At 41.9% G+C, this 68,430-nt stretch overlaps 2 protein-coding genes and 1 pseudogene across 2 annotated transcripts; 1 reads left to right on the top strand and 2 right to left on the bottom strand.

Annotated features, from left to right (window-relative positions):
* Positions 1-8,178: 8,178 nt before the first annotated feature.
* Positions 8,179-20,101, bottom strand: LOC124007000 (macrophage colony-stimulating factor 1 receptor 1-like). Its single transcript, XM_046317231.1, has 21 exons — positions 18,540-20,101; positions 15,375-15,635; positions 14,913-15,191; positions 14,670-14,806; positions 14,382-14,541; positions 13,412-13,622; positions 13,205-13,320; positions 12,948-13,059; positions 12,587-12,744; positions 12,254-12,381; positions 12,033-12,159; positions 11,853-11,960; positions 11,545-11,655; positions 11,268-11,430; positions 10,306-10,385; positions 10,016-10,125; positions 9,794-9,916; positions 9,585-9,696; positions 9,286-9,385; positions 9,094-9,199; positions 8,179-8,876 (listed from the first exon to the last, which is right to left on the bottom strand). Exons 1-21 carry the CDS (start codon positions 18,586-18,588, stop codon positions 8,724-8,726), a joined length of 2,904 nt encoding a protein of 967 aa, XP_046173187.1. The 5' UTR covers positions 18,589-20,101; the 3' UTR covers positions 8,179-8,723.
* Positions 20,102-23,049: 2,948 nt separating this feature from the next.
* On the bottom strand, positions 23,050-46,710 carry LOC124006891 (annotated as a pseudogene).
* Positions 46,711-53,597: 6,887 nt separating this feature from the next.
* LOC124006690 (homeobox protein CDX-1-like) lies at positions 53,598-60,440 on the top strand. Its single transcript, XM_046316761.1, has 3 exons — positions 53,598-54,152; positions 59,157-59,305; positions 59,601-60,440. Exons 1-3 carry the CDS (start codon positions 53,735-53,737, stop codon positions 59,781-59,783), a joined length of 750 nt encoding a protein of 249 aa, XP_046172717.1. The 5' UTR covers positions 53,598-53,734; the 3' UTR covers positions 59,784-60,440.
* Positions 60,441-68,430: the final 7,990 nt, after the last annotated feature.

The following is a 68,430-nucleotide window of genomic DNA, read 5'->3' as shown; positions in this document are numbered from 1 at the left end:
TGAGTGCTGGAGGTGGATGTTCCTGAGTGCTGTAGAGTGCTGTAGGTGGATGTTCCTGAGTGCTGTAGAGTGCTGGAGGTGGATGTTCCTGAGTGCTGTAGAGTGCTGGAGGTGGATGTTCCTGAGTGCTGTAGAGTGCTGGAGGTGGATGTTCCTGAGTGCTGTAGAGTGCTGGAGGTGGATGTTCCTGAGTGCTGTAGAGTGCTGGAGGTGGATGTTCCTGAGTGCTGTAGAGTGCTGGAGGTGGATGTTCCTGAGTGCTGTAGAGTGCTGTAGGTGGATGTTCCTGAGTGCTGGAGGTGGATGTTCCTGAGTGCTGTAGAGTGCTGTAGGTGGATGTTCCTGAGTGCTGGAGGTGGATGTTCCTGAGTGCTGTAGGTGGATGTTCCTGAGTGCTGTAGGTGGATGTTCCTGAGTGCTGTAGAGTGCTGTAGGTGGATGTTCCTGAGTGCTGTAGAGTGCTGTAGGTGGATGTTCCTGAGTGCTGGAGGTGGATGTTCCTGAGTGCTGTAGAGTGCTGTAGGTGGATGTTCCTGAGTGCTGTAGGTGGATGTTCCTGAGTGCTGTAGAGTGCTGGAGGTGGATGTTCCTGAGTGCTGTAGGTGGATGTTCCTGAGTGCTGTAGAGTGCTGGAGGTGGATGTTCCTGAGTGCTGTAGAGTGCTGTAGGTGGATGTTCCTGAGTGCTGGAGGTGGATGTTCCTGAGTGCTGTAGAGTGCTGGAGGTGGATGTTCCTGAGTGCTGTAGAGTGCTGTAGGTGGATGTTCCTGAGTGCTGTAGAGTGCTGGAGGTGGATGTTCCTGAGTGCTGTAGAGTGCTGGAGGTGGATGTTCCTGAGTGCTGTAGAGTGCTGGAGGTGGATGTTCCTGAGTGCTGTAGAGTGCTGGAGGTGGATGTTCCTGAGTGCTGGAGGTGGATGTTCCTGAGTGCTGTAGGTGGATGTTCCTGAGTGCTGTAGGTGGATGTTCCTGAGTGCTGGAGGTGGATGTTCCTGAGTGCTGGAGGTGGATGTTCCTGAGTGCTGGAGGTGGATGTTCCTGAGTGCTGTAGGTGGATGTTCCTGAGTGCTGTAGAGTGCTGTAGGTGGATGTTCCTGAGTGCTGTAGAGTGCTGGAGGTGGATGTTCCTGAGTGCTGTAGAGTGCTGGAGGTGGATGTTCCTGAGTGCTGTAGAGTGCTGTAGGTGGATGTTCCTGAGTGCTGTAGGTGGATGTTCCTGAGTGCTGTAGAGTGCTGTAGGTGGATGTTCCTGAGTGCTGTAGAGTGCTGTAGGTGGATGTTCCTGAGTGCTGGAGGTGGATGTTCCTGAGTGCTGTAGAGTGCTGTAGGTGGATGTTCCTGAGTGCTGTAGAGTGCTGGAGGTGGATGTTACAGTGCACAGTAGCAGGTCTTGTCAGTGCATATCTTAGATATCTGTGTGCAGTAAATCTCTTACCACCGGGGACGTGTTGGAGCTTGCACCTAACGCAACTCAGAAATGTGAACTCTCCTATGAGACAAAGACCAAGGTGTGAAGGAAGGGGAATTCCAATATGGCTGAAATGGTAGACAATAACCATAAAATAGGTAATAAAATCTACACTGCTAACGTTAGAGTCTGAGAACGAACAAGAGATTTCAAATGGAGAGATGGATGAATCCATTTTAAAGGATGTGCCAAAGCATAATGTCGATGTACCTGTTTTATAAACTACACATTGATAGATGCAACAGCTCTTTGTAGATTCTCTTAACAGATGTGATCTGATGACAACGAAGTGTTGCCAGTCAACAGATGGAGAAGCACCAGTTTTATTCTGCCAAATAGAAGACAAAGATAACTAAGTGTCATCTCAGTTCGTACAGACCAACTGGGACTCAGAGGTAGATGTAACATTGTAAATGTAAATACAGCCACTCTGATTAGTATGATATGTTACATTTCATATAGTATGTATTAATTTGTGGATGTCCATCATCTATTTCGTATGATATGTTACAAATTACAATTTGTTGTGGCTAACGTCAGCTAGGTCGCTATACATTTACTATGTCATGTCTAGTTTATGAGACCAGGCTGTGTAGACAGACAAAGGCTGCAGGTGAGACATGAGAACAAGGCGAAAGGAAGCTATTCAGATCTATGCTAAGATCCAGTAAATCTCTGTGATGAGACAGGCAGACAGCTCCCAGGAACCTCCTCCGGCTCTGCATTTACTGGCAGGAAACTCAGTGGAATGTTGTGTTTCTTCCACATACACTGTAGACCATGGCCTGGGGCCCTCAATGAGTTCATAGAAAAACATTAACGTAAACCCACACACCACCAATGCAATAGGACCTAGAGTAGTACGGATCCATGTTCCCGTATGTACTCATTAGACATGGATGATTCAGATTTCACATGGAAATTCTGAAAGGGAAGCAATTATTTGGCTTTATTTTGAAATGCCACCCGTCACAGGAAGCTAGGCGTATGCCGCACGTCACTTCTTCACAGAAGAGGTTTTTTAATTATATTATTATAATTAGTTTATTTTGGCAGAAATGCCTTCTGGAACATATGAACTTTCATGTGTAAAGTTGTATTCCATCTGTAAATATGAAATAAATATAGTTAAATTATGAGCCTAGTTGGTTTAGCCATGGAAAAATACAGGGACCTTCCAGGTAGCCATGAGTTAATGGATGGGCTGGACATGCTGCGAGATGAGTTTGTATTGGTCTGCCATATAGCATGCCTCTGTCTATAACGTGAGCTGTTCAGTACCGTATGTGTTGATATTCCTTTCTGACACAGCGTTTATGAAAGATATAACGTTAGCCATCAATAACTACAAACGTGTTTCTACTTTGGTCAACAACATTGATGCCTTGAATTTAGCAGGCGCTATCGACAGATCAGTAGGAAAAAGTTGTTGGGTTACTTTCTGCACAAGCCACGGTCAGTGTTAACTGGAGTGACTTGACACAACGCTGGCCAGACAAGACGTAGCTACAAACAAAACAGAGTTAAATGGTTCCAGTCTGCTGTGAAGCGTTCACCCATGTAGAGTGCATTCGGAAAGTATTCAGACCACTTGACTTTTTCCACATTTTGTTAAGTTACAGCCTTACAGTGGGGCAAAAAAGTATTTAGTCAGCCACCAATTGTGCAAGTTCTCCCATTTAAAAATATGAGAGAGGCCTGTAATTTTCATCATAGGTACACTTCAACTATGACAGACAAAATGAGGGAAAAAAATCCTGAAAATCACATTGTAGGATTTTTTATGAATTTATTTGCAAATTATGGTGGAAAATAAGTATTTGGTCACCTACAAACAAACAAGATTTCTGGCTCTCACAGATCTGTAACTTCTTCTTTAAGAGGCTCCTCTGTCCTCCACTTGTTACCTGTATTAATGGCACCTGTTTGAACTTGTTATCAAGTGTGTTATTGCATAGTTTTGATATCTTCACTACTTTTCTACAATGTTTAAAATAGTACAAATAAAGAAAAACCCTTGAATGAGTAGGTGTGTCCAAACTTTTGACTGGTACTATTTATATATATAAATACAAATGTGTCTGTTTGTCTGGTATTTAAGTGTTGACAGACAGTAGACACCACGTTTATGCTGGAAATGGCGACACATTTAAATTGATAATATTCTGAAATGGAAGTTGTTTTCTGTTGGTTGTGGGTCGCACCAATTACTGTCACCTCTTTAGTCAGAATGTGTTTCACCTTTAGTTGGCTCTCCCTATTTGATTTCTAGACAAACAATCCTTATTCTATTTTCAATTTTGCTCCACTATTTCTTTTACTTTCTGTCTTTAAGTTTGGTGTGGGTTTTTAATTTTGTTTGCCTGTTCTGGGGTAAATTTTGTGGGTGCTCATGGTGGGTGTATTTTAGGCCCTAGTTGTTTTTGCTAGTCAACTTTCTGTGGACACTCCTACGAGTGTCTTCCAGAACCCCTCCTAAAACCCCATCTGTTTCGTTTTGGTTGTGGTTACTGACTCTTTGTTAGTTCCCCCTTCTCTTCGAGTTTATTTGGTTTTCTTGCTGGGGAACAAAACATTAGTCTAAAGTTATCAGTCAGTTAGGTTAGTCTAAAGGTAGTCTCAGGTTAGTCTGAAGTTAGTTTTAAGTTATTATCAGGTTAGTCTCATGTTAGTCTCGTGTTAGTAAAACGTTAGTCTAATGTTAGTCTCAGGTTAGTCTCAAGTCATTATCAGGTCAGTCTCAGATTAATCTAAAGTTATTATCAGGGTAGTCTCAGTTTAGTCTAATTTTAGTCCCAGGTTAGTCTCATGTTAGTCCCAGGTTAGTCTCAATTTAGTCCAACGTTAATCTAAGGTTAGTCTCAGGTTAGTCTAAAGTTATCAGGTTAGTCTAAAGTTAGTCTAAAGGTGTTATCAGGTTAGTCTAAAGTTAGTCTAAATGTGTTATCAGGTTAGTCTCAAGTTAGTCTAAAGTTGTTATCAGGTTAGTCTCATGTTAGTCTCAAGTTAGTCTAAAGTTGTTATCAGGTTAGTCTCATGTTCGTCTCAAGTTAGTCTAAAGTTGTTATCAGGTTAGTCTCATGTTCGTCTCAAGTTAGTCTAAAGTTGTTATCAGGTTAGTCTCATGTTCGTCTCAAGTTAGTCTAAAGTTGTTATCAGGTTAGTCTCATGTTCGTCTCAAGTTAGTCTAAAGTTGTTATCAAGTTGCATGTAAACTTTAGCCTCGCAAGCAGCCTGATCTCGCGAGCTTACATGAATGTTCACTGAATGGATAACGGGAATCAGTCTGGTAATTATGAGGCTACGTCACCTTAGGCAACATATTGAGATGTAGCTGGGTGGCTAGTTTCTTAGAACTCTGTTAAATTGTGTGCAATGGTGCTGCTCCCTAGTGGTATAAACAGTCACATGCCGTTGATGGTTATAGTAGGGCAACTGTTCATAAAAGATCAGCATAAATTACAGTTATTCGTCCGTGGTTAGTCATCAATCATTTGTACTCTTTTTATATCCAATCTCTCTTGTCCATTTTTATTTTTTATGGTTCGTTCTTGTGGTTATGAAGGGGTATATGCCATCTTCCAGAATTGCAAAATAGTTTAGCAGGAGAAGTAACTTGAATGTTTATGCAATGTCTAGGTTCTTGTTTTTCAAGAAATGAGGGTAAACTCAGCACGTCCTGATAGTAAAAATAAATGGGTTTGCTTCTCCGAAATTGTATATATATGTAAGAATATTTTGGGTGGGTGTGCGTGGAAAACATACCCTTTACCATGAGTGGCTATGGGGTCAAAGAAATGTATAGTAGCCTACCTGATAGAATAACTTTGCAGGGAATATATGATACTCCAACAACTAAGTATTATGACCTGGTATCAGGAATTCATAGAAGGTAGGAAATTAATTTGAGCTTATTGCTCTTTAAAAAAACTTTTTATTTGATTACATAGTTACAGTACATTTCCATGCATTGGTAACATGTTCTTACACTCAAGGCAAGACCAATAATGCAGTAATTGTTTTGTTTCATTGTTACAAGCACTTTTAATAGGGAAAATATGTTGCTACAATTCATAATAATATAAGTACAGTACCAGTCAAAAGTTTGGACAAGCCTACTCATTCAAGGGTTTTTCTTTATTTGTACTGTTTTCTACATTGTAGAATAATAGTAAAGATATCAAAACTATCAAATAACACATATGGAATCATGTAGTAACCAAAAAAGTGTTAAACAAATCAAGTTCTTGAAATGTTCTGGATTGACTGACCTTCATGTCTTAAAGCAATGATGGACTGTCATTTCTCTTGGATAATTTGAGCAGTTCCTGCCATAATATGGACTTGGTCTTTTACAAAATAGGGCTATCTTCTGTGTACTACCTTTTCACAACACAACTGATTGGCTCAAACAAATTAAGAAGGAAAGAAATTCCACAAATGAACTTTTAACAAGGCACACGTGTTAATTGAAATGCATTCCAGGTGACTACCTCATGAAGCTGGTTGAGAGAATGCCAAGATTGTGCAAAGCTGTCACCAAGGCAAAGATTGGCTACTTTAAAGAATCAGAAATATGAAACACTTTTTTTGGTTGCTACATGATTCCATATGTGTTATTTCATAGTTTTAATGTCTTCACTATTATTCTACAATGTAGAAAATAGTAAAAATAAAGAAAAACCCTTGAATGAGTAGGTGTGTCCAAACTTTTGACTGGTACTGTACATTTCTTTAACTCTCATCCCTTTGGAACGAGCCAAAGCAAAACAAAACTAATCTCCAAAACAGCAAAACGTGTTCAAAATGAATTGTGAGCCAAGGCTACACACTGGCTAAACACAAAAGTTTGACTGCCCACCATAATATAAAAACGTTTTCGCAGTAACTATGTCTTGTGTTACTTAGGCATGTTGAAACGTCGATCTCAGTTCAGTAGACCTGGTGTTGAGAACTTTGAGTATTGGAAACAAATTAAACTGCATATGTAAGTGCCTCTATTCTCCAATCATGTTAAAATAGATGCATTAAGCAGTGGCTCACTAAGCGGTATTCATGGCAGGCTTCATCAAAAAGAAACCATTTCCTTTCATCTGTCTGTGTTTCATCATTTTCTTTCCAGTCGCAAGAGGCCGAATGTGTCCCACCAGAGAAAGCATCCGAGCGAGTCAAACAGCGCCCCTCTGTCTCTGTATGTGTAGCTCATCTATCTGATGCTGTCTGGTGAAAAAGACTATGACATTGTTGCCTCCCATAGCATTGAATGCAAGGGAATACAGCAAGCAAGTGACCTCTCTTGATAAAAATTAAAATTCAATAATAACCAATCAGCGGTGAGCTAAACCGAGTGAGCTCAACTGTGAATGGTCCTGGCACACACACAAAAAGCATCAAGGGAAGCCAGCTTGGATTTGATTTACACAAATAACATCACATCAACAGCAAAACGTCATTGACAGAAACAACTTGAATTGTCATTGTTAGACTAGCGAGCAAACATTTTAGCCAGGTCGCCTAGGACAACTAAAAGCGTGTACTGTATGACAGAGTTATAGACCGTTTCCTCAACATGGAAAAGAGGAGGATGGTAATTGGTGTTTCTCTACAAGTAGGGTGAGTCAACATGTTTTTTTCTAATTGCACAAACAGAGGTTTTGTGATGAAACAAAGGTGTGGTTGAATTTATTCTGCCACTGTATCTTCTTATTGTCTCGGCCTCAGACCTATATATCACTGTATCTTCTTATTGTCTCGGCCTCAGACCTATATATCACTGTATCTTCTTATTGTCTCGTCCTCAGACCTATATATCACTGTATCTTCTTATTGTCTCGGCCTCAGACCTATATATCACTGTATCTTCTTATTGTCTCGTCCTCAGACCTATATATCACTGTATCTTCTTATTGTCTCGTCCTCAGACCTATATATCACTGTATCTTCTTATTGTCTCGGCCTCAGGCCTATATATCACTGTATCTTCTTATTGTCTCGGCCTCAGACCTATATATCACTGTGTCTTCTTATTGTCTCGGCCTCAGGCCTATATATCACTGTGTCTTCTTATTGTCTCGGCCTCAGACCTATATATCACTGTGTCTTCTTATTGTCTCGGCCTCAGACCTATATATCACTGTATCTTCTTATTGTCTCGGCCTCAGACCTATATATCACTGTATCTTCTTATTGTCTCGTCCTCAGACCTATATATCACTGTGTCTTCTTATTGTCTCGGCCTCAGACCTATATATCACTGTATCTTCTTATTGTCTCGGCCTCAGACCTATATATCACTGTATCTTCTTATTGTCTCGGCCTCAGACCTATATATCACTGTATCTTCTTATTGTCTCGGCCTCAGACCTATATATCACTGTATCTTCTTATTGTCTCTGCCTCAGACCTATATATCACTGTATCTTCTTATTGTCTCGGCCTCAGGCCTATATATCACTGTATCTTCTTATTGTCTCGTCCTCAGACCTATATATCACTGTATCTTCTTATTGTCTCGGCCTCAGGCCTATATATCACTGTGTCTTCTTATTGTCTCGGCCTCAGACCTATATATCACTGTATCTTCTTATTGTCTCGGCCTCAGACCTATATATCACTGTATCTTCTTATTGTCTCGGCCTCAGGCCTATATATCACTGTGTCTTCTTATTGTCTCAGCCTCAGACCTATATATCACTGTATCTTCTTATTGTCTCGGCCTCAGACCTATATATATATCACTGTATCTTCTTATTGTCTCGGCCTCAGACCTATATATCACGGTGTCAAGGCATATGAACTAACAGGTTATAGAGCAAATCATGCAATTATCACAACACACAGGTTGTAACAGGTTGTTTGTTTCTCCCTGACTTGGGTTCCCCTAGGGATTTTTTACCCATGCATAGCTACCTGGCATTAAGTTGTCACAGTCCGATCAGAGTTTGTGAAATATCTTGATCTGCGTAAATATTTAAAAAAAGTTAAATGGGTAGAATAATGTCCGGGGTTATGGTCATTTTCTGTACATAAAATGTTTAAGGCATACATGCTTAGTTCCTTTTAAAACGGTTGTTGCTGACTGGAACTTGACTTTGCACTTCGTAAAAAAGGTACTGTATGACACTAAAACCATGTTGTGTACAGTGAGAGTCAAGACATTCGGATCATTTGGTGTGTGTAGTCCATCCAACTCTTGGCTCTGACCGGCAGACAGTCATCTATGAACGTATAGTAATGGAGGACGGCCTGATGTGCTCTCAGCAGAACTGGTAGTTGTTATTCCTCATCATCAGGGGCTGTTCCTCTTCTTCGTGGTTCAGTGTCTGATCACAATCCTCACTAATCTTAGCTTGGTCACTCTGCTCTCCTGACTCCTGCTGTGGCGTCTTATTCTGCACATTCCTGTAGGTCTGGCAGAAGAAAGGATACTTTGTGTCAAATTAAAAGTGTTGATGTCCCCAAACCATTTTACCCACAAAATGATATTATTCTTACTTCTAAATACATTTTAGGAGTACAGAAAATCCTGCTTTAGGAAATAAGAAGAAGTTAGCGGAATGCTAAGTGAGAGACTGTAAATGTGAAATGTAAAATGACTCTACAGTGGGTCACTTAAGTCCATCTGACCTGGTCTGGCTGGTCAGGCAGTAGACTCTGGATAAGCTGACCAATGGTACTGAAGGTTGGACGCACTGTTGGTTCCATGTTCCAACACATCTTCATGATGGTGTATCTGAGGAGAACTCTCAGTTTCAGATACTGCAGCAGGTTGTCAGGTTACATCATCTCTTTTCGCCGATCTTGAGGTATAATACTCACATCTCTGGAGGGGCAAAGTCCGGCTGTGACATGTGGCATCCATCTTTGATCATCTTGTAAAACCGGGTGTCCACCACAATATTAGGATATGGGCTCTTACCTAGAAATAACAAAACATTTATGGAAAAAAATCTATATATATTTTCTAAAAGACTGATTCAACATAAGACATCATTTTTGTCATCACGTGCCAGAGTGACCTAGCCTGATCCCAGATCTGTTTGTGCTTTTGCGACTTCATTTTCATTGGCAAGCGAACAGACAGACTGGCACCCATGCTAAGTGCCAAAAAGACCCACCCAGAGAGAAGACCTCCCACAGCAGTATCCCATAGGACCAGACATCACTCTGCACTGTGTACACACAGTCAAAGATGCTCTCGGGGGCCATCCACTTCACTGGCAGACGGGCCTGGGAAGAAACATAGTTCACAATCATTGGAGAATCTGAGATTCCTAAATCACTAAGGTGATTTCTTTATTTCTTTATATTGTTTTTATTAACTCACATTTCCTTTCACCACGTAGTTGGAGTCATTCTCGATGTCTCGAGCGAGCCCAAAGTCGCAGATCTTAGCCACGTGGCCACCGGTCAATAGGACGTTCCTAGCGGCCACGTCCCTGTGAATGCACTGCAAAGACAACATTGGTTTCACTCATATAGTCATGTGCCAATCTGCATGTTACACTACACGTGTTGACTTTAAATTACAATGCCATTTTTCTATTACGTTTTTGGATGCAAGGAAGTCCATTCCCTGAGCCACCTGATAGGAGACCCTCAACAAGTCTTCTATGTCCAGCGACCAGGTGTCTGTCTCTGGATCCTCACATAAAGAACCTATGACGGAGAGAGAGAGAGGAAGAGAGAGACTATATGACACTTAACAGTGTATATTACCACCCTTCACTCCATAACCTAGCAGAGAGACAGAGAGAAAGATCGAGGAAGAGTGTATAACGCCCTACCACTCCACAACCCTCTCCGTGTTACTGCAGTGTGTAGATGGATGTTAATTACCCATAGGGCAGTATTTGGGCCTCTGCGCTGGATGCATGTCCTGGTAGTTGTCTGAGCTGGAGCAGGAGATCCCACTGTCACTGCAGACACATAAAGGACTGAGAGGTTACTCTACGGTCTACACTGGACAGTTACACTGAGTGGAAAAAACATTAAGAACACCTGCTCTTACCATGACATAGACTGACCAGGTGAATCCAGGTGAACGCTATGATCCCTTAGTGATGCCACTTCTTAAATATACTTACATCAGTGTAGATGAAGGGGAGGAGACAGGTTAAAGAAGGATTTTTAAGCCTTGAGACATGGATTGTGTATGTGTGCCATTCAGGTGATGAAGCGCCTTTGAACAGGGTGTGGTAGTAGGTGCCAGGTGCACCGGGTTGTGTCAAGAACTGCAACGCTGCTGTGTTTTTCACGCTCAACAGTTTCCTGTGTGAATCAAGAATGGTCCACCACCAAAAGGACATCCAGCCAACTTGACACAACTATGGGAAGCATTGGAGTTAACATGGACCAGCATCCCTTTGGAACGCTTTCAACACCTTGTAGAGTCCATGCCCCGACCAATTGAGGCTGTTCTGGTGTTTCTAATGTTTTGTACACTCAGTGTATTCTGTGTAGAGATTAAAATGTACAGTCAGTGATAACGTAGAGACCATGACGTGCGTCAAGAGGCATGATTGCCTTGTTAGTATAGAATGTAGATTTTGATACGGCACCACAGAGAGCAGTGCATAAAATGAGGGCAGGAGAGGTCACTGGCTAGATGAATACAAAGCGTTGTCACCTGGTGACGGTATATAAAACATGTGTGGAGACTGAAACTTGTGCCTCACATCTATTTCTCATTTCTCGTTTTGGTGCACTTTCACTAACCCAGAAACCATGTCTCTGGTGGTGAGAATGGAGAAAGGAGAGTGAGTTGAGACTAGAGGCATGTTAGTGATCGTTCAGCCCACCTCCTGACACGGGCTTCCTGGCTACATGTGTTCTTGTAGTGATCACTATCCCCTGGAACCTCTGGTCCACTCAGGATGGAGTCTAGGAACAGCTTGGCCTTGCCACGCAGGAAGTTCAGCAGGTCGCCATGGCTACAGTACTCTGTGATCATCAGCATTGGGCCTGTGGTCGAACACAACAATGAGATGACCTATTTGGTTAGCTAATGAAACTCACCCAACAAGTCATGTTACCTTCTTCTATGGAAATGCAAGTACAGAAAAGAGTTTGTCGCACCTCCTTGAGTACACGCCCCCAACAGGTTAACAATGTTGTCATGACATCCCAGGTGACTGAGGATCTTCAGTTCTGACATCAGAGCTTCTCTCTCCTCTGAGTGGGCGCTTGCTAAGGAGGAGTAGCAGCTCTTTCATTATTGCATTTACTGCTTCATACTGCTTCATCTATGATGGGAACTACTTTCATGCCAGATTGTATCCAATAGCAGTTATGTATTGTACAATCATTTTGACTTCCTTCTGTAAATTAAAAGCAATGCTGCAGGGTTAAAGATGTTTACGAACAGTATGAGGAGGCTAACTCACGCTTGAGCATCTTTACTGCCACACGGGTGGTCATGTTGTCATCTGTCCCCAGACCATAGGCAGTGGCCTCCACAACTTTCCCAAAAGCCCCTGCTCCCAGAATCTGGCCTGGAAGAGTCAGGCATTACTGTTTCATGTACTGATGTCTGTTTCAACCCCCAAAACGACAATAAAACATACCAAGCCTCAGCTTGTCACGGGGGAACTCCCACTTCTTGTTATAAGGAAGTTGAGTAGGATCAATAAAGGTGTAGTTATTCCCATCATTGGCCTCGATGATCTTCCACCGGACTTCATATTTGGGTTTCTATGAGAGAAAACATATGTTGTGTAATATGGTCTAACTGCAAATGTATTTGGGCAGTGAAAGCCAAATGAACGAGTCAGTAAATGCAGCTCACCTGCTTGTATTTGTACAGGACGATGACAAGCAGAAGGAACAGAAGGGCTGATGTGCTGGTGGCTCCAATGAGAGTGGGGGTGAACAGCTCGGACATTACAAATGTTTTTGAAGTGGCAGCAACGACATCTAAAACATAGCAAACAACACAGTACATTTGAATGCCCTTGAAGTCAGCTCATGACATTATTCAATACTGAACAGGGAAATGAGAAATAACACTACCGGTGGCTGTTTCAGTACTCGTCATAGTAAGAGACCACCGGCGCCATGTGAGAATCCCACAAAACTTTTGTTTGTGCAGTATACTATATAGGTGTAATGGCCGTCTTACGCGATATGAAGATGTCCCGATTTTTGCCAGCAAAGTTAAAGGCGACACACTCCACTGTGAACTCCTCAGTTGAGGGACTGAGGGTCAGCTCACTCTGCACCTCCATGGTGCTGTTGAAGAGAGGCTGCACCTCCACGGTGTCATTGTCCCCATCACACCTGAACACAGAGGAACGTCAATATGAGCAGAGACACTAGGCCTATTTCATTTAAGAGTGAAACAGCTCTCTCTGCATATTTTACTGTGCAAAACTCTTGGCTTATTGTTATCCAGTTAGAGAACCTACAATCAATCAAATTGAGTATATATATATATAGTATATATTGAGCCCTTCTTTTACATCAGCAGTTTCTACACCTACGTGCTTTGTATTCCTGGGCACTGGTACCAGAGGATTGTGGGAGCTGGGTATCCAGAGGAAGTGCAGATCAGGGTGGTAGAATTCTTCAGGTTGAGCATCGCACTGGGTTTCTCTACTCAGTCAGAGAGGACAGACAGCATCACACTGTGTAAGTCATCATCACGTCACTCTCACAACACACGGAACAGTTTTGCTCCATATTTTCTCTCTAGTTTGATAGTCGGTGTGACCGGTCACATTGGAATAAGATATCTTACGGTAGACTTGGATATTGAAGGTGATGGAGCTGTTGAGGCGCGTGCTCCTGGTGTGGAGGGTGTACTGGCCCCTCTCCTCAGACCTGACTCTGTGTAGCAGCAGGCTGCTCTCGTACCTACAGGATGACAGGACAGGATCACATAACAGCACAGAAATGATGTGGTATACACATTCAGAAGCAGGGTAATTATCGGGAAAATAATGACCTGTTATTGTCTTGGGCGGTCCATTTGTCGCCATGAGTGGAGATGTTGTGACTGTGAGACATGGGCACGTCCCACCAATGCTTCTTGATTTGGGGATAGGCCTCGATCAGAATATTTATCTCAAGGTTCTCCCCTTCTTTCACATTGACTAAGGAGCCATTTTGGTATAGATTGGGTGACAGGCGGGGTATGAACCTAATGTAAGGCTCATCTGAAGAAGGGAGAAAGACAAACAGAGAGAACATTAAAGATAACATTATTTTGATCACAAACTTCAACAAAACTTAACATTTTAAATTATCACACCACAATTTCATTTGAGGATGCTGAGCTGAGTTTCACTTTTAAAACAGGTTTCCATGTTTGGTGTTTGTGGAGATCAACACTAGCCTTGTACTACCATCCTGATCTCGCGGGCTTACATAAATATGTTCCCATGTAGCCAAACATATTAGATGCTGGCCAAACATATTAGATGCTGGCCAAACATATTAGATGCTGGCCAAACATATTAGATGCTGGCCAAACATATTAGATGCTGGCCAAACAAATTAGATGCCAGCCAAACACATTAGATGTTAGCCAAACATATTAGATGCCTGCCAAACATATTAGATGCCTGCCAAACATATTAGATGCTGGCCAAACATATTACATGTTAGCCAAACATATTACATGTTAGCCAAACATATTACATGTTAGCCAAACATATTACATGTTAGCCAAACACATTAGATGTTAGCCAAACACATTAGATGTTAGCCAAACATATTACATGTTAGTCAAACATATTACATGTTAGACAAACACATGAGATGCTAGCCAAACACATTAGATGCTAGCGAAACATATTAGATGCTAGCCAAACACATTAGATGCTGGCCAAACATATTAGATGCTGGCCAAACATATTAGATGCTAGCCAAACATATTAGATGGTAGATCAACACCCCCTTTCCCTAATGCTTACCTACGACCTCCAGGTAGGTGGTGGACCTGTTGGCCCCAGCCTCATTGATGGCTGTACAGGTGAAGTTTCCTGTGTCAGACATGGTCACAGCCGGGATAGTCACAGTACTGGTGATGTGGACCTGCTTGTCCTGTATTACTTTTTGAAAGACGTTCAATGTCTGCATATATATAAAATATATAAAAAACAACATATCAGATCTTCAGACATATACTGTATCATACAAGCTAATGGGAAACATATATGATTTAATGGTAGAAATTGAGGACAGGTTACTGTTTAACTTACTTTGAGGGAGGAGTGTTTCCAGGTGACGTTGTAGAAGTGGTTAGGGTTACTGGTGATGCAGGGGATGAGGAGCTCCTCTCCAACAATACGAACATACCCATCTACCTCAATGAACACAGACGGTGGCCAACGCAACCCTGGAACAGACACATAGAAGTAGATGTGTTTAGATGCTTTGGGACTAATAACCTCAATGCAATGTCCCAAAAAATACAAAATGCACAGACATCTACTTCATCTTACTTTGAACGACATTGATAGTGATGTCTTTGGAGCGTGTTGTGACCCCATTGATCTTGGCGCTGCATATGTAGTTTGCACTGTGGCTGGTCAGAAGGTGTCTGATGAGGATCCCTCTCCTGGGATTGACAGTGTAGTTCATGTCGGGGGGTGTTGGGTCTCCGTTGGCCATATGGAGGGACATGTCTGTGGCACTGGGGTCTGTCAGCTGACAGAGGAGAAGATCCACGCCCTCCTCAACATCTCTCATGTTGCGGGGGGTTACCAGGACGTTATTGGGATCTATAAGGAACATAACAGGTCGAGCAATGTTGACTTAATTTGTGACATATTAGCTGATAAACATACAGTGTTGTGTGTGGCTTTGGCATCTGGACAGATAATAATAATGATAATTGATCATTTCTAGAGCGCGTTTCCCATTCTCAACGTACATAAAAGATGTCATGTTATGAAAACACTTACCTTTCACATAGATGTGGACCTCTGAGAACAGGTCTGGTTGGTTGTCATACACACACTTGTATGTGCCAGTGTAGTCTGCTGTAAGGTACTTGGTGGTAATCATACTCCCCTGTTTAGAGTTCCTCCTTTTGAACGCTGTGGTAGACCAGGTGGCGGTGCTGTCCCCCTCACAGGTCAAGGTGAATGACGTTCCTAAAAGCAAAGTCCTCTCAGCCTCCCTCAGCAACACAGAGTTCAGCCTGATTACTGGAGGACTTCGCTCTGTCAACAAACCAAAGACAGAACCAGGAATAAACAATCAATATTAACAATCCCTCACATGTCCATCACGTTTCCTCACATGTTCCTCACATGTTTCATGGAATATAGACATAGACTACGGTAATAACAGATGTCAATGAATTATCACATTTGTAACTCTAAAACGGAGACCCAACACCCCCCGACATGAACTACACTGTAGTGGATGCCCCACTGATTTGTATTGATTCACTTTATATATTTCATCTTCAACTTCAATCATTACATTTTTTCTAAATATGTGAACAGTTTATTGTACAGATTGTTGTTTTTCAGGGTGGGGGTTGAAAATGTTTTGAACATTTTAAAGACCTCCACTGAAAAATATAACACTGATCCATCCTTGCATAAGGAGGGTGGAGTAATAGTCAGACGGAATTGAGTCTTCAGCAGTAAATGCAGAGCCGGACAGATAGATAGAACAGGATCTACCTTGGACAGAAGAGGAAGAACAATTTAAAGCTACAATATGTAACTTTTTTGGGGCGACCCCACCAAACTCACAAAGAAATGTGAGTTATAGATCTGTAATTCCCATTGAAAGCAAGTCTAAGAAGCAGTATATCTGTTCTATTGTGCTCTATTTCTATGCCTCCCATTCTTAAGTTTAGTTTTTGCGTCTTTTACTTTCTAGTTTGTACACCATCTTCAAACAGCTGAAATTACAATATTGTTGGTTATTGAAAAGATATTTCACTGCAGTTTGGATTGTACCATGATTCTCTACATGGTTTGTTTTGCCACATTAACTGAAATTAGGTAAAGTATTAGAATTTTAGCAACCAGGAAATGGCGGCGCATCACAAAGCAGACTTGTAAATTAACTGTTATTTTGAATCTGTTTATTTGGTTTTTAGGCGATTCAGAGAGTGATACTATACATTGGTAATCAATCATGGATGTTATAATCTAAAACAGTAAAAAATAAACAAATCAGATAATGTGATTTAGTATTGGGATATCAGACTGTTATTGGTTCATCAGTTAATTGTTAAATCCATACAAGCAAATTGACTTGATCAATGCATTATATATTGTATGCCTTATTGACCAAATTTGGTTTAGTAGCATGTTATTGCCTGAAACTGGATTGAACTGCTGCTTAGTTTGTTATGAAGCTTATTCCTCCTGATTGGACAGCCTGTCTCATGCAGGTTAAGATTTTAGCATCTCATTGGCTGGCAGCGTTGGGTTTCTTGGCCAGGTCCTGGAGGTGGGTGGAGATGCGGGAAACCTGCAGCAGCAGGGCCTGGTGGTTCTCCACCAGAAGACTCTGGTGTCTGCCCAGGTTCTGCAGGTTATTCAGGTGCTGAGCTCCCTGGTCCTTCATGGCTTTCAGCAGGTTGATGACCTCCCTCTGGCCGCTGGACACCTCTCTGTGCTCCTGGACCAGCTGAGACAGCGCCTTGACCACCTCTCCTTTCCAGGTAGCAGCTTCTCGCTGGTCCTGGGTATGTTGGGAGAGTAACTGTTTCAGCTCATCCACTCCACAGCATAGAGACGTAGGGGCTACCACCGGGTCTGGGGGAGCCTGACTGAACTCTGGGTTGGCTGGGAGGAAGACTGGTTTAAGGTCCCCCATGGTCATGCCAACTGGTTCACTGGCAGGGGGTTCTTTGTCACCTGAAAGAGGGTGAAAACACATTGTCTCATTGTTGAGTGAAGACTTCCCATTTTAATACAAAGCAACAAACCTGCAAGGAAAAATACATTTTATTTAACTGTACAACACAGTATTTCACTTGTATTGTATAAAATACTAAAATGGACATCAAACAATCCACTTACTTTGAATCAGTGAAGCGCATCGTCTTGACTTTCTCCTCTGTCAGGCATGATGCCAACACTTCAGTTACCAGAGTTATGTAACTTGCTGTTACTGACATATCATTTTATCATATGGTGAATTATGAGTTATTTCAATTTCAATGCCTTAGGTATCATCGATAGAAAGGTGGTAATAAAAATAATTTCCTTGGTATACATCAACGTCACCAGAGATAATTATTTTTGCAATAAAGGGTTCTGTCTATTTCATATTTGAGTGTTTTTTCTTCAGGGAAAAAAAGGGGAAATGAGAGTGTTCCTCAGAAGGGTTGAAGCATGTGTCTTTTTGTGTGTGGAATTATTTTTAACGGAACCCCCGATAGCGTCTAGCTCCAGGAAACACATTGTGCTCGGGACTTGCTGGACGGATCCAGGTCATCGGGGTGCCTGTTTCCCAATCCCACTCTCACTTCTGCTTTTTCTGGGGAGGCGGCGGAGTGGGGGGAACCACCAGGAGCTGGACATGTTCTGTTAGCTCTGTGTCTACCCCCCAACCCCTGTGACCCCTCCTGTCCCCCCTGCTCTCAGATGCCAGAACCCACAAAGCTAAACACCTGCTCTCACTGTAACAGTCTTCACTATGACATTTTATCCATTTGAGTCCAAATTCTGTTACATCCATGGTTACATTTTTGGGGAAAAAAAGATGAATTGTCATAAAAATGTAATTAAAATTAAATCGCATGTATCTATTCTGTTAAATATTTTAAACAAATGTATTTGACTGTTTTGATGGCAATTTTATCAATGCAAAATACAAAAAAAGTTTTTTTGTTTTTTTTAAATATCAAAACAAATCATGACATATGATACGTGTGTGTGAATATTGACAGCAACATGAGATTTAAATGAGGTCTCGTTGGTTAAAACAAATCATGACATATGATACGTGTGTGTGAATATTGACAGCACCATGAGATTTAAATGAGGTCTCGTTGGTTAAAACAAATCATGACACATCCCCTGAACAATATTCAGAGAACAAAGGAGCTGATTTTAAAACACTTCCTACAGTTTCACATTGATTAATGTGCTTACCTTGTGCTGTGCAGAGCATGATGCCCAGGAAAAGGGCTAGGAAGAGCATATTCTGTCCCTCTCACTGTCTCTGTTGGTCTCTGTCTATATGTCTGTCCTCTGGGTAGTCTGTCCGCTCTACTCAAGGGTTGTTAAGGAACTGGTTGACTGGGGTGGCTTGTCAGTCTTGATATCAATACAACTTCCCCTAACTCACCTCCCACAGTGCTTACAGCCAGTACATATTAAAGTAGTTTGTGTGTTCTGAATTATTTTGATGGATGAGTCGTTGTCTTTTAGTAAAGTTTAACAATGTTTATACAACGTATTTACAGACGGCCAGTTAAGTTAGACATGAGTGGAAATAAGAGTAAACATTTTTATGACATGTATTTGAAATAGAACTAAGTCAAATTCCACTGAAACACCTTGCAGTACATTTGCTGTGTAGCAATGTAGGCATGTCAATTAATATAGGGAGTTAATTAAAAATAGATATGTGTACTTTTCTTCCCATCTAAGAAGTTTAGATATCGACAGCATTCTTCAGCGTTTTTTTCCATCTTACTATTACATAGGATACCGAACAGAACAGGGAAAACAACGGTTACAGTATTGCAAAGTGCATATATACCTTTCATTGCTTTGTTATATTAGGTACAGTACAAACTATATATATATATATATGATTTATACAATACAGAGAGCACAAATTGAAAGAGGACACAATTCTAAACAATAAAAGCACTTCATTTGATTTTCAAAGACATTCGAAAAATCTTTTAAACATCATGAAAACTATGTCATTTAATACATCTCAAGAAATTGTATGTGAAGTATCAAATGCCCTTTCAATGTGTTTGAGTTGACACTCAAGGACACTAGCCATAGACCTTTCAGTACAGAGCTGGAAGTTCAACAGTATTCTGTAGAAGACAATGCTCTAGCCAGGCAAACAGATTAGGCACAACAAAGATATTTTGTACTATTTATGAAACAAATGAATTCTGACATTTACAATCAGTGTCTTTAATATGCTACTGAAACCTGATGGAACATCCCTGACCAACAAATAGCATGAGAACCTTTGGATTGGGTAGACCTGCTTCTAGTTTTGTTGCACCTTACGTGTGGAATGATCTAGAATACCCTTTAGAATGGGAGGAACTGGTGCCTCTAGGTTGTTAGGGGACCTTTTCACTGAAGAATGTGTCTGTTGATGATTGTGTTTGCTTAACGCGTATTGTTGTGTGTAATAACGTCTATTTTAATGTGTCATTTAAGGTGCATATTGTATTTTGATGTGTATTGTTGTGCTGCTATACAAGGCTCATCTGTTAAATAGACCTTTGGTCTCAACATCGACTCCCTGTCAAAATAAATGCTAAATAAAAATGTAGTGCTTAATGTTTTTAATCAATAATTCAAAACTTGATTTAGTTTTAAATTGGTAAGGCATTTGATAAGAATGAGAGGGGCAAATATAAGAGTTACATTACTTCAAACTTCCAGAAAATGTGAACAGGAAATGTGAATTATTAGCAACAGGAAATGTGAATTATTATGTGGATTATAATTAATGGACATTTTTGTAAAGGGTTGATACATTTTTTTGTATGGGAAAATCAAGTCTGAAATTTGAAGTGGAAATAAAAAAACTCAGATAAACCTCAAATACACTACAAGTTCTCCTGCAACAGGATGATCAAATTAAGATCCTACATCTGTACATTCTATATAAATGATGTATTCTCTCTTCAAATATACTTTTCTTTACAATTTGACAACTTCGATTAGATAACAATTGCATGTAATAATGACAGTTTCCATTGACATTTAAAAAAATGTAACTAGGCAAGTCAGTTAAGAACAAATTCTTAGTTACAATTACGGCCTAGGAACAGTGGGTTAACTGCCTGTTCTGGGGCAGAACGACAGATTTGTACTTTGTCAGCTCAGAGGTTTGAACTTGCAACTTTCCGGTTACTAGTCCAACGCTCTAACCACTAGGCTACCCTGTATTTGTAAATCATAAAATGAAAATGGAAAAAGTACCTTTTTACATTTTTAAAAATGTATTTTTACCCTTATTTTACCAGGTAAGTTGACTGAGAACACATTCTCATTTACAGCAATGACCTGGGGAATAGTTACTGGGGAAAGCAGGCATATAATCCCTAATATACAAAAATAACGACGAGAAATATAATAACCAGATAATGTTTCCTAAAAGGGCCTGCAACATTCATGTTTAACTAACACACATTGTCATGTGCAACATTGTTCTGTATAATAGACTCCTCTAACATCAGCTCCCTAATGAGGCTACAGGAAACTCTCCTCCACTTCAGGTATGCATGGAGACTGGGGAGACAATCTTCTTGTGTGAGGGCAGATACAGTTGAAGTCAGAAGTTTACATACACCTTCGCCAAATACATTTAAACTCCGTTTTTCACAATTCCTGACATTTAATCCAAGTAACAATTCCCTGTCTTAGGTCAGTTAGGATGCCCACTTTATTTTAAGAATGTGAAATGTCAGAATAATAGAAGAGAGAATGATTTATTTCAGCTTTTATTTTTTTCATCACATTCCCAGTGGGTCAGACGTTTACATACACTCAGTTAGTATTTGGTAGCATTGCCTTTAAATTGTTTAACTTGGGTCAAATGTTTCAGGTAGCCTGGCACAAGCTTCCCACAATAAGTTGGGTGAATTTTTCCCCATTCCTCCTGACAGAGCTGGTGTAACTGAGTCAGGTTTGTTGGCCTCCTTGCTCACACACGCCTTTTCAATTCTTCTTATACATTTTCTATAGGATTGAGATCAGTTCTTTGTGATAGCCACTCCAATACCTTGACTTTGTTGTTCTTAAGCCATTTTGCCACAACTTTGGAAGTATGCTTGGTGTCATTGTCCATTTGGAAGACCCATTTGTGACCAAGCTTCAACTTCCTGACTGATGCCTTGAGATGTTGCTTCAATATATCCACATAATTTTACTTCCTCATGATGCCATCTATTTTGTGAAATTCACCAGTCTCTCCTGCAGCAAAGCACCCCCACAACATGATGCTGCCACCCCCATTCTTCACGGTTGGGATGGTGTTCTTCGGCTTGTAAGCCTCCCCCTTTTTCCTCCAAACATAACGATGGTCATCATGGCCAAACAGTTCTATTTTTGTTACATCAGACCAGAGGAAAGTTTTCCAAAAAGTATGATCTTTGTTCCTATGTGCAGTTGCAAACCTTAAAGCAGTGGCTTCTTCCTTGCTGAGCGGCCTTTCAGGTTATGTCGATATAGGACTCGTTTTACTGTGGATATATATACTTTTGTACCTGTTTCCTCAAGCATCTTCACAAGGTCCTTTGCTGTTGTTTTTGGACTGATTTGCACTTTTCGCACCAAAGGACATACATCTCTGGGAGACAGAACGCATCTCCTTCCTGAGCGGTATGACGGCTCCGTGGTCTCATGATGTTTATACTTGCGTACTATTGTTTGTACGTGGTACCTTCAGGCGTTTGGAAACTGCTCCCAATGATGAACCAGACTTGTGTAGGTCTACAATTTTTTTCTGAGGTCTTGGCTGACTTCTTTTGATTTTCCCATGATGTCAAGCAAAGAGGCACTGAGTTTGAAGGTAGGCCTCCAATTGACTCAAATGACATAATTTTCTGGAATTTTCCAAGCTGTTTAAAGGCAGTCAACTTAGTATATGTAAACGTCTGACCCAATGGGTAATGGAGTTCAGTGAATTATAGGTGAAATAATCTGTCTGTAAACATTATTGGAAAAAATACTTGTGTCATGCACAAAGTAGATGTCCTCCCCGACTTGTCAAAACTCTAGTTTGATAACAAGTCATTTGTGGTGTGGTTGAAAAATGAGTTTTAATGACTCCAACCTAAGTGTATGTAAACTTCCGACTTCAACTGTACCTCTTCCTCTGTGCTGCCTACTGGCTCTTCTAGGAAGGTTTCTGGCTCAACTACGGAGGCTCTATCAGTATTATAATGGTCAGTCATGCTATTAATGGAAGGTAGAAAAAAAGAGTGGTTTTACTTTATTACGGCTTTATTACTCTCAGAGGAAAATCAATAAACGGTGTTATCGTAAGCCTGAGTGTCACTGACCAATTATTGATAACAATAAGCAAGAAACAAAAACCCAACATCCAAAAAGCTTTGAAGGAAAGCTGCCATGACATGAGGCAGTGCAGAATTGGGCAATCGTCAAATTCTGCCCCTGACTCACACAGTCACACAGTCACACTTCCTGTGGCAAACTGGCAGCCACAGGTTTTACAGATTAGACACACACTCTGTGGAGAGAACGTCCTATGTTACCTTGATGTACTCTGTGTGGCGGTGTTCAGCACCTCACCACCTCCTGCTTCTGCCTCTATGACTGCATGGATATCTGGGATGTTGATGATGTATTCAGTCTGGGAGGGGCCAGCCTCCTCACAAGTCTCTCCTGTCTTCTGCCCTCCTAGATCCCCCGACGAGACTGGTTCCCTGCTGGTCTAGGTTTGGTTTTGACTACTTCGTGGTCGCTCTTCGGGAAAGCTCTAATTCACCTGGGTGTATTTCTTGGATGGGTTTGGAAATGATATGTATCTACTAATTGTAGATATACATGAGAAATCAACATATTAAATCGCTATAGTGTTGAGGATGATCTATTATGGTTGTCTTTACCTTTCTGTAAGTCTTAGTCAGCAGGTTTCCCATCGAATGAGCTAGAGAGGAGAACTGTGGCCTCTTCTCCAATTTCTCATCAACACTTACACATGACATCATAGCTCATAGCTCACATCATCAAACTCAGAGTTAATGTCACCTTGTCCTATGTTTTACTTACAACCACAAATATTCCTACAGACAAAGAGAGACGGATGAGGCCTCAGATCTTGTCTGTAGCATGAGTGGGTTTGGGCATCCTATAGCCTCTCTTCAATGCAGTGTAGAACTGTTGATTCACGGGAATGTCAGGATAGGGCATTCCTCCTGACGTTAGGCAAAAACAGAGCACATACCTAATATCAAGACATGTATTCATAAATGATCTCTAGTTGCAATAAATTAAAATACATCCGTAATATGCAGAGAATATTCTATTTACCTAGGGTAAAGAGGGTCACCCCCAGGTGATAAGGGTAGGTAACAACACATCCACCACGCTGATCCTCAACACAGGGGCCCCTCAGGGGTGCCTGCTCAGTCCCCTCATGTACTCCCTGTTCGCTCATGACTGCACGCCAGGCACAACTCCAACACCATCATTAAGTTTGCCAATGACACAACAGTGGTAGGCCTGTCAACGACAACGGCAAGACAGCCTGTAGGGAGGAGGTCCGAGACCTGGCCGTGTGGTGCCAGGACAACAACCTCTCCCTCAATGTGATCAAGACAAAAGAGATGATTGTGGACTACAGGAAAAAGAGGACAGAGCACGCCCCCATTTTCATCGACGGGGCTGTAGTGGAGCAGGTTGAGAGCTTCAAGTTCTTTGGTGTCCACATCACCAACAAACTAACATGGTCCAAGCATACCAAGACAGTCGTGAAGAGGGCACATCAAAACCTATTCCCCCTCAGGAGACTGCAAAGATTTGGCATGGGTCCTCAGATCCTCAAAAGGTTCTACAGCTGCACCATTGAGAGCATCCTGAATGGTTGCATCACTGCCTGGTATGGCAACTGCTCGGGCCTCCGACCGCAAGGCACTACAGAGAGTAGTGCATACGACCCAATACATCACTGGGGCAAAGCTTCCTGCCATCTAGGACCTCTATACCAGGCGGTGTCAGAGGAAGGCCCTAAAAATGGTCAAAGACTCCAGCCACCCTAGTCATAGACTGTTCTCTCTGCTACCGCATGGGAAGCGGTACCAGAGTGCCAAGTCTAGGTCCAAGAGGCTTCTAAACAGCTTCTACCCCCAAGCTATAAGACTCCTGAAGATCTAATCAAATGACTCCCCAGACTATTTGCATTCCCCCCCTCCTTCACACATCTGCTACTCTATGTTGTTATCATCCATGCATAGTCACTTTAATAACTCTACCTATATGTACATATTACCTCAATTACCTCGACTAACCGGTGCCCCCACATATTGAGTCTGTACCGGTATCCCCCTGTATATAGTCTTGCTATTGTTATTTTACTGCTGCTCTTTAATTACTTGTTACTTTTATTTCTTATTTGTATTTGTTTCATATTTTTTTAACTGCATTGTTGGTTAGGGGTTTGCAAGTAAGCATTTCACTGCAAGGTCTAAACCTGTTGTATTTGGCGCATGTGACTAATAACATTTGATTTGATTTGATCTCCCAAAGCAGAATGCCAAAAGACCAAACATCACTCAAGGTTCTGTAGAGTGCCACGCTCTGGCCTTAGTATTTTGTGTTTTCTTTATTATTGTGGTTAGGCCAGGGTGTGACATGGGTGATTATGTGTTTGTCTTGTCTAGGGGTTTTGTAGATTAATGGGGTTTAGTATAGTATTCTAGGTAAGTCTATGGTTGCCTAGAGTGGTTCTCAATCAAGAGGCAGGTGTTTATCGTTGTCTCTGTTTGGGAACCATATTTAGGCAGCCATATTCTTTGAGTATTTCGTGGGTGATTGTTCCTGTCTCTGTGTTTGTTGCACCAGATAGGGCTGTTTTGGTTTTTTCACGTTTTTTGTTTTGTAAATTGTTTGTATTTTTCATCTTTCATTAAAGATGTATAAAGATAAACACGCTGCATTTTGGTCTTCCTCTCTTTCACCAGAAGAAAACATAACATAGAGGTTCTGGAAGATACTCTCTGGAGCCATCCACTTCAGTGGCAGGAATGTGTACAATATCAGAGACATACATTAATATATGCCATTTAGCAGATGCTTTTATCCAAAGCGACGTACAGTCATGCGTGCTGTTAGGTAATCCACAGAGGACATTAGGTAACCTATTGAGCTACAGAGGACATTAGGTAATCCACAGAGGACATTAGGTTAACTATTGAGCTACAGAGGACATTAGGTAACCCATTGAGCTAGAGGACATTAGGTTAACTATTGAGCTACAGAGGACATTAGGTACCCCATTGAGCTAGAGGACATTAGGTACCCAATTGAGCTACAGAGGACATTAGGTACCCCATTGAGCTAGAGGACATTAGGTAACCTATTGAGCTACGGAGAACATTAGGTAACCCATTGAGCTAGAGGACATTAGGTACCCTATTGAGCTACAGAGGACATTAGGTAACCCATTGAGCTAGAGGACATTAGGTAACCTATTGAGCTACGGAGAACATTAGGTAACCCATTGAGCTAGAGGACATTAGGTACCCCATTGAGCTACAGACGACATTAGGTAACCCATTGAGCTACAGAGGAAATTGGGTAACATATTGAGCTTAAGAGGACATTAGGTAACCTATTGAGCTATAGAGGACATTAGTTAACCCAATTTAGGTCAAGACAGGTGTAATATAGAATTACAGATGTATTTGTGGCAAATGACCTTCTGTTTGTGGTACAGTGATGCAAATTGACATTGTTTTGGTAGTCTGACCAAAGTCTTGTACCGTCTATACCATAAAGACTATGGGAAAGCTGTTTCACATCCTCTCCTGATCTACCGCAAAAACAAAAGCCAAGAAAAAAACCTCAGTTGAAAAGAGTCCGCAGCCCAGATTTCCCATAACTCAAACATATTCTGGCAACAACAACTTCAATCCAGTGGGAAGTTTTAGTGTTTAAAAACCCTCAGAACATTTTCGATGCCAGCTTTTTTACCTAAAACATATTTTACATTTAGGATGTACAGAACCAACAAGACAACAAAAAAATAGTTTGCGCAAAGTATGTGACATTAACCCACTTCTGGAAGTTCCTTATAAAAACAGTGTTTCAGTTTCAATCACTTTCACCTCAGAACATAATGGCTGTTTGATTGTTTCTTCCCCTCTATTACTTAATACAGACTGGGCGGGGGGGGGCGACGATGACGACGACGACATAATATATACAGTACAAGTCAAATGTTTGGACAGACATACTCATTCAAGGGTTTTTCTTAATTTTTTTACAAAGTGCCAAGGATGTGCAAAGCTGTCATCAAGGCAAAGGGTGGTTAACCTTGAATAATATCAAATATAAAATATATTTAGATTTGTTTAACACTTTTTTGGTTACTCCATGATTCCATATGTGTTATTTCATAGTTTTGATGTCTTCGCTATTATTCTACAATGTAGAAAATTGTAATGAATAAAGAAAAACCCTGTAATGAGTAGGTGTGTCCAAACTTTGGACTGGTACTGTATTTTTTTATCCAGTCGGATAAACACTCCAAACAGTCAATCCGACCCCTCGGAGGCATCCGCATGGTCCTAAAGCACACCGTTTCCTGGTTTTGTATCACATTCCCCAGTTAAAGTTGTGCCCCTGCTACACACACTATACTTATTTAAATGGCCTGTACACAAATACACTACAATAAAAGCTAAACAAATGAAGTCAACCTATCTTGTAGGCTACGGTAGCTGGTCTGGTGGGATTTCGGCAGCCTCCGACACACGTCTACACTGTTGGCATAGGTTCAAATCCAGCCTACTTGTCACGCCCTGACCGTATAGAGCGTTTTATGTCTCTATTTTGGTTTGGTCAGGGTGTGATTTGGGTGGGCACTCTATGTTCTATGATTTTCTATTTCCAGGTGGTTGGCTGGGTGTGGTTCTCAATCAGAGGCAGCTGTCTATCGTTGTCTCTGATTGAGGTTAACTTTGTAGTTGTTCAGGGCACATGGCACAAAGTGGTTCTCAATCAGAGGCAGCTGTCTATCGTTGTCTCTGATTGAGAACCATACTTAGGTACCATTTTCCCCCACCTGTTTTGTGGGAAGTTAACTTTGTAGTTGTTCAGGGCACATGGCCCAAAGCTTCACGGTTTGTCTTTGTTCAGGGCACATGGCCCAAAGCTTCACGGTTTGTCTTTGTTCAGGGCACATGGCCCAAAGCTTCACGGTTTGTCTTTGTTCAGGGCACATGGCCCAAAGCTTCACGGTTTGTTTTTGTTCAGGGCACATGGCCCAAAGCTTCACGGTTTGTTTTTTTGTTCTTCGTTCTGTCGGCGTCATTTTTAAATAAAGTTCAAATGTACGCTTACTATGCTGCCCTTTGGTCCAGTCCTTCAGCCAGCCGTGACACTACTGCCCTTCGACACAACCTATTTCCTCACTCTCATCCTCTCTATCTCTGTTCAATAAAGTAAACTACCTTTTAATATATATATATATATATATAAGAACTCATTCTGCGTTTGGCTATGTAGTTGGAGTTGTTCATGACGTCATGGGCCAAGCCAAAGTCACAGATCTTAACCAGCTTTTCATCGCAGACGAGAGGGTGAGGACAGGGACAGACAAGCTGTTATTGAAGTGTCTTGTGGGTTCACTAAGATTATTTCCACGCGGCATCAGTAATGAATGAATGTTTGATGTGACATGGCATGAAATGTCATTGCATGATCCGGTATTAATGAGATCGGATTGTGAATCAATCTGTTAAAGCGGATATAAGCCAGCTGTAATGAGTCATATGTTCTTGGATGACAGGAAGTCCATGCCCTTAGCCACCTGGTAACTGAACCCCACTAGATCAGTGCATCTCAGAATAGGGGAATCACTGATAACGCCATGTCTGCTCTCTCTTGGCCTGAGCAACATAACAGAGAACAAACAATAGTCACAAACTCTGAGACAAGCTGATGGTTTTGATCAAAGTACTGTTTAAAAGGCATTATCTGGTTACACAAGAGGTTGAAACATTAACAATCCTTTTATGGAAGCCGCTTGCATGTCAAACATCAAGGTGGAGTGAGAGGCTTCCCTATTTTGGTCTCTTCAGCAGCATTTCAACATCAGAGACAATGTCTACCCACCATCTGTCTGACAGGGAAGTTTAAATGTTTCCAACACGATATCAGGCTGAGGGTTAGTCTGTTTCCATTATAACAGGGTGAGGGTTTGTCTGTTTCCATTATAACAGGGTGAGGGTTAGTCTGTTTCCAGTATAACAGGCTGAGGGTTAGTCTGTTTCCATTATATCAGGCTGAGGGCATGACTAGATATTCATAGTGCCCATATGTAGTGCTAAATGCCGTCTTCCACTCATCCCCTCCCTTGATACTCACCAGGTTGTAAGCGCTCCTGAGGTCCAATTTTGTGAAGAAGCGCGCCCCGTGCAATGACTCTGTCATACTGGCTATGAGAGGTAGTGGGTAACTGTATTTTATCGTGATCTGATTCAAACCTCGATAGTCAATACACGGACGCAAACCTCCATCCTTCACAAAAAAGACTCTCGAGGAGACCGGTGAAATGGAAGGCTGAATGTATCCCTGTCCCAGAGATTCGGTGACGTGGTCCTTCTGTAGCTCAGTTGGCAGAGCATGGCGCTTGTAACGCCAGTGTAGTGGGTTCGATCCCCGGGACCACCCATACGTAGAATGTATGCACACATGACTGTAAGTCGCTTTGGATAAAAGCGTCTGCTAAATGGCATATATTATATTATTATTACATATGTTTCCATAGCACCGTCTCCTCCTGTGACAGAGGATACACGTGACTCCTGGTTAGTGAAGCATCTACCAGAAGATTTATCACACAATCCCCCGGTTGATGGGGTGGTCGTTGAGTCGCCCTCTTTTTACAGAAGGCGAGTGCCAAATCGGCATAGTCGGGGGAATGTGCATGGTGGATACCTGGTTTGGACTTTCCACCGTAGTGGCACCTAAGGAGACACCTACACACCTCCCTGAGCACTGACGAGCCCATCCCTTGAGAGCCTTCTGTTGCCACGAAATAATAGGATCATTGGAGGCCAACCAGGGAAGGCCCAACACAACAGGAAACGCAGGAGAGTCGATCAAAAAGAGACTAATTCTCTCCTCATGATTCTCCTGCGTTATCATACAGAGTGGAGCTGTGACCTCCCTGATTAGCCCTGACCCCAACGGACAACTATCTAAGGCATGTACAGGGAAGGGGACATCAACAGGAACAATAGGAATCCCTAAACTAAGTGCAAGTGTACGGTCAATAAAGTTCCCAGCTGCACCTGAATCTACTAGCGCCTTATGCTGGGAATGCTGGGAAAACTCAGGAAAGGCTACCCACAACCACATGTGTGCAACGGGGAGCTCTGGGTGAGGTGTGTGCCTACTCACCTGAGGTGATCCACCAGTGCTCCGCCTGCCACCTCGATTACCTGGGAAACCTCCCCAGCACCGACCAGAAGTGTGTCTTCTGCGGCCACAGTTGGTGCAGGGAACGGTCCCCCCTCCGGTCCCCCTCATAGCATCACCTCCCATCTCCATAGGGGTAGGATCAGAGGTGCTGGGGGATGGAACTGACGGACCCCGATCTGGACGTCCGCGGGATGCCAACAGGTTATCCAGCTGGATGGATTGGTCCACCAGCTGGTCCAGATTAACGGCAGTGTCCCTGCAGGCTAACTCCCTACAAACGTCCTCGCGTAAACTACACCTGTAGCGGTTGATCAGGGCCCGCTCATTCCATCCTGCGCCGGCGGCCAGAGTTCTAAAATCCAGATCAAACTCTTGAGCGCTCTCCATCCCCTGTCTTAAATGGAACAAACGTTCCCCCGCTGCTCTGCCCTCAGGAGGATGATCGCAAACTGCCTGGAAGCGGCGGGTGAAATCTTTGTAATTGTCCAACTTTGGGCCTTCTTCTCCCCAGATGGCGTTGGCCCAGACCAATGCTTTTCCAGTCAGACAAGAGACGAGGGCGCTCACTCTCTCGCGTCCTGAGGGAGCTCGCTGAACAGCTGCCAGGTAGAGCTCCAGCTGGAGTAGGAACCCATGGCACCTGGCAGCCGTGCCATCATATGCTCCCGGGTGCGAGAGTGATCCGTGGCTGTACCGAGACTCTGTAGCATGGTCGCGTGCTGCTGAACAGGCTCCTCATCTCTTCCACCATTGGGAGAGGAGGGCTGGCTGTACCTGCTGACTCCATTTGTTGGTGCGTTTTTCTGTGAGGACATTGGTAACATGGAAAAATGCAGAGTCAGGTGCAGGACACAGTTCTGAGTAATCATCCAAAATGTTCTCCAAAATAAGTAAGATTCCAACAAGGAACAAACACAATAATCCCAAGCACGAACAACGAGAACCCACATGACAAACAATAATGCACAAACAGAGAGGGAAACCAGAGGGTTAAATAAGGAACATAATTAATGGAATAGAAACCAGGTGTGTATGATCAAGACAAAACAAAACGAAAATGAAACATAGATCGGTGGTGTCTAGAAAGCCAGTGACGTCGACCGCTGAACACTGTCGTGACAGTCGTGACAGTAAGTATTGTTTCCACTATAACAGGCTGAGGGTTAGTATGGTTTCCACTACAACAGGCTGAGGGTTGGTGTTGTTTCCACTATATCAGGCTGATCGTTAGTATTTTGCCCAATATATCAGGCTGAGGGTTAGTATGGTTTCCACTATATCAGGCTGAGGGTTAGTATGGTTTCCACTATAACAGGCTGAGGGTTAGTATGGTTTCCACTATAACAGGCTGAGGGTTAGTATGGTTCACACTATAAAAGGCTGAGGGTTAGCATGGTTTCCACTATATCAGGCTGAGGTTTAGAATGGTTAGCTCTATATCAGGGTGAGGGTTAGCATGGTTTCCACTATATCAGGCTGAGGGTTAGCATGGTTTCCACTATATCAGGCTGAGGGTTAGCATGGTTTCCACTATATCAGGCTGAGGGTTAGCATGGTTTCCACTATATCAGGCTGAGGGTTAGCATGGTTTCCACTATATCAGGCTGAGGGTTAGCACGGTTTCCACTATAAAAGGCTGAGGGTTGGTATTGTTTCCACTATATCAGGCTGAGGGTTAGTATCGCCCACACTATAAAAGGCTGAGGGTTGGTATTGTTTCCACTATATCAGGCTGAGGGTTAGCATGGTTTCCACTATATCAGGCTGAGGGTTAGCATGGTTTCCACTATATCAGGCTGAGGGTTAGCATGGTTTCCACTATATCAGGCTGAGGGTTAGCATGGTTTCCACTATATCAGGCTGAGGGTTAGCATGGTTTCCACTATATCAGGCTATATCAGGCTGAGGGTTAGCATGGTTTCCACTATATCAGGCTGAGGGTTAGCATGGTTTCCACTATATCAGGCTGAGGGTTAGCATGGTTTCCACTATACCAGGCTGAGGGTTAGCATGGTTTCCACTATATCAGGCTGAGGGTTAGCATGGTTTCCACTATATCAGGCTGAGGGTTAGCATGGTTTCCACTATATCAGGCTGAGGGTTAGTATGGTTTCCACTATATCAGGCTGAGGGTTAGCATGGTTTCCACTATATCAGGCTGAGGGTTAGCATGGTTTCCACTATATCAGGCTGAGGGTTAGCATGGTTTCCACTATATCAGGCTGAGGGTTAGTATCGCCCACACTATAAAAGGCTGAGGGTTGGTATTGTTTCCACTATATCAGGCTGAGGGTTAGCATGGTTTCCACTATATCAGGCTGAGGGTTAGTATGGTTTCCACTATAAAAGGCTGAGGGTTGGTATTGTTTCCACTATATCAGGCTGAGGGTTAGCATGGTTTCCACTATATCAGGCTGAGGGTTAGCATGGTTTCCACTATATCAGGCTGAGGGTTAGCATGGTTTCCACTATATCAGGCTGAGGGTTAGCATGGTTTCCACTATTTCATGCTGAGGGTTAGCATGGTTTCCACTATAAAAGGCTGAGGGTTGGTATTGTTTCCACTATATCAGGCTGAGGGTTAGCATGGTTTCCACTATATCAGGCTGAGGGTTAGCATGGTTTCCACTATATCAGGCTGAGGGTTAGCATGGTTTCCACTATATCAGGCTGAGGGTTAGTATCGCCCACACTATAAAAGGCTGAGGGTTAGCATGGTTTCCACTATATCAGGCTGAGGGTTAGCATTGTTTCCACTAGCTCTACCTTGTCCCTGGTTGCTGTCCTGATGGTAGGTTGTCTCATAGGCCGACAGCTCAATGCCTGCATACTTGACGTTATCGCTCAGCTCTTGCACGGGGACATACTTTAAAGAATCATCCTTAGTCATGTCCATGTAACCCCCATTGCTCTCTCTGACAAACACGAAGGGGCACAACAGTAAGTGCCAGTATGTATTTGATTGTGAAGTGCTGCACATATCAGCATCCCTGCATTTAAAAAAAATCTGTGTAGTACTGCAAGAAGGTGTGCCTTTTACTGTGGAGGTAGTCAACCAAGTCGCCGTAGCGACAGTACTCAGTTATTAGGTATATAGGACAGTTGTTAATACACACACTTTGACTGACGTGGTAATTATGTTAAGGCCTAGATTCAAACCTGAACTGTGGAAGATCTGCATTCCGGTGCGATTGATTGACATTTAAATAACATTTCCATTTGAGCTGACATACGCAGCGTTTATCATGAATACGGTCTCCAATAACACAAAAACATTGCCTGTAAAAGGTGCACAGACCAATAAAGGTAATTGGATGGAATCTAACCCGAAGTCGTTAAAGTAGTGGTATGCTTCCCAGTTCCCACCTCATTTGGTACAGGTCCCAAGTAGGTTGACAATGTTTACATGGGGCCCAAGGGGACTCGTTATTTTCAGCTCAGATATCAGAGGCTGAGTCTCACTTCTTCTTGCTGTGGTTGTCCGGCAAATGCAATAGGAGAACACACAGCATTGCAATATTATTCCGTGGTAGAGAAAGAGGACATAGGTCTGTGGTTTGTACATTTTAGGATTTTGTTTTGTTTTCAAGTTGTTGGTGACGCATAAAGCACTTACACTTGAGCATCTTCACAGCCACTTTGATGGTGGACTGGGTGTGACCAAATCCGTATGCTGTGGCCTCCACGACCCTCCTGAACGTGTGACCTAGTGTGACAGAAAATGAGGTGCACTGTTAGCTTAGCCAACGCCAAATCTATCAATAAAGTATGATTTATACAGTATATAGGCTACGCTATTCACATAATTATGCTTAAACATATTCACTGACTTACTGAGTTGTAATATTCCCTCACTCAGGACCATGCTGTCTCGAGGCACCTCCCACTCACAGTCATAGGGCAGGTGCATAGGGTCGATGTAGGTGCACTCGTGGCTGTCTGAGCTTACTGACTCCATCACCTTCCATCAAATCTCATAGCGTGGCTTCTGAAGGCAGAGAACAAAAGCCTGTCAGAGTTTTATAAATTTTATATATATATATATGATATACTTAACTGGGAGATATGTCTTGGACAATTAAAGAGTGCTGTTGATTCCACGTAAATACATAGAACCAGATTGATTCAACGTACCTAGAATAACTAGGCCATCCTACACCCACACAAATGTTTGTTATGACATCAAGGCTGTGACTTAGGTGGCAGTTCAGTTCCACATGTAGGCTCTTTAGACCTGCTAGCCAGGCTCCAGTCCGTTATCGTCATCATCCCTAATGTTACAGTCTCATCTTCAACAGTAGCATCACTATCAACACAAATGTGATGGGAAGTGACGTTGGGTCCTTGAAAAGCACTATATACGGTAGGGCCCATATGTTAGTATTAGGAGATAGGTTTCTGTGTGCGTGTCACCTTTCTCCAGAGGGCAATGAGGAAGATGACTAACACTGCAGCCAGCACAGCCACCTGGGAGAACAGAGCTGCAGACACACACACAGAGATAGGAGCTCATACAACAGGTGGTCCTCTGTAGCTCAGTTGGTAGAACATGGCTCTTGCAATACCAGGGTAGTGGGTTTTGATTCTCAGCACCACCGATACTTCAAATATGTATTTGAATAAAAGCATCTGCTAAATGGCATGTTATGTACTCTTAGCCACAGAGTATTTTCATCAGTTTATCAAAAATGATTTTACATCAGTTGTTGATAGTTACTGTAAATACTTATTTTCATTGTGTCATAGTCCTTGACTTCAATCCATGCTGAGTCAGTGCTTACAGTTGGAGACGAGTTTGATGTCCCAGGCCCTGTGACCTCTGTCGTTGCGGGCTTCACAGCGTACTGACATAACACTGTTCATGGCCTGAAAGGTCAACAGGCTGCGGACCTGGTAGTCTGAGGTCTCAATGTGTCTCACGCTCATCTGGATGCTGCCGTTGTCTGGGTCAGCCAGAAGAGTGCTTCCATGCTGTGGTCTTACGACTGCATCTGGGTGATGAGGTCATAATTGTTGATTCTCTTGGTGATGATAGAAAAATATCAGAGTTGGGGTCAATTCCATTTAAATTCCAGTCAATTCAGAAAGCAGACCAAATTCCAATTCCCCTTCCAAGTTTTCTTCATTGAAAATCATTGAAGAGAATTGGAATTCTACTTCTTGAATCAACTGGAACTGAAGTGTAATTGACCCCAACCCTGGAAAATATTCTTGTTCAGTTTATGAGACTTTCTATCTCAGTGAAATATTGGGTGACTGAAAAAACAACTATATACTATTGAGTGTCTAAAATAAGCAACAGGTCTAACAATTATGACTAATATTTACGAATGTCGCCCTAGCGCTGCACTACCCTCTACAGTTTCAGAGGAGAAAGTCGCAACACACCTGAAGAGGCTGAATATGCTTCCTTGTGTTGGTCAGTATTTATTTCCAGGGTTTTTCCCTCTTACTTTCCCATGGTTTCACAGCTGTACCAGTGAACAGTGGGTGTGGGGGCCCCATCTGTGACACAGAGCACACCGTGGCCCTGGTCCATGTGCTGGTTAGACAGATCTACTATCTTCGGGGGAGCTCCAGGGAGAGGAAATATCCCATGAGGATGTGAAAGGTAAGTATGGAAACATAGGTAGGCCATTGTTTTATCACTAGAAAGAAACTATTCACCATTCTTTATATTCCAATGTGATAACTCAATAAAGTAAAATGTATGACTGAATATGTGACCCCGTCTGTAATGTAGACACGTCTAATGCTCCAGAGCGGATAATTATATCTCAGCTGTGTATGTATGTATCTTACCCTTGACCTGCAGGTCAAAGGTCATCCCTTTGACGTTATCTCCATCGGCCACCTGGACGGTGTAGAGACCCATCTGTCCATCCTGACCCTTACCAAGATGAGAGTACTGAGGTAACTGCAAGTCAAAGGTCAAAAGGAAAATAACACAATCAATATCAATACAACTTTATTGTCCATGTTAGTGAACAACAGAAATGTGTCTTCTTCTAGGTATTTATCATGGGGCTTATGCATTGATTGTCATCATAATCAAATCTTTTATTCCGTTGGGATGTCAATGACATGTATGATGGGTACCTGGTCTTATGCACGTGTTTGGTGTCAAGGATACCGTGTCCCCAGCGAGGGTGTTGTTGTCTCTGGTCCATAACACCTGAGGTCCACAGTGAAAGTTGCGCCTCTGCATATAATCCTTCACCCATTAGTTCACTCATCTCTTTATGAGGAAACTCTATCTCTGCTTTTCTACAGTACAATTAACCATCAAGGCCTTGCCTTGTTTCAGCACTGTTTTTAAGAGACTCATAAAGGTGTTCATGGACTTCTGGACTGTTAAGAATAAAACACAAAGACAGAGGACATCATAACAAGCCCAACGTTCATGCGGGCTGGTCTTCAAAAGCATTTTACAGCTAGCTTTTTAAAGACAATTTTAAGACATCTGTTGAGACACTCTTCCTTTTGGTTGAAGTTTCACTTTGTGGGTTGTGTTGACACAGAGCCTTACCCACAATGCTGTAGACATAATACACCTGGGGCGCCTTCTCCTCTCCGTACATGGCACCTCGGCAGATGTAGGAGCTGTCTTTCAGGATGTCGGTGATCCCTTTACTGGGATGATATGTTCCTTCCACATGGGCCTGGCTGCCCAGCTCATACAGGGTCACGTTAACGCCGGTGTCAAACACCACGCAGGGAATGGTACCTTCCTCTCCCTCCTTCATCATTACTCCTGGCCACAGGGGAACAAACCATTTGTCTGGGTCTGAGGGGAGGACAGAGATCAGGTACATGTCCACCACATGTTAGACTTTGAAGAAGGGAAGTAAATTCTGAAACCAGCACTGATTTGTATTAACTTTGAAATCTCACAGTTTGTCCCTCCATAGTCCTCCTATAATAGAAGAGATTGATGGTCTATGATGGCCTAGGATGGTATAGGATGGTCTATGATGGTCTATGATGGTCTATGATGGTCTATGATGGCCTAGGATTGCCTAGGATGGCCTAGGATGGTATAGGATGGCATAGGATTGTATAGGATGGCCTAGGATTGTATAGGATGGCCTAGGATTGTATAGGATGGTCTATGATGGCCTATGATGGTCTGATGGTCTAGGATGGTCTAAGATGGCCTAGGATGGCCTAGGATGGTCTGATGGCCTAGGATGGCCTAGGATGGTCTGATGGCCTAGGATGGCCTAGGATGGCCTAGGATGGTCTGTCTAACAGTCTAATCCGCTGCCTCTGGATTACATCTAATAGATACTGCTATTTCAGAACACTGACTCCTCTCTATCTCTGTGCCATCCAATAAAACATTTACAAATACATGAGTGGGAACTGCCCCACTCCTTTAAAAAAATACAAATAAAATATAAGGTTCATACATGGTGTAAAGTCTTACTCGGTACAAAGACTGCTAGGTCCTTGGTCTCCTCTGTCGAGGGCTCCTCACAGACGTGGTTCCCAGAGTGTCTCCAGGTGACGTTGTGGAGGACCAGCACACTGGGGGTTCCTCTGTCCTCCACAGACAGTCCCTCCAGGCTGGGCTCGTGAGCAGACTTCCAGGTCACCTTGCTCCAACCAGAACAGACCACTGTGAAGGAGGAGTTGGTGCTCAGTCCTTTTCACTTGGGCTGAAGCTCCAGACTGAGGCTCTCTGGACAAAACTGCAGGAGCACTTGGAAATAATGAGAATAACAACAACGATTACAATGTAACTTGCAGTATAAAAACACAAAGATGGCCACCAAAGATAGAGCCTTTGCCAAGCCCACCTCTTTACAAATGTGAAAGAGTCATGTTAAATAAAATACAAATGTGAAAGAGTCATGTTAAATATAATACAAATGTGAAAGAGTCATGTTAAATAAAATACAAATGTGAAAGAGTCATGTTAAATAAAATACAAATGTGAAAGAGTCATGATAAATATAATACAAATGTGAAAGAGTCATGTTAAATAAAATAGAAATGTGATGGAATCATGTTAAATAAAATAGAAATGTGATGGAATCATGTTAAATAAAATACAAACGTGATGGAATCATGTTGAAATAAAATACAAACGTGATGGAATCATGTTAAATAAAATAGAAATGTGATGGAGTCAGTAAAATTGTGTAGAGAGAGGACTTTGAAGTTGAGTGCACATGCTCAGCGTCATATCCAGAGGTTGTCTTTGGGAAATAGACGTATGAGTGCTGCCAGCATTGCAGCAGAGGTTGAAGGGGTGGGGGATCAGCCTGTCAGTGCTAAGACCATACGCCGTACACTGCATCAAATTGGTCTGCATGGCTGTCGTCCCAGAAGGAAGCCTCTTCTAAAGATGATGCACAAGAAAGCCCACAAACAGTTTGCTGAAGACAAGCAGACTAAGGACATGGATTACTGGACCATGTCCTGTGGTCTGATGAGACCAAGATAGACTTATTTGGTTCAGATGGTGTCAAGCGTGTGTGGCGGCAACCAGGTGAGGAGTACAAAGACAAGTGTGTCTTGCCTACATTCAAGCATGGTGGTGGGAGTGTCATGGTCTGGGGTACTGGGGAGCTACAGTTCATTGAGGGAACCATGAATGCCAACATGTACTGTGACATACTGAAGCAGAGCATGATCCCCTCCCTTCGGAGACTGGGCCGCAGGGCAGTATTCCAACATGATAACGACCCCAAACACTCCTCCAAGACGACCACTGCCTCGCTAAAGGAGCTGAGGGTAAAGGTGATGGACTGGCCAGGCATGTCTCCAGACCTAAACCCTATTGAGCATCTGTGGGGCATCCTCAAATGGAGGGTGGAGGAGTGCAAGTTCTCTAACATCCACCAGCTCCGTGATGTTGTCATGGAGGAGTGAAGGAGGACTCCAGTGACAACCTGTGACGCTCTGGTGAACTCCATGCCCAGGAGGGTTAAGGCAGTGCTGGAAAATGGTGGCCACACAAAATATTGACACTTTGGGCCCAATTTGGACATTTTCACTTAGGGGTTTACTCACTTTTGTTGCCAGCGGTTTAGACATTAATGGCTGTGTGTTGAGTTATTTTGAGGGGACAGCAAATTTACACTGTTATACAAGCTGCACACTCACTACTTTACATTGTAGCAAAGTGTCATTTCTTTAGTGTTGTCACATGAAAAGATATACTCAAATATTTACAAAAATGTGAGATACTGTACATATCTACCTCAATGACCTCGTACCGCTGCACATGGACTCTGTACTGGTACCCCGTGTATATAGGCAAATTATCCTTACTCATTGTGTATTTATTTTATTTTCTCTCTCTGGATTGTTGGAAAGGACCCGTAAGTAAAGCGTTTCACTGTTAGTCTACACCTGTTCTTTACGAAGCATGTGACAAATAACCTTGTCTGGTAACAATAAGGCGCAACGACGGCTTGGAAACAGGGCCAGGAATGAGTGGGTTCACTGGGAGTGTACAGAGCAAGTCAACTCAAGTAAGGTCTGTGAATTGGAAGCTCACAGAGAAGTAACAGCTGGAGGTTCCCATACTGCTTCTAAGAATTCACTCCCACGAACAACAAGTCTTACCTCTGCTTCATACAAATGTTTTTGAAGGTATGTATGGGTCGTCTCAGGCCAACGGGACACTGCTCTGCTGTCTGTCTGGTACCATGAATTCCTCTCTGCTACAAGACCATCCAGACAGAGAAGTTAATGTCCGTCCCAGCTACAGTATGTCTTCGAAGTGAGTACTGATGGGGCATCGGTGGTAAGTCACAGGAAGGCGGTGCAGACAGAGTCTCACTGAGATGTGACTGGCGCATGAAACTGCCTTGGGACCCCCCCCCCCAAATAAACTTGATAATATTAATAAAACTAAATAATCTAGTGCCATATGATGAAGGCAGTTTCCATGACCACACATGGCTGGGGGGGGGTACAGATAGCCAGACAGCCAATGAGATCAACATACCCCCTGTTGGGATAGGAAGTTATTTTCTAATTAAGTATCATCTCGGGACTCATTCTCTTAGAGGAATTCAAACAAATATAGATTATTTGCCAGAAACCACAATCTGACTTTGCAAAAGGTTTGCAAGTGTAAAAGCATCAATATCTTGTAAGCCTATTGGCTCAGGTCCTATAATGTTAGTTGCTAACTGCCTAGAGGTGCTGGCTGGGAGTCAACATTTCTAATAAAACAAAAGAATCTGGCACCCTATGACCTCATAGATCAAATAAAAGCTGTTTCCATGAACACACACACACGACCTCCCTCTCCAGGGTGGTACCACTGAGTACGTGTGTAGGATCTTAATTTGATCACTCTTTTGTTCCTGATAAATTTCCTGCAGCACAGGAAATGAAGATGACCTTCTTGATTTACATAAATTCACTGAAAACCCACACTACCATACAGTTGTACTAACAGTATTGCACTTTGCATGTAGCCTACTTTTAGCCAGCTAATAGTCTAACCACAGATTAAGCAACATTATGGGCTAAATGTAACAATCCTGTTGCTACATGATTATTTTGCTGTGACAATATAGGTCAAGTTAAGATCCTACATCTGTAAATGAGAGATACTTTATCTATGGAAAGTCGGCATGAGAGTGAATTCCTAACAGGCCTGATCTGGGCATCGCCTCATCTGTTCCATCAGTAATGCTCTGGACCATGGTTGTATTTATGAAACTCTCTGGGCTGAGCTAAAAGCCTCCTAGCTGTTTTCTTATAATTGTGAGGGAGGCAGAGCTCGAGCCTGGCTATCACATGCTCTCTGTGATGAGGAACACTGGCCTCCCTTGTGTGGCGGCGAGGGATTGACACACCAGACGTAATCAGCCAACAGACACTGAGCCTGTGGCACCCTACCCACTAATGTTTTTCCTATTGGAGAGGCTGCAAAAGAAACTGAACCTCTGTTTCATATGGCTTACACTCACGTATCCGATCTAGCACTGCAATGACTCCATTACTGGGACATTTCCAGTCCATGTACATTTTGCTTTGCTGAGGTTAGGAATATGCTGTATCAATAGCAGTCTGCAAACTTTCTCATGGGGTTATGGCACATTTCCCACAGGCTAAATAGAAGTGAAGAAGGCTATTTACGGGACAACATTCCATGGCTCACATTTACTGGGAGTTTCATCAGCATAGAGTCCTCACAACATTTCCATGAATACTTCTGAACAGTATATATACATGGGGTATGGCACATTTGTAGTTTTCAGTATTGAGCATGTGTTAATCTGTGACCCAAACAAGGCCTTAATATATTAATATGACACATTTTTCATGCAGTGTCTGGATTGAAGGAAAGTGTAGGTGGTGCTTTTACAGTAATGGTTTGACAGTGTATAATGCAGTATACCCAGTTCTTGGGGAGAATAGTATTTTAAGTCATTGTTTTTAGTTGAGTGAAGTCTTGCCCCCCCCCCCCTCCCATTGAGGTTACTTCATGTGAAGGAAAGTAAGTAGCTAGTAAAGATAGAAGGATGTATGGAATAATAAAATGTTGGTCAGTTATGCAAATGAAATCGCAGTTGAATAGTCAATCAGTGGTGGTCAGTGCCCTTTAAAATGAGTGAGGAGCATGGCCTTATTTATATTACAGCATATTGGATGACTGTCAGTCATACTCCATCCACCCAGTTCAACGTAACATCAATAGGTTTAGGCTACTACACGGCACTCAAATTTTCCCTATACCCATCATGAGGTTGCTACAACGTAGCCTATGAATGAATGAACGTTTACAGGTGCACACAGGTCGAGAGACAAATCTGAGGGGACAGACAGTGACATTCAATATTGGCTTTCACACTCTTGTCTGTGTCTAGCTGATACAGGGTGTAATCATTAGTCCAACAGTTGCAAACAAAGTTTCTATTGGACAAATTCAGGTATGTTTATCCCCGTTTTGTTCCATTTTCCTGACGTTTAAGATTTTTTTTTCAACAGAATCGGCGGAATGAATACACCCCTGATAATGGGTAAACACAGTTCACGTTCATAGCAGCCACGTTGTATTACATTTCTCACATTTATGCACTCACCTCTTCCCTTCGCTTGTGGACTTCAATGCACAACACATCAGCTGAATGTGACCAGGCAAAAAAAACTTTCCAAGCCAAACCGCTACACACAGCCCACACCGTTGTCACCATATTAGCTAAGGTAACGTCCTAGTCCGCATAGCTAATATAACTAATGCGTTAATAAACCGCTACAATCATGAAGTAACGTTACCGTGTACAGTCAGTTAGCAGTTACACGGCGGGCCCCAGTGGCAATAACGTAGTTAAATCAAAAGCTTACCTTTACTTGGAAGAGTTCCAGTGTTGTGTTGGAAAGTCATAGCCAGCTAGCTAACATAGCATCCCTCTGTTTGAGCAGGGTGTTTGAGTAACTGAACTAGCTAGCTAAATAAGTGACAGTAAAAGTGACAAAAAATGTCAAAATCTATTTCTCTCTTGCCTAGGAGCATTTCTCTTAATTTTAGAAGAAATTAATTTGTTCTACTCACCACATGTTATGCACTGCAGTGCTAGCTAGCTGTAGCTTATGCTTTCGGTACTAGATGGATTCTCTGTCCATTTGATTGAGTGGACAACATGTCAGTTGCTGCAAGCGCTCTGATAGGTTGGAGGATGTCCTCCGTCATAATTACTGTGTAAGTCTATGGAAGAGGGTGAGAACCATGAGCCTCCTAGGTTTTGTATTGAAGTCAATGTACCCAGATGAGGACAGAAGCTAGCTGTCCTCGGGCTACACCATGGTGCTACCCCACAGAGTACTGTTGAGGCTACTGTAGACCTTTTTTGCAAAATAGTTTTTGAATTATGTGTTTCAATTATTTGGTGACATGTTATTATATTTAGTATAGTTATATCTAAAAAGGATAACTTTTTAAATGTTTTACAATTTATTTTTTATGAAATTCACAGAGGAGGATGGTCCTCCCCTTCCTCCTCCTCGGAGCATCCACTGTAGTCAATATATATAATGAGCTCTGTGTGACTTATGGTGAATTGTGCAACAGTAGGGTAACGTACTGTATCTACGTTTTCTTTGACCATTGTGGCGTTGAAATTAAATCCAAGCATGTGCTATTGACCAGCCCCCATTGCAGAAGGGGAGTGATATGCATAGTGGGCCAGTAACTCTTCAACAGACATTTGTGGTTGTCGTGGTTCTCAACCCACTTTATGCTGTTTTCCTTTCATCCATCTTGGGAAAAAAGTTTGACCATTTTGTCAATGTAACTTAAACAGTTTTTACTCATGTCTGGAAAAAAAACACTTGTCAAAACCCTCCTGTTATCATTTAGCTGCCTTGCCTGGGGCATAGAAATGCACAGCAGAGGATACGTATCCCAGCTGCACTGAGAGACAAGTTATTCGAAGAAAAAAATCAGAGTGTGACAATACCACAAGAGAGACGGCTCAGGATGTGGATAGCATGTCACCCATCACCGGGTTGGGGATTTTGTAATGCCGAAAGCAGAGAAACCAGTACTGTCTCACAGACAAATGTGTGGGTTGGCAGTTGCAAACTAGTCTGGGCTGGTTGCAGACAGAGAGAAGCAGCCGTGAACCCCCCTTGTTGTGTCATGTGTTAGTACAAGACAGAGAACAAGAAACAAGAAATATAAGGACAATATGGCCATCTTTCAACACTTTGTCTTGTCTGTTGACCAGTAGGATAGCTATCTGTGCTCCTGTATCCTTTCTGAGTTGGAGAGAAATGCTTGATGTTGATATTGAGTGAACTCCTTCAATCTGCAGTGAGATACAGGTAGAAACCTTCAGTCAGGAGTGTGCCTCAGGAGAGTGTATGGGAAGTAATCTCTTATGCGTTCATAAAAACTCCCGCAATATCCAACAATCCTCTTGAAGCCATTAGGGTCAACAGTTTCTCCTCGTCCTTGAATCGTATGTGTGTGTGTGTGTGTGTGTGTGTGTGTGTGTGTGTGTGTGTGTGTGTGTGTGTGTGTGTGTGTGTGTGTGTGTGTGTGTGTGTGTGTGTGTGTGTGTGTGTGTGTGTGTGTGTGTGTGTGTGTGTGTGTGTGTGTGGCGTATGGCGTGTGTGTGGCGTGTGCATATGTATGTATGTACAGTACCTGTGTGCGTGTGTGTCTTTTCCCTCCTCCGTTAGCTAATATAATAGAAACCGTGACACTAGATTCAGTACTTCAATACTTATGACTTTTTGGAGCTTCCACTGCAAACTAATTTACCTGTACTGTGTATTTGATCATATTAATGTGGAATTTCCCCCATAGCACTGCTGTCTGGAGATGTTCGTAATGGTTAGTATGTTAGCATGTTCCTGCTGTCTCTGACAGAGCAGTGTTTGTCATGGCTCTGCTCTGTGGAGGACACACAGACAGGAAATGAGGCAGACCCCGATTGCTGACCTGACCAGTTTTCGACCCGTGTGTGTGGGGTAACGGTCACCTCCCTACTCAACATGCAGACAGAGGCCAACATATTCTACGGCTGCCTTTATGGTGGGTATGTTACATGTCATCCAGCATAAAGGTCCAAAGCAGATATTTTTTATCTCAAGATCAGATCATTGCTAGGTAACAATTAAGTACCTTACTGTGTTTTCTTTGGGAAAAAATAAACAAAAATTTGCTAAATCATTCTTAGCTAAATGCAATTGGTTAAGCAATAATTGAGTTAGGACCGTCGGGAAGTCGTCTGAGGGACCTAATTGGAAGATGGGCCTCATGGGAGGCATGTCTAACCTGCAAACTCTCTGTTATTGGCAGAGATGAGGGCAAACTCTCTGTTATTGGCAGAGATGAGGGCAAACTCTCTGTTATTGGCAGAGATGAGGGCAAACTCTCTGTTATTGGCAGAGATGAGGGCAAACTCTCTGTTATTGGCAGAGATGAGGGCAAACTCTCTGTTATTGGCAGAGATGAGGGCAAACTCTCTGTTATTGGCAGAGATGAGGGCAAACTCTCTGTTATTGGTGATGTCACCAGGCGGTCCACAAACCCCACCCCAAAACCCTCAAACAGCTCTTAATAAACAAAAGATGCATTTTCATATTTTTCCAAATCACACAGTGGTATTCCAAAATTTCATAGTGTGGGAATATATATAAAACACAGGATAATCACGCCTATGACTGTACTGCACCTTTAAATGATAGTGGTGACATTAGTCTTGTCCCCCCCCCCCAGTTTAACCAGAGAATAATGTATGACTTTAATAAGGAGTCGTAGAGATACATGTCATTTGGATGGCTCAAAGCCTGAAAAGACATTGGAAGCCATTTGACGTGTCTAGTACCAGAGCATGTTGTAGTAACATACAAATCAAAGTGAAGCAACACAAACATAGAGGCAGACACATGCATACACACACCATGATAACATATACACTATACACACACGTACACATGGGCTTTGTGTTGTAAATACAGTATGTGGTAATGGAGTACGGGCACTAACAGAATCAAACAAAACAAAATTGGGAGTTAACTACCTACATTTGTCCAATCCACTACATTTGTTGCTACAGTGCAAAACATGTTGCTACGGCGTGTGTGTAATAAATACACCCCATTTAATGTGCACAATTGAATGGCGTGCTCCTCATTAATGCCACTGGGGGGAGACAGAGGGCAGTTCACATGATAAAGCCTTCACATAGGGTCATAATGACTGCAGACTATTTTTATGACCACAACAATAAAATACTCCATCTACAACTGTGCGGATATAGTTATAAATTAAAAGATTAGTAAATGTGATGACATTATCATTTAAAATTGAGGGACCAAGCAATAGTTGATCAAATATTAACGTAAAACTGACAGCAGAATGTTTGAAGTGTGGATAAAATAAATCACCATTGCCCTTGTTTGGAGAACACTGCTCTGAAAGCAATTCTCACATAATTGATTTAAATTAATAAATTGATGTCCAAGATTTAGTTATAAGCATAAGCAACAAATGAAGCTTAATAATAAAGTTGTCCTCTGATCGTGTGTCTTGAGTGAAAATAAATAATATACTATAAAATGTACCGAGGGAATATGGAGTGTATCCCTCTTTATTGTATCCAAGGTATAGAAAATAGCTGAAAACTGTCTGAAAAATGTCTGAAAACCTGAACATTAAATCTCGTGGAAATGAAATAGTCACATGCCTAACTAAACCAATACCATTGTACAAAACACTTTTGCACACAATCGAAAAATACATGCCTCTCAGAACGACAGGTCAGACAACACCACAGCAGGCAGTTACTCTCTCTGTCTCTGTCTCTGTCTCTGTCTCTGTCTCTCTCTCTCTCTCTGTCTCTCTGTCTCTCTGTCTCTCTGTCTCTCTGTCTCTCTCTCTCTCTCTCTCTCTCTCTCTCTCTCTCTCTCTCTCTCTCTCTCTCTCTCTCTCTCTCTCTCTCTCTCGTTACATTTTATTTGGAATAGTCATGGAGTATGCCATTCAGAATGAATTAAATGTGGAAAAATGCCCAAATTATGAATTACAAACATGATACAATGTGAATTCTCCCACTGCTGGTGTTCTATTGAATTACATGTATGTATTGGCTCTACACTCATTTCTCCACCTGTTACATTGAACTGTATCAGCAGCCAGTCAGCAAGCCAGTCAGTCAGTCAGCCAGCCAGTCAGTCAGTGTGTCAGTCTCCCAGTCAGCCAGTCAACTACCCAGTCAGTCGGCCAGTCAGCCACCCAGTCAGCCAGGCAGTCACCCAAAAAGTCATCTAGTCAGTCAGTCAGCCAGGACTTCACTGTCTCCATGACACACAGGTCATTCCCCCTGACTGGCTTCATGACACTGTGATGTTGACCAGGAAGTGACACCTAGTTGTGAAGTGTGACCTAACACTTTCAAGTCCTACTTTGAACTTAATGTTTTACTTTGTCTTACCTCTTCCAATTTTCATGATTCTTATTCATTTCTTATACCATAAAAAATTACATCTAAATTCACAATAAAAACATTTCAGAGCAAGAAAAAGTATGAAACATACATCTAAATCAATACCATGTTTTTAAATCAGTAATGTATTTCAGAAACACAGAGGGAGGCAGACTGCTAGTTTGTGAGAAGCAGTGGGAGATTGGCAAAGAGGGATGCATGTTTACCATGAGGGGCGGGAGGGAGGGGAGCATCTTCCTCGGGTCATTGTGCCCAACAAACACTGTGCCAGACAGACAAGGGTGCCTTGGGGCCCTGAGCCTGGTTGAGGAACCCTCTCAGGGTCCAGGCCAGACAGAGGTCACCTCACAGCATAGAAACAATCCTCCTTCTCACACAGCTCAGGTGAACACAGCACCAGTCCACACAGAACACAGTACTCCCAGACGGCTACTCAGGTGAAAAAGAGCAGAGAGAGAGAGAAGGGAACAGTAGACTGCTGCTGTGAGATACAGGGGAGCTCAACGTCTCTGTAGCACTATACTATATATAACATACTGTAATATAATACACTATAAAATACTATATTATGAAATACTACACTATAATATCCTGTACAATATATATATATATAATATACTATACTACGCTACACTACACTATAATTTAACATGCTATAATATTATATACTATAATACACTACACTATACTATAATTTAACATACAATACTATACTATACTATACTATACTATACTATACTATACTATACTATACTATACTATACTATACTCTGCCCCCCTGCTTCATCAGTGTGGACAGTAGGCTCCCACTGTTCATATACAGATTATTGTCAGATTATTATCAGATCATTAACTGGTCCAAACTGGTGAAACTGTTTCAAAATGACTAGTGTTGGATGTTAAACTGTTTCAAAATGACTAGTGTTGGATGTTAAACTGTTTCAAAATGACTAGTGTTGGATGTTAAACTGTTTCAAAATGACTAGTGTTGGATGTTAAACTGTTTCAAAATGACTAGTGCTGGATGTTAAACTGTTTCAAAATGACTAGTGCTGGATGTTAAGCTGTTTCAAAATGACTAGTGTTGGATGTTAAACTGTTTCAAAATGACTAGTGCTGGATGTTAAACTGTTTCAAAATGACTAGTGCTGGATTTTAAAATGTTTCAAAATGACTAGTGCTGGATGTTAAACTGTTTCAAAATGACTAGTGCTGGATGTTAAACTGTTTCAAAATGACTAGTGCTGGATGTTAAACTGTTTCAAAATGACTAGTGCTGGATGTTAAACTGTTTCAAAATGACTAGTGCTGGATGTTAAACTGTTTCAAAATGACTAGTGCTGGATGTTAAACTGTTTCAAAATGACTAGTGCTGGATGTTAAACTGTTTCAAAATGACTAGTGCTGGATGTTAAACTGTTTCAAAATGACTAGTGCTGGATGTTAAACTGTTTCAAAATGACTAGTGCTGGATGTTAAACTGTTTCAAAATGACTAGTGCTGGATGTTAAACTGTTTCAAAATGACTAGTGTTGGATGTTAAACTGTTTCAAAATGACTAGTGCTGGATGTTAAACTGTTTCAAAATGACTAGTGCTGGATGTTAAACTGTTTCAAAATGACTAGTGCTGGATGTTAAACTGTTTCAAAATGACTACTAACTGTTTCAAAATGACTAGTGTTGGATGTTAAACTGTTTCAAAATGACTAGTGCTGATGATGTTTCAAAATGACTAGTGCTGGATGTTAAACTGTTGCTGGAAAATGACTAGTGCTGGATGTTAAACTGTTTCAAAATGACTAGTGCTGGATGTTAAACTGTTTCAAAATGACTAGTGCTGGATGTTAAACTGTTTCAAAATGACTAGTGCTGGATGTTAAACTGTTTCAAAATGACTAGTGCTGGATGTTAAACTGTTTCAAAATGACTAGTGCTGGATGTTAAACTGTTTCAAAATGACTAGTGCTGGATGTTAAACTGTTTCAAAATGACTAGTGCTGGATGTTAAACTGTTTCAAAATGACTAGTGCTGAATGTTAAACTGTTTCAAAATGACTAGTGCTGAATGTTAAACTGTTTCAAAATGACTAGTGCTGGATGTTAAACTGTTTCAAAATTACTAGTGCTGGATGAAATGACTAGTGTTGGATGTTAAACTGTTTAAAAATGACTAGTGCTGGATGTTAAACTGTTTCAAAATGACTAGTGCTGGATGTTAAACTGTTTCAAAATGACTAGTGCTGGATGTTAAACTGTTTCAAAATGACTAGTGCTGGATGTTAAACTGTTTCAAAATGACTAGTGCTGGATGTTAAACTGTTTCAAAATTACTAGTGCTGGATGAAATGACTAGTGTTGGATGTTAAACTGTTTAAAAATGACTAGTGCTGGATGTTAAACTGTTTCAAAATGACTAGTGCTGGATGTTAAACTGTTTCAAAATGACTAGTGCTGGATGTTAAACTGTTTCAAAATGACTAGTGCTGGATGTTAAACTGTTTCAAAATGACTAGTGCTGGATGTTAAACTGTTTCAAAATGACTAGTGTTGGATGTTAAACTGTTTCAAAATGACTAGTGCTGGATGTTAAACTGTTTCAAAATTACTAGTGCTGGATGAAATGACTAGTGTTGGATGTTAAACTGTTTAAAAAAATGACTAGTGCTGGATGTTAAACTGTTTCAAAATGACTATGTTAAACTGTTTCAAAATGCTGATGTTAAACTGTTTCAAAATGACTAGTGCTGGATGTTAAACTGTTTCAAAATGACTAGTGCTGGATGTTAAACTGACTAGTGCTGGATGTTAAACTGTTTCAAAATGACTAGTGCTGGATGTTAAACTGTTTCAAAATGACTAGTGCTGAATGTTAAACTGTTTCAAAATTACTAGTGCTGGATGAAATGACTAGTGCTGGATGTTAAACTGTTTCAAAATGACTAGTGTTGGATGTTAAACTGTTTCAAAATGACTAGTGCTGAATGTTAAACTGTTTCAAAATGACTAGTGCTGAATGTTAAACTGTTTCAAAATGACTAGTGCTGGATGTTAAACTGTTTCAAAATGACTAGTGCTGAATCTGTTTCAAAATTCATGAAATGACTAGTGCTGGATGTTAAACTGTTTCAAAATGACTAGTGCTGGATGTTAAACTGTTTCAAAATGACTAGTGCTGAATGTTAAACTGTTTCAAAATGACTAGTGCTGGATGTTAAACTGTTTCAAAATGACTAGTGCTGGATGTTAAACTGTTTCAAAATGACTAGTGCTGGATGAAATGACTAGTGTTGGATGTTAAACTGTTTCAAAATGACTAGTGCTGGATGTTAAACTGTTTCAAAATGACTAGTGCTGGATGTTAAACTGTTTCAAAATGACTAGTGTTGGATGTTAAACTGTTTCAAAATGACTAGTGCTGGATGTTAAACTGTTTCAAAATGACTAGTGCTGGATGTTAAACTGTTTCAAAATGACTAGTGCTGACTAATGTTAAACTGTTTAAAAAATGACTAGTGCTGGATGTTAAACTGTTTCAAAATGACTAGTGCTGGATGTTAAACTGTTTCAAAATGACTAGTGCTGGATGTTAAACTGTTTCAAAATGACTAGTGCTGGATGTTAAACTGTTTCAAAATGACTAGTGCTGGATGTTAAACTGTTTCAAAATTACTAGTGCTGGATGAAATGACTAGTGTTGGATGTTAAACTGTTTCAAAATGACTAGTGCTGGATGTTAAACTGTTTCAAAATGACTAGTGCTGGATGTTAAACTGTTTCAAAATGACTAGTGCTGGATGTTAAACTGTTTCAAAATGACTAGTGCTGGATGTTAAACTGTTTCAAAATGACTAGTGCTGGATGTTAAACTGTTTCAAAATGAAATGTTAAACTGTTTCAAAATTACTAGTGCTGGATGAAATGACTAGTGTTGGATGTTAAACTGTTTAAAAATGACTAGTGCTGGATGTTAAACTGTTTCAAAATGACTAGTGCTGGATGTTAAGCTGTTTCAAAATGACTAGTGTTGGATGTTAAACTGTTTCAAAATGACTAGTGCTGGATGTTAAACTGTTTCAAAATGACTAGTGCTGAATGTTAAACTGTTTCAAAATTACTAGTGCTGGATTTTAAACTGTTTCAAAATTACTAGTGTTGGATGTTAAACTGTTTCAAAATGACTAGTGCTGAATGTTAAACTGTTCAAAATTAAAATGAAATGACTAGTGCTGGATGTTAAACTGTTTCAAAATGACTAGTGTTGGATGTTAAACTGTTTCAAAATGACTAGTGCTGAATGTTAAACTGTTTCAAAATGACTAGTGCTGGATGTTAAACTGTTTCAAAATGACTAGTGCTGGATGTTAAACTGTTTCAAAATGACTAGTGTTGGATATTAAACTGTTTCAAAATGACTAGTGCTGAATGTTAAACTGTTTCAAAATTACTAGTGCTGGATGAAATGACTAGTGCTGGATGTTAAACTGTTTCAAAATGACTAGTGCTGGATGTTAAACTGTTTCAAAATGACTAGTGCTGGATGTTAAACTGTTTCAAAATGACTAGTGCTGGATGTTAAACTGTTTCAAAATGACTAGTGTTGGATGTTAAACTGTTTCAAAATGACTAGTGCTGGATGTTAAACTGTTTCAAAATGACTAGTGTTGGATGTTAAACTGTTTCAAAATGACTAGTGCTGGATGTTAAACTGTTTCAAAATGACTAGTGTTGGATGTTAAACTGTTTCAAAATGACTAGTGTTGGATGTTAAACTGTTTCAAAATGACTAGTGTTGGATGTTAAACTGTTTCAAAATGACTAGTGTTGGATGTTAAACTGTTTCAAAATGACTAGTGTTGGATGTTAAACTGTTTCAAAATGACTAGTGTTGGATGTTAAACTGTTTCAAAATGAAATGTTAAACTGTTTCAAAATGACTAGTGCTGGATGTTAAACTGTTTCAAAATGACTAGTGTTGGATGTTAAACTGTTTCAAAATGACTAGTGCTGGATGTTAAACTGTTTCAAAATGACTAGTGCTGGATGTTAAACTGTTTCAAAATGACTAGTGCTGGATGTTAAACTGTTTCAAAATGACTAGTGTTGGATGTTAAACTGTTTCAAAATGACTAGTGTTGGATGTTAAACTGTTTCAAAATTACTAGTGATGAATATCAAACTGCCAAGAAGTGTGATATAAATAGCCTACATTATATAATATTATATTAAATTAAATTAAAGGTAGGTTGGCCTACTTTTCGGTTGATACTGACAGAATGATAAAAACTGTCACCTGAACTGAAATACATTGAATTAATTAATTATTACTGTATTGTTATCATTCTAAATATTTGGTGACATAATTATTCTGGTTTGTAGTATTTATACCTGTTGAAGCTGTTTTTATACACATCTGTTTTATGGTAGGATATAAATTAAAGTGACATATGACATAATACTTGGAATCTCCTTCATCAATCATAAATTCTGTTTTTTAATAAATAGCTATTTTCTAAATCGCTTTAGTTATTTACATTTTTTAAATAATTGATCTAAAAACGTTATTATTTAAATACTTTATCTAAAGTAACATTTGATATTATATTTTGTAATGTCAGATAGCTCAATGAAATGGCCCATACAAACTTAATTCTAGATCTAAATAAATAATAGAAAATGTAAAGAAAACTTTAAATATTATGTTCTATTTCGTTAGTAATTATTTTAACAACATGAACAGTAAGGTCTGAATCAATTACAATGACCTGCATGGACAATTTAATGTTCTCTTTAATTATTCGAAGTTTAGGCTACAAAATCAACTGTATGATTTGACTGTGGGAGTTGGCTATGAAGTCTTTTTTCGTTTTAAATTCAATGTATTTCAATGGTATCGAAATGTAGACACAAAATCTATGTTAATTGTGTGACCCTCATTAAACCTGGCTAAAACGTGCAATGTTTCTTCATCCGACTGGTTCAATTCCGTTTCTAAAGCACAAGAGAAAGATGACTAACAGCGGAGAGGCATAAACTGGGGGCATCGAGAGGGCAATGAGTTGTATTAACATTCGAAATATCCCACGAGCCACTTCCTCCTGGTTTAGAACCCCCAGCCAACACCCTCTCAGATTGGGGCCTTACAGAGAATGTCGTGAAAAGGTGGGCACGATACTAGACCGACATATCACCTCGGAGATCTGTTTGAAATTCCCCTCAATACAGCCGTGGAGCCGCGCTGTCTGTTTCAGTCCAGCATAGAAAAAAATAGGCCTAGATTACTTAAACCCAAAGAAGCAGGCCAATTCCATGTTTTATTTATATAAATATTTGAATAAAGTGAAATATTTCTAACTGCAGTGGGAGAGTAAAATATAGGTCAACTCTTGAAATAAAGATAAATATATATGCCTAATACTATAAAGATTATATCACACAAAACAAGTACAGACACGAGGAATTTTGAAGAGGACAAAGACATAATGTATCTAAGGAAATATAGGTATTTTAAAGAGGGCAGTATTACATTTAATAAGGATTTATTGGGGCACATGTATATGCACAACATGATTTTATGCTATCTGTTCATTTGAAAAAGGCCATGGCCACTCCAGGGCTCTCTACCACGTTCCTCGACCCTTCCCCATTTTATTCCACAAGTTATGCGGGCACGGCAGTAGCAGGTTCTCCCGTTGAGAAAATCAACATGAACTCATGTTAGTTTCTCCTGTGCGATTTGTAGCATTCTTCTCGACGCCCAGGACGGCTTTGATGCTGGTGCTCGGCTCCCTTTGAAATGCGGGGCCTTCTCTAATGCAAATCCACCCTGATGGGATAAGGCGAGGGAGGGAGATGAGGGCTATAAAATGTTGACGTCAGCGCGACAACTCCTAACCCGCAGCGTGTCTAGCAAACAATAAGTTAAAGAGTATAGGTGGAACAGCCAGGTGGAGGAGGCCTTTGGTTAAACAGAAACCCGGGGAAGAGGAGGCAAGAGTAACGCACTGGACGCACACTATGCGCAGGAGTTACCATTCGGAAATATGTACGTGAGTTATCTTTTGGAGAAGGACACCAGCATGTACCCAAATTCAGTGCGACATCCCAGCCTAAACTTGAACCATCAGAACTTTGTTCCCGCACCTCCGCAGTATTCGGATTTCAGCGGATACCATCAAGTTCCTGGGATTAACAATGACCCTCACCACAGCCAGACTGGGGCCTGGAACCCCGTTTACGCACCGCCGACCCGGGAAGACTGGTCGCCCTATGGGCCAGGTACAGGACCGTCCACATCGAATCCGGGAGCAATTGGCTATAGCCCCCCAGAGTTCTCTCCAGTCCCACAACCCGGGCTTCTCCCGTCGTCTATCAACTCATCTGTAGGTCAGCTCTCTCCCATTTCTCAGCGCAGAAACCCTTATGATTGGATGAGGCGGAGCGCGCCACCGGCAAATTTAGGTAGGTTATTTCATACATCTTTGTAATCAAGGAGTGTATAATTTTGTTGTCCATAAGACCATAGAAAATAAAGCGTAAATCATAAAATATGTATTAAATTAAACGTACCTGTAGCAAAGCACACACTTATATGAAATAATGTGTCAAATTCAGTGTCTTTGGTCCATTTCTTTCTGAAACCACAGATACTGAAATACTGTAGGCAATACGCAGTCTTGAGAGGAAAAAGCTCAACCAGAACAACTGCGCTTCCAAATGCGTGCACCTGTTCACTGAATTCATGATTCAACTCAGAAAGAAGGAATACCAAGGTGACCTGGCTGTCGCTTGGTTGTTCATAGCTGATTCATTCGTTAGTATTTGTTCAATCCCATCAAGGTATTGGACATTGCATATTGTTTACTGACATAAACGTTATCTTGCGCGGCCATCAGCCCAGTTGGTCCTCTCATGCTCACTATTATTTTGTGAACTCATGAATCACACCTCACATGCCGTCATAAATTAGTGGTATTATCTCGTGAGTTTTATGGTTATAATATGGCCTATGTAATGTATTTACAAGTTGAGGGTAAACCAGGGTATGCAATTTAATTGCATTACATTAAAGTGTTCAATGATTATGCTTATGATTATAATTGCCTATCATCGTGCAGTAAAAAGTAATAGGCTAGTATAGCTTATAACAGTCATAATATAGTCTAGGCTATATAAATGACTTTATTACCATATTTATGATCATCTTCGTATTCATCTTTGATTTTGTCTGGTGTAGCTTATAGACTTCACAATTATGTTATTATGTTCCTCCTATTATGTGAGCAATCCCTCGTCCCCCGATACATGTTACCGGATTGTTTCATAATATCAATAAGAATTCTCTAAGTCAGTTGAGACGGCTTAACCTGGAAGTGATCAGATGAAAGAAACCATCTGGGGTTTTGAAGATCTTGTTATGCAAATTAGGCCGTTGGTTGTCGTCTTGTGTCGTAGGGCTCTAGAATGGTTTGCTATGTTGTAATTCTTTGTTAGCCATTATGTCTCTTGGCAGGAGTTCTTGTTGTCGATTTACTTTGATGTCGCTCGCTTTGTTCACGCTTGTCCTCCACTAGACCTTCCTTATGCGTCATAATGGCCTGCTGATATAATACGTCATAAATTGACATCATATGACATGACATTTATGAAAATACATATTTTACTGAATTCAATTGAATGGGCACGGAAGCACATTGGTGTACTGTTCCTACAGATTTATTAACTCACTTGCTGTATATGCCTGTATTTAAGTTTGATCCTCACCGCCTCATACTCAACTCTGGGTCTTCAACTCAGTTCCACTGCTCTAAGGCAGGGATGTCAAACTCATTCCATTGAGGGCTTTTTCTCCCTTTCAATTAAGACCTAGACAACCAGGTGAGGGGAGTTCCTTACTAATCAGAGACCTTATTTCATCAATCAAGTACAAGTGAAGACACTTGCCCCTCCGTGGAAAGAGTTTGACACATGCTCTAAGGCCTCTATCTGAGATCCTCAAAAGGCCTACACATGTCCCAACATCTTGGTTTTATTGACATTTTGGACATAAGTATGTCATCAGTTCAAGCAAGCAGGCCTATTTCACAGGAGCCTACACACCAGCTCCTCCAGGTCTCACCGATGATCTCTAAATAACTGGTACTGAATTTGCAAGCATGTAGTTTGAAGGCATGTGAATCCTAGACCAAACTGGCCACCCTAGTGCCAAAGAGTGAGATGGCTATACGGTGCAATTGAAAAGTATTCAGACCCCTTGACTTTTTCCACATTTTGTTACATTACAGCCTTATTCTAAAATGTATTACATATTTTTTCCTCATCAATCTACACACAATACCCCATAATGTTAAAGCAAAAACAGGTTTTTAGAAATGTTTGCAAATGTATACATTTGGTTGTTGTTGAAATATCACATTTACATAATTATTCAGACCCTTTACTCGGTACATTGTTGAAGCACCGTTGGCAGCGATTACAGCCTTTAATATTATTGGGTATGATGCTACAAGCTTGGCACACCTGTATTTGGGGAGTTTCTCCCATTCTTCTCTGAAGATCCTCTTAAGCTCTGTCAGGTTGGATGGGGAGCGTCACTGCACAGCTATTTTCTGGTCTGGCTGGGCCACTCAAGGACATTCAGAGACTTGTCCGGAAGCCACTCCTGCAGTGTCTTGACTGTGATGAGGGTCAGGGGTGGCAGGGTAGCCTAGTGGTTAGAGTATTGGACTAGCAACCGGAAGGTTGCAAGTTCAAATCCCCCCGCTGAAAAGGTACAAATCTGTTGTTCTGCCCCTGAACAGGTATTAACCCACTGTTCCTAGGCTGTCATTGAAAATAATAAATGGTTCTTAACTTACTTGCCTAGTTAAATAAAGGTTAAAAGAGATATTTAAAAAATTGTCCTGTTGGAAGGTAAACTTCTGCCCCAATCTTAGGGCTTGAGTGCTTTGGAGCAGGTTTTCATCAAGGATCTCTCTGTACTTCGCTCCGTTTATCTTTTTCTCAATCCTGTCTTGTCGCCAGTCCCTGCCGCTGAAAAACATTCCCACAGCATGATGCTGCCACCACCGTGCTTCACCGTGAGGGTGGTGCCAGGTTTCATCCAGACGTGACGCTTGGCATTCAGGCCATAGAGTTCAATCTTGGTTTAATCCGACCAGAGAATCTTGTTTCTCATGGTCTGAGAGTCCTTTAGGTGCTTTTTGGCAAACTCCAAGCGGGCTGTCATGTGCCTTTTACTGAGGTGTAGCTTCCGTCTGGCCTCTCTACCGTAAAGGCCTGATTGGTGGAATGCTGCAGAGATGGCTGTCCTTCTGCAAGGTTCTCCCATCTCCACAGAGGAACTCTGGAGCCCTGTCAGAGCGACCATCGGGTTCTTGGTCACCTCCCTGACCAAGGCCCTTCTCCCCTGATTGCTCAGTTTGGCCGGGTGGCCAGCTCTAGGAAGAGTCTTGGTGGTTCCAAACTTCTTCCATTTAATAATTATGGAGGCCACTGTGTTCTTGGGGACCTTCAATGCTGCAGAAATGTTATGGTACCCTTTCCCAGATCTGTGCATACGGACAATCCCTTTGACCTCATGGCTTGGTTTTTGCTCTGACATGCACTGTCAACTGTTGGACCTTATATAGACAGGTGTGTTTCCAAATCGTGTCCAATCAATTGATGTTACCAATCAAATTGTAGAAACATCTCAAGGATGATTAATGGAAACAGGATGCACCTGAGCAAAGGGTCTCATAGCAAAGGGTCTGAATACTTATGAAAATAAGGTATCTTTTTAAATGTTTTATAAATTTACTGAAAATTCAAAAAAGTTTTTTGTTTTGTCATCATGTGATATTGTGTTAGATTGACAAGGAAAACAAATAGTGAATATGTTTTTGAATAAGGCTGTAACGTAACAAAATGTGAAAAAAGTCAAGGGGTCTTAATACTTTCTGAATGCACTGTAAAAAGCTTTTCTCTTTGTATAGAAAACCTACCAGAAATCAAGTTGTTGTCAGTGCCTGGGACCACTTATGATTAACAGAGGCAGCAGGAGCACAGACTTGCGGCTGCCATAAATGTCCATTTCACTGCACCTAATGGGCCCGGGCCCGTTCAAAAATACATGTTTAACCCACATGTATCGTTCCAGTTCATGCGGTTATCTGGTTGTCCCAGACGAGGAGTTTTATGGTCCATGTTAGCGATTAACTCTCGACAAGAGCCATGTCATTTTATCATATCAGCCAGCTGAACATTCATTCTCATGAACGTCTCATTAACCTCCACCGCTAAACCCTTTTATCTTAGCAGCCATCAGTGACATCGGTACACAAGTGCAGTGCTGCAGATTGTGTGTCAACCGCATTCTCTACTTATACAAAGTAAACATTTCCACTTCTTAAAACTTTTCACGTTTTGATCCACGTCACGGGTTCTTGAATGCTCTGGTATTTTCGTTGATGGTTCCAGCAAGGGAGACTATTGTTGAATATTTCCGGGTCGACTACATTAATTATTATATATTTTTTTGGCTTTGACACCTGCCATTCTGATTAAATGCTTATGTACAGTCTCAGTTTGCCCCTTGGAAGCCTCGTGACGCAAACCCTGTTGTCGCTAGTGATGGGAGCCACTCCAATCAGTACAGTGTTTCATTAACGCAGCATGGAGATTGTATGGGTCAATACCCTCGTAGACATGCACCATGCACCTCAGACGCCGTCCGCTTGGGAGTGGTCCGTCTGTGTCAACATGGTAATTAGAAAACAACGGTCATCAGAGAAGAGGTAGCTATTATGAATCAGGAGGTGAAGAGAATCAATTAGGGGTCGATGGGAGCAGGAGGGTGTGTTCTGTGTTTCAACAGCCTAATGGTCTGGATAACTCTCTGGTCATCAGGCCGGGCCTGGCGCCTTTACAGGCAGGCCCCTCCCCCTCTCAGCTCACACATTTTAATCTTTAACTTGGTTGCTGCTGCTGCACTTAGGTCCCTCGTTCACTATGGACAGAATGAAGTGACTTTTGATTTACGGTACCTAATTAAAAAGACAAGCTGATCTCAGAGCTTTGCTAGTTCATCTCTGTGTGTTTTAGTGAGAGGTTTCATGTATGAAATGAAGCAGAAACCACATTTTCACAGATGTCTGTCTCATCTTTATTTACTCATCTAATATCGGTTATTTACGGCATGTAAGTTAATGTGAAATCTGATTGTAGCATTAACCCAGTCGTCCTCCCATTATGACCAATGCAGGTGAAGCCCTACTGAGAATCACATCTCAATCTTATGCAAATGTCTGTTCAGCTAGTTTTTGCTACAGATTTGAATGGCAAACAATATGGACAGGGTAGACATTCTATTAACATAACGTCTGTTAAAGTTCAAATAAACATAGAAGTCGTTTTTTTAATCATCTCTACGTTACACACACAATATGAAGGTTGAATGATGACCATACTATAACTCTGTTGCAGGTGGTAAGACACGAACGAAAGACAAGTACCGGGTGGTGTACACAGATCACCAGCGCTTGGAGCTGGAGAAGGAGTTTCACTATAGCCGCTACATTACCATCAGGAGGAAAGCAGAGTTGGCCACCTCTCTCTGCCTCTCAGAACGACAGGTCAGACAACACCACAGCAGGCAGTTACACTCTCTCTCTCTCTCTCTCTCTCTCTCTCTCTCTCTCTCTCTCTCTCTCTCTCTCTCTCTCTCTCTCTCTCTCTCTCTCTCTCTCTCTCTCTCTCTCTCTCTCTCTCTCTCTCTCTCTCTCTCTCTCTCTCTCTCTCTCTCTCTCTCTCTCTCTCTCTCTCTCTCTCTCTCTCTCTCTCTCTCTCTCTCTCTCTCTCTCTCTCTCTCTCTCCTTTTAGTAGACTACCCACAGAGCACTTATCTCCAATCTTTTGTTTATTCCACAGGTGAAAATCTGGTTTCAGAATCGGCGTGCCAAAGAGAGGAAAGTGAACAAGAAGAAGATGCAACAGCCTCAGGCAGCGTCCACAACAACACCTACTCCACCCAGCAATGTTGCCATGGTGACCAGCAGCAGTGGCGGCCTAGTGTCTTCATCCCTACAAATGACTATCAAAGAAGAATACTGATGACGGAGGTCTGACGTGAAGAAAAAGAAGAAGACTTTGTGTCATATCTAACCTGCAATAGAGACCCCAGTCAACAGCTTGAGTAACATGGGGACAAGGCACATGCAGGGGTCAACACCTACAGAGAAAAAATATTTGTAAAAGACTGGCTGCTGTTTCCTGCGCTTTTGTTTTTGGAAAAGGACAAGACAGACCAACACGAACGTTGGCTGTGCGCAATAGATTACGTGCCGGGGGTTTCGACGAACGGTGGCGATTCCACGTGGAATCATCGGGAAATGGATAGAAAATGAAGGCCCATGTTCTGTGGTCAGAGGCGGTAGGACGGCCACCCGCTGTGCACATGTTCTGTGGTCAGAGGCGGTAGGACGGCCACCCGCTGTGCACATGTTCTGTGGTCAGAGGCGGTAGGACGGCCACCCGCTGTGCACATGTTCATGTTGGTCCGTCTTGTGAAAGAGAGACAAAGAACTGAGAAAGAGAAAAGCTATAAATATATATAAATATTAAACTGTTGTCTTTTACTGTTATCATGGCTTCTATTGTTTCTTCTGCTGATACTGGAAATACCTGGAAATGGTTCTGATCCCACGCAATAATAATAATAATAATACGTGTATATTTTCAAAGTAATTTGTATTAAAAGCTTTATTGTAACATCATGAGCTCATTCTTTATAGTAGGGAAATGGAAGATTGTTGGAGCGCATCTTCAAACTATATATATTTTCCTAAAAGGTTTTACAACATGAACATCTGTCACACATTTAGGATTTACATCATTTTGAAATCATCTACAACGTGAAATCATACTTTAATGTTTTACAAGGCTAAGTAAGTTTGACCATAAGCTAACTGCTCACTACATATGCTTTTTAGAGGCACTAAAGTGACAACTGTGAACATACAGGAATTGCTGGGATTAACATCATTGAAGAAATATGATTTCAGATGGCACTTCATCTCGGAATCAATATAATTTGAGAATGTTAAAGAAAAGTATGTACGTAATCATTGTGTTTGGTCTTGTATGTATTATTTTGTATCATCGTGGTGTGGGGCTTTGAAAATCATCAGGTTAGAGGAGACATTAAAAAGTGGTGCAGTGGATGAAAGTGACAATGAGACAGACAGGGCCAGAGACAATGAGACAGACAGGGTCAGAGACAATGAGACAGACAGGGCCAGAGACAATGAGACACACAGGGCCAGAGACAATGAGACAGACAGGGCCAGAGACAATGAGACAGACAGGGCCAAAGACAATGAGACAGACAGGGCCAGAGACAATGAGACAGACAGGGCCAGAGACAATGAGACAGACAGGGCCAGAGACAATGAGAAGGACAGGGCTAGAGACAATGAGACAGACAGGGCCAGACACAATGAGACAGACAGGGCCAGAGACAATGAGACAGACAGGGCCAGAGACAATGAGAAGGACAGGGCTAGAGACAATGAGACAGACAGGGCCAGAGACAATGAGACAGACAGGGCCAGAGACAATGAGACAGACAGGGCTAGAGACAATGAGACAGACAGGGCCAGAGACAATGAGACAGACAGGGCCAGAGACAATGAGACAGACAGGGCCAAAGACAATGAGACAGACAGGGCTAGAGACAATGAGACAGACAGGGCCAGAGACAATAAGACAGACAGGGCTAGAGACAACGAGACAGACAGGGCCAGAGACAACGAGACAGACAGGGCCAGAGACAATGAGACAGACAGGGCCAGAGACAATGAGACAGACAGGGCCAGAGACAATGAGACAGACAGGGCAAGAGACAATGAGACAGACAGGGCCAGAGACAATGAGACAGACAGGGCCAGAGACAATGAGACAGACAGGGCAAGAGACAATGAGACAGACAGGGCCAGAGACAATGAGACAGACAGGGCCAGAGACAATGAGACAGACAGGGCCAGAGACAATGAGACAGACAGGGCTAGAGACAATGAGACAGACAGGGCCAGAGACAATGAGACAGACAGGTCCAGAGACAATGAGACAGACAGGGCAAGAGACAATGAGACAGACAGGGCCAGAGACAATGAGACAGACAGGGCCAGAGACAATGAGACAGACAGGGCTAGAGACAATGAGACAGACAGGGCCAGAGACAATGAGACAGACAGGGCCAGAGACAATGAGACAGACAGGGCCAGAGACAATGAGACAGACAGGGCTAGAGACAATGAGACAGACAGGGCTAGAGACAACGAGACAGACAGGGCCAGAGACAATGAGACAGACAGGGCAAGAGACACCTCACCTAGAAGCCATGACTGTTTGCACAGTAAAAGTGAGTGGCGGGATAAGGAGCGATAAGGAGTGGCTTCAGGAGAATTGAGCAGTTTTAATATCATGTCTACCTCTCTACCTGTTATAACAGCCCCGTGACATCATGTCTACCTATCTACCTGTTATAACAGGCCTGTGACATCATGTCTACCTATCTACTTGTTATAACAATCCCCGTGACATCATGTCTACCTCTCTACCTGTTATAACAGCCCCGTGACATCATGTCTACCTATCTACCTGTTATAACAGCCCCGTGACATCATGTCTACCTCTCTACCTGTTATAACAATCCCCGTGACATCATGTCTACCTCTCTACCTGTTATAACAATCCCTGTGACATCATGTCTACCTCTCTACCTGTTATAACAAACCCTGTGACATCATGTCTACCTCTCTACCTGTTATAACAATCCCCGTGACATCATGTCTACCTCTCTAGCTGTTATAACAATCCCCGTGACATCATGTCTATCTATCTACCTGTTATAACAGCCCCGTGACATCATGTCTACTTCTCCAGCTGTTATAACGACCCCGTGACATCATGTCTATCTATCTACTTGTTATAACAGCCCTGTGACATCATGTCCACCCTTCTACCTGTTATAACGACCCCCGTGACATCATGTCTACCTCTCTACTGCCCTGTGACATCATGTCTACCTCTCTACCTGTTATAACGACCCCCGTGACATCATGTCTACCTCTCTACTGCCCTGTGACATCATGTCTACCTCTCCAGCTGTTATAACGACCCCCGTGACATCATGTCCACCCTTCTACCTGTTATAACAGCCCCGTGACATCATGTCCACCCTTCTACCTGTTATAACAGCCCCGTGACATCATATCTACCTGTCTACTGCCCTGTGACATCATGTCTACCTCTCTACCTGTTATAACAGCCCCGTGACATCATATCTACCTCTCTACTGCCCTGTGACATCATGTCTACCTCTCTACCTGTTATAACAGCCTCGTGACATCATGTCTACCTCGCTACCTGTTATAACAGCCCCGTGACATCATGTCTACCTCTCCAGCTGTTATAACGACCCCCGTGACATCATGTCTACCTATCTACCTGTTATAACAGCCCTGTGACATCATACCCACCCTCTACCTGTTACAATGCCCTGCGGAGCAAAGGCACACTGAGGATGTCTGTGGCATCTAACCTGCTGCGTCACACACAGCGCTTAGCTATTTGCTAATCTCGTAACCAAAGACAGGGCGCGGCGTCCAAAGTGCAAGGTGAGAGAGGCGGTGAGTAAACAGAGTAGGAGGATACATCTACTGGGGAACATCTCCTGACCCCAGGCCAGGGAGGAGCACAGCCCTGGGATGAGACTCTGACCCCAGGGAGGAGCATGGTGGGTGGTGTGATTCTGACCCCAGGGAGGAGCACGGTGGGGGGTATGATTCTGACCCCAGGCCAGGGAGGAGCACAGCCCTGGGATGAGACTCTGACCCCAGGGAGGAGCACGGTGGGGGGATGATTCTGACCCCAGGGAGGAGCACGGTGGGGGGTATGATTCTGACCCTAGGGAGGAGCATGGTGGGGGGTATGATTCTGACCCAAGGGAGGAGCACGGTGGGGGTATGATTCTGACTCCAGGGAGGAGCATGGTGGGGTGTATGATTCTGACCCCAGGGAGGAGCACGGTGGGGGGTATGATTCTGACCCCAGGGAGGAGCACGGTGGGGGGTATGATTCTGACCCCAGGGAGGAGCATGGTGGGGGCTATGATTCTGACCCCAGGCCAGGGAGGAGCACAGCCCTGGGATGAGACTCTGACCCTAGGGAGGAGCACGGTGGGGGGGTGATTCTGACCCCAGGGAGGAGCACGGTGGGGGGGGGGGGTGATTATAAACTGTACAGGTAGAGTCAATACTGTCTCATTTGGAGTCCTATATTAGCAAACAATGTTAGAAACTCTCTTTACAGTGTCAAACACACTAAGTTATGCTTTAGTCCTGCCTCAAAGATAAGAAATGCCTTTTTGAATGATGAGGGCCAAACCAGAGTGTAGTTTGTGTGTCTGACAGAGGCGGTATTCGCTGTTTTAATGTAGAATATCTAACACACTCTATGAGATAAATCTAACTTGTACTTAATTTTACAACCATGAAAATGTATCAAGAACCTGAGTCAGCTACCTCCTCTCACTGAGGCAAGGAATTAAATGAAATACATTTAAATATCAATCATTTGTTATTTGTCTCTATACCCAGACTTGACAACCCAATGTGGAGTGACACTTGGTTAGGACAAAGCATTTCCTGTTGTGAGTCAGGTCTTATTTGGATGCATGGACATTGTAAATGACAATGGTTGTGACCTTTGTCCCTCAGCTACATTTAGCTTCAAACACCACTGGTGGTATCAGTGAGATAGCATGTGCTTACATGGTTCTGTACTGTCTTTGATATCAGTGCCCTCCTGAACACCAGGAAGTACCTCCAAAAGGAGTCATGTTGAACTTGAGCCTGAACCCACTGCCAGCCCGCACAAGGGTTGTACTGGCAGTTATTTGTAGGTGGGGTTGTTTTTTGCTCTCCAGGAGAAAGTATCTGAGATGTATCTGCCTTCCGTCTAAACACAAAAGACAAGAAGAAAGGACTTAGATGATGTATGTTGCTGAGAGGCTGGGGTTGCCACAGAAACACTGGTCAGCACCATTAGGGGCATCGTCATAATAATGGTGCTAATGTTGGTTTATGTAATGGTATCAGAACATGATAATCATTTGGTCCCTGGCATGAAGTAAACATGATGGCTCTAGGATTTAAAGGAAGCTGCTAAAAACTATTGTTGATATATATCAAAATATATACATTTGAACACATTTGTAATAAGGCTTTTCTTTTTCAGTGGTGTCCCCCCTTCCCCCACCACCCCAGGTAAACATAACCATTTGTATAAACAGGAGCTTGCTCTTAGTTCTATCAAGGCTGTAAATTTTACTGGTGTAATGTTGTAAAAATGTCCTCACCACAGTAACAGCGTTATGTTTGTTGAGAGAGTCTGATGCTTTGATAGTATAGGAAATGCCGAAAAGCTGCTCATGGAGACGTGTTTAGAACACGTACAAATAATTAGGCCCACTACAGCCATCGGTCATGAGTGTAGCTTTACTGTTCAAATATCAAGATGGCCGACCCACAACTCAATTATCCATTATTATTACAATTATTTCAAAATTAAATCCGTTAACTTGAAACAAAATCAGCGCATTTATGTGCTATATATGCTCTCAACAAACTGAAAAAAAGTAGTTACTAAAGTGTCGTGCAACTAACCTTTCTCGTGGATCAATTTCAAATGTAATTGTTAAGATATTAGTGCCATCATCCGAATGGAATCTGTTTACAGCCAATCAAAGAGGGGCATGTTTCATAATTTACGTAAACAGACAATTCATTTTAGCAAATAAAAGAAACCAAACAGAGCAAAAAAGTCTTGCCACCTTCAATAAAAACCAATTGCCTCTGCAGTGCTGATTCTTACTTACATAGCCACGTGTTTATGGGGCAGTTTTACCATAAACTTTCATTTACAATATACTTACTGCCTCCTAATATCCTCTACGTTGGTCAGAAGCATTCTAAATAAACACAGAAGCTGTAAAGTAATAGCAGGCAGAATGGTGTCAGTGCAGTAGCTGTCTATAAATGCCAGATATGCTTAACGTGCCCTTGTAAGGTAAACTATTTAATTGAGACTACTGGTATTCCGGAGCACATGCCTGCATGTTGAAATACCAATGAACACAGAGACTTAGAGACTGAACAAGTCTTAGATTATCCATTTTTTTAAAGGAAGATAAATGGCACAATACTTTAAGGTAGCAAATAATTTACAAAAATGGTATGAATGAGGAAATAAAATATATTTTTTACACACCCATGTTGGTGAATATATGAAAATAGAACATTTCACAGAACATTTACACAACGTATTTTACACCAGATAGTTTACAGCAACGTCATGACCATTCCATCAGCAAGACTGATTGTAGTGTGTCAATTGCATGGGGCCTCATTAGGGCCAGAAGCCGTATATACCGTCAGCCTCTATCAGTAAGAGATGTTTGGCAGACAGTGATAATCAAGGTCCCTAATCCTTTCCTATCAGGGTGAATAGACGTAATGCTACATTATACATTCGCAGTGGTCATTTGTTATGTTCCAGCCAATATTCAGGACTGTTATGATCTAGCTAAGCTACAGGACTGTTTTGATCTAGCTAAGCTACAGGACTGTTTTGATCTAGCTAAGCTACAGGACTGTTTTGATCTAGCTAAGCTACAGGACTGTTTTGATCTAGCTAAGCTACAGGACTGTTTTGATCTAGCTAAGCTACAGGACTGTTTTGATCTAGCTAAGCTACAGGACTGTTATGATCTAGCTAAGCTACAGGACTGTTATGATCTAGCTAAGCTACAGGACTGTTATGATCTAGCTAAGCTACAGGACTGTTTTGATCTAGCTAAGCTACAGGACTGTTTTGATCTAGCTAAGCTACAGGACTGTTATGATCTAGCTAAGCTACAGGACTGTTTTGCAAGAACAGACTGAAATATGTTCCGGGATTCATCCGATGGCATTGAGGAGTTTACCAGATCAGTCACCAGCTTCATTAGTAAGTGCATCGATGACGTCGTTCCCGCAGTGACCAAACATACATATCCCAACCAGAAGCCATGGATTACATTACAGATCCCTATCCCAACCAAGTTCATGTTAGGCAGCCCTGCCTTCATCTCAGATTTCCCAGATTTCCCTATATGGGGCTTATACAAGGGCTAGTAAAAGGTGAATGTTTAACCAATGAAATTAAAAGGAAGTAAGTCATCAAATGTGTCCTCTAAGGTCTGCACGTCAGTTGGCTATTCCATTTAGTACGATTTCAGTTAGAGATATCAGTATTCTCACCACATTACAACAAATATCACAATTATATGGCATATGGAAAGTTATCACCACATAAGGCAATATTAATACGCATTTTTAAATAAAGGGCAAATTGGACATGGCATTTTGCATGGTCTCTGGTTGCAATGGGGACTTTTTGGCTTTGCAGAGTGGTAAACTCAGTGACCTCAAGTGAGACAGACTTGAAAATGCCTCGTGGCACTGTTGACAGACTTAGCTTTTGCCTGGGTAATTAACCTTTGTCTTGTTGATAATTTTGATTTCGACATGACATTACAGAACCCAATCCCAACCAAGTTCATGTTAAGCAACTCTGGAGATATGGGGCTTATGAGCGACATACAAGGGCTAGTAAAAGGTGAATGTTTAACCAATGAGAAGTAAAAGGAAGTACATCATCAAATGTGTCCTCTAAGGTCTGCACGTCAGTTGGCTATTCCATTTAGTACGATTTCAGTTAGAGATATCAGTATTCTCACCACATTACAACAAATATCACAATAAAAACACAATTTGCCCATCATTGCTGTTTAAATGTTTTATTGAGCTCGGGTTGACATCTTCACACAACTTATTTGTAAAGTCTCTTCATCTCAGATTTCCCAATCAACATTTACAACCAACATTCTCTTTGCCGAAATTCTCGGTCATGTTCAATTGAGGACCATTGTCACCCCTTCTACACTTAATGTATAGAGTGGTTGTCTTGTTCAGGTGTGAAGGACGTCACGTCAGGCGGTAAGTGTGGCAAAGACACTGAGATGTCTGAGAATCTCTCGAGCTGGATTCTACTAAACCTGTATTTATGCCTGACCATTTTCTAAATCAAGCTTCCCCTGATCTAGGCAGAGGATCCAGCTGTGATGAAAAGAGAGGAAGTGGAATCCTACATCTCGTCTCCATTTATACAATACATTTCCCTCCTTTGTTATCTGGGATTTACAAGGAGCTCCATAAAGACGGTCTCTTCTCGTGGTTTCCCTTTGACTTCAAATCTGCAGGCATTTCTTTTGATTTGACTTACAGTGTAGAAATGATTTACTTTTCTATGGTCTTATTCAGAATCATAACCTGTGTTGGCAAAGTTTAAACTGCGTCGGACAACATGCATTGGAAAGAAGAACATTCCATACTCTTCCATGGGTTTAGATGCATTCTGAAGTCTGATAACTCTATAGGTAGACTATGGATCAATACAAGTTAACAAGATGTTTATTTTAAACAACACACGTAATGAGGGAGCATTCGTAGCACATGGGATTATCTGTGTTTCTGTCGGCTCCATGAGCTGGAATTTCCTCCTACACCTCCTATGACCTGGTGTCAAAGTTCACACTGCATCACTGAACTAGCCTGGTCAGTCACACTTCACAGCTCCCTGGATAGTGTGAGGCCCA

The sequence above is a fragment of the Oncorhynchus gorbuscha genome, linkage group LG20, assembly GCF_021184085.1.
Source record: "Oncorhynchus gorbuscha isolate QuinsamMale2020 ecotype Even-year linkage group LG20, OgorEven_v1.0, whole genome shotgun sequence".
Lineage (NCBI taxonomy): Eukaryota > Metazoa > Chordata > Actinopteri > Salmoniformes > Salmonidae > Oncorhynchus > Oncorhynchus gorbuscha.
This window is presented reverse-complemented; position numbering and strand designations above follow the sequence as displayed.

Excerpts from the sequence above, each read along its gene's own strand:
- LOC124007000 (XM_046317231.1), bottom strand. The coding sequence starts at position 18,588 with ATGCTCTTCCTAGCCCTTTTCCTGGGCATCATGCTCTGCACAGCACAA. Across the intron at positions 13,060-13,204 it reads CTTCAATATCCAAGTCTACC|AGAAACCCAGTGCGATGCTC; the intron begins GTAAGATATCTT and ends CTGACTGAGTAG. Across the intron at positions 11,656-11,852 it reads GGCAGTAAAGATGCTCAAGC|CAAGCGCCCACTCAGAGGAG; the intron begins GTGAGTTAGCCT and ends ACTCCTCCTTAG.
- LOC124006690 (XM_046316761.1), top strand. The coding sequence starts at position 53,735 with ATGTACGTGAGTTATCTTTTGGAGAAGGACACCAGCATGTACCCAAAT. Across the intron at positions 54,153-59,156 it reads CGCGCCACCGGCAAATTTAG|GTGGTAAGACACGAACGAAA; the intron begins GTAGGTTATTTC and ends ACTCTGTTGCAG. Across the intron at positions 59,306-59,600 it reads TCTGCCTCTCAGAACGACAG|GTGAAAATCTGGTTTCAGAA; the intron begins GTCAGACAACAC and ends TTTATTCCACAG.